At 32.8% G+C, this 56568-nt stretch overlaps 3 protein-coding genes and 2 long non-coding RNA genes across 16 annotated transcripts in view; 3 read left to right on the top strand and 2 right to left on the bottom strand.

Moving 5' to 3' along the window:
* Positions 1–10952: 10952 nt before the first annotated feature.
* On the bottom strand, positions 10953–13723 carry LOC107930595 (uncharacterized). Its single transcript, XR_005922178.1, has 4 exons — positions 13258–13723; positions 11688–12237; positions 11469–11575; positions 10953–11361 (listed from the first exon to the last, which is right to left on the bottom strand). It is a non-coding gene; the product is annotated as an uncharacterized lncRNA (long non-coding RNA).
* A 2680-nt stretch (positions 13724–16403) lies between these two features.
* LOC107930603 (protein NETWORKED 1D) lies at positions 16404–24199 on the top strand. Of its 3 annotated transcripts, XM_041108106.1 has the most exons (6): positions 16404–16637; positions 16876–17076; positions 17366–17458; positions 17577–17868; positions 18193–22430; positions 22742–24199. In XM_041108106.1, the coding sequence occupies exons 4-6, from the start codon at positions 17766–17768 to the stop codon at positions 23939–23941; spliced, it is 5541 nt and encodes a 1846-aa protein (XP_040964040.1). In that variant the 5' UTR covers positions 16404–16637; positions 16876–17076; positions 17366–17458; positions 17577–17765; the 3' UTR covers positions 23942–24199. The 3 variants fall into 3 exon arrangements, with proteins under 3 accessions (XP_040964040.1, XP_016717769.2, XP_040964041.1); XM_016862280.2 differs by having other exon boundaries at positions 16618–17076; XM_041108107.1 differs by lacking the exon at positions 16404–16637 and having other exon boundaries at positions 16694–17179.
* A 92-nt stretch (positions 24200–24291) lies between these two features.
* LOC107930612 (sulfate transporter 3.1) lies at positions 24292–30055 on the bottom strand. Its single transcript, XM_016862289.2, has 12 exons — positions 29605–30055; positions 29312–29519; positions 28818–28989; positions 28430–28495; positions 27910–28023; positions 27053–27169; positions 26800–26926; positions 25434–25720; positions 25153–25343; positions 24967–25052; positions 24819–24895; positions 24292–24734 (listed from the first exon to the last, which is right to left on the bottom strand). Exons 1-12 carry the CDS (start codon positions 29945–29947, stop codon positions 24561–24563), a joined length of 1962 nt encoding a protein of 653 aa, XP_016717778.1. The 5' UTR covers positions 29948–30055; the 3' UTR covers positions 24292–24560.
* A 12212-nt stretch (positions 30056–42267) lies between these two features.
* On the top strand, positions 42268–45541 carry LOC107930623 (uncharacterized). Its single transcript, XR_005922177.1, has 6 exons — positions 42268–42327; positions 42659–42805; positions 42873–42980; positions 43301–43664; positions 45059–45112; positions 45228–45541. It is a non-coding gene; the product is annotated as an uncharacterized lncRNA (long non-coding RNA).
* Positions 45542–50926: 5385 nt separating this feature from the next.
* Positions 50927–56568, top strand: part of LOC107930639 (serine/threonine-protein kinase Nek2) — a 6717-nt gene continuing 1075 nt past the window's right edge. The window contains exons 1-16 of one of the 10 annotated variants that reach the window (XM_016862343.2): positions 50947–51152; positions 51274–51352; positions 51798–51917; positions 52137–52270; positions 52457–52523; positions 52925–52990; positions 53146–53192; positions 53312–53357; positions 53451–53531; positions 53657–53699; positions 53827–53876; positions 53962–54043; positions 54185–54234; positions 54987–55060; positions 55311–55362; positions 55797–56255. In XM_016862343.2, coding sequence (XP_016717832.2) covers positions 52185–52270; positions 52457–52523; positions 52925–52990; positions 53146–53192; positions 53312–53357; positions 53451–53531; positions 53657–53699; positions 53827–53876; positions 53962–54043; positions 54185–54234; positions 54987–55060; positions 55311–55362; positions 55797–56255 — 1203 coding nt within the window. In that variant the 5' untranslated portion in view covers positions 50947–51152; positions 51274–51352; positions 51798–51917; positions 52137–52184. Of the gene's footprint in view, positions 51153–51234; positions 51353–51797; positions 51918–52087; positions 52271–52456; positions 52524–52924; positions 52991–53145; positions 53193–53311; positions 53358–53450; positions 53532–53656; positions 53700–53826; positions 53877–53961; positions 54044–54184; positions 54235–54986; positions 55061–55310; positions 55363–55796; positions 56256–56568 lie in introns of all 10 variants that reach the window. The other 9 variants (XM_041108101.1, XM_041108102.1, XM_016862326.2 and 6 more) reach the window with 9 other exon arrangements.

Raw genomic sequence — 56568 nt, 5'->3', positions numbered from 1 at the left:
AAAAATCAATTGATACTTTGGTTACAATTGTAAAATTAATTATTTTCCGACTAATTATGATAAAATTTTTATTTATTTATTATATATAAAAAATAAAAACACTCTCGTAAAATTATAACTTAATTTGTATAAGAGAGGATATTTTAGTATGCTCTGTTCAATAGCAAAGCGGAATTAAATTATATATTTTCACGATACTAAAAATACAATTTTCACGATACAATTTTAACATTACTAATTTAAAATTTTATAAATTATAAAGGGCCTAAATTAATAATTTACTATTTTAAGGGGGACCATGGCCCTTTGGTCTCTTAGTGGCTCTGCCATTAACTCTGTTGATCCGTGATACTAACTCAATAAAATATTTAAAATAAGTATATATAGATTATAAAAGAATATATTAATAAATTAAAGTAGAGAGATTAAATCTTAAACTTTGACACAGCAGAGGGACTAAAATCTGAATTAAACGTTAAATATATCAATCAAATTGGTCGAAATTTCGGTTCAGGGGGCCAGCCGGGTCACCGTTGGAATCTGCGATGGCTTGGACAAGCCAGCTGTTGTTTATAGAAGACCATAAATAAAGGATTAGTATTTTAAGTAGTTCTTTCATGGGCATGGATTATTATTGTATTTTATAAAATTATTATTTAAATAAAAATTGCATAAATAAAAAATTACAATGGATATTAAAAGCGATGAGATATAATTTAGTTGAAAAATAAAAAATTATTATTATAAAATGTAAATTAAAATAATTATTTATTTAAAATTATAAGCTCTAAATAAAATTTAACAAATGTTTTAGCAATTTTATAATCTTAAATATTTCATTGGTTTAAAAAAATATAATGTAATGTTAAATTATAGGGTAAATTACAAAAATAGTCACTTTTGCTTGTCCCGAATTACATTTTAGTCACTTATATTTGAAATATTAAGTTTTAGTCACTTATATGATTTTAAAAGTTTAGCCAACATGAAAAGAAGATCAAAAACATTAGTAATTGCTAGAAATTTAAAATTGCGAAATGAAAATTTTGATCAAAATTGTATATTACGTAAATTTAAATAAATATAAAACATTTTATTGAAACCAACAATACCTTATTCTTGATAGCCTGTAAATTGAATGAAATGTGAATTATAAAAGGGTTGCAAAGTGTTTTGCTTTGGGTTATGACTTGTAAAGAATATTGTCGTATTTTTTATTGAAGCCTGGTTGGCCCGATAATGAAGATATGATAAATTAGGTTAATTTGGTAATTAATTTTAAAAGATTGAGGGAATCATGAGATTATTGAAAGTATTTACTCAAACACTTTGTGTGCGCTTTTTCTGTTGTTCTTTGTAGCTTTTTTTGGTATAATTTGCTTCCGCTCTTTAATTTGGTGCATTGGAGGAGTTCTTAAGAAATCCTCAATTAAGTAAAGGTTGATTTAGGCGAGTTTGGACGAACGGATAGCCTAAGACTGCGCGGATCGCGAGACGAAAGATCTAGCTCCGTGACAAATGGAAAAGGTAAAAATAATTTGTTCATAGGAGAAAAACTTATTTATAAATAGAATTGATTGCGTATTTAAGTTAAATATGTGGTTACAGTAATTAAGGTATGAAATTAAGGAATAAATTTTTATTAATTTGTAATGATATTCATAATTGTAATAGAAAATATTATTAATTTATGTAGGATATACACTATTTTATTTTAAATTTTATTATTTAATAAATTAAAATTACTTTTATTGTAATTGTACATAGGAATTTTTGTAAGTAAAAGATAATCCTAATTCAATTAATTACATGTGGTAATAGTAGGAGTGAAATATCATAAAAAAAAAATTTGCTTTTTCTTTGAAAACCTAAAATTGAGGGTCATATATGAAAGGGTGTATTTATTTAAAACATTAAAATAAAAGTAATTATATTCTTAGTGATAAATGTCGCTTTTAAAATAAAATCAGTGAATTAAATATACTAAAAAGGGCTTCGATGAGCGACAAAGTTAAAAGATCAGCAAAAAAGGTTAGGCGAAGGCCGGGGGAACCATCGGATTCGGATGATCCTATTGTCAATAACAAAGGCATGAATGTGGGCTTGCCTGCTGTTCAAACGTCGTCTTAGAAAGACAAGCTTTTGGGTAACACGAATGAAAAAAGTAATCTGCAGAATGAAGATGGTACTAAGTTACTTGAGGGAGGCGCGAAAAAGGGGATTGTTCATCATTTTACTGCTAGATGAATGGCTCGAACGGTGGTTGCCAAACTACTAGGGAGGGAAATTTATTATCTTATTATGGCAAACAAATTGCAAGTTATTTGGAAAACTAAGCAGCCTTTGCAAATAATTGATTTAGAGAACGATTACTTTTCTGTCAATTTTCAGAATGATGCTGATTACCTTTATGTGATGTCGGGGGGGCTTGGATAGTTTTTGGCCAATATCTCTCTGTACGGCCATGGACTCCTAAGTTCTCAACAGATCAAGAATTTCCTAATAATTTGATAGTCTAGATCAGATTGCCTGGATTTCCGGAAGGAATGTACATGAGAAGTCTACTCAAGTCCATTGATGGCGCAATTGGTCCCGTTGTAAAGATAGACCGAAACACAAATACCAAATCTAGGGGGCAGTTTGTGAGGCTTGCGGTTTACATTGACCTGGGGAAACTGCTGATTTCAAAGTTACAGATTGATGGGAGAATGCAACGCGTGGAATATGAATCCATGTCTACAGGAAAAGATGACACATTTGTAGCCCCTACAGATATATCAATTTTCAGAATGATGCTGATTACCTTTCTGTTTGTTTTAAGTGTGGGTGATTCGGACACTTTCGAGATACTTGCCTTCATAATACAGGGAAAGATGATACATCTGTAGGGGCTACGATTGGGAATCTAGACAAGGATACGTTGAATCAAGGAGGGGTAGCGACTGATAGCTCTATTAAGAGTAATATAGCACGTAATGGTGGTAAAGGGGATCGGTTTAGGCCATGGATGTTAGTGGAACGCAAACCACGACGGAAACCCATGACGACGGCGAAGGAAATTACCAGCAATCCTATCGTGAGGGTGTTATGAGCTCGATTGTTAACAGAAAAAGACTTAAATAAAATAAGCTAGGATTAATTGAAACGGGTAATTTTGGGTATTAGTGAAACGGGGCGTTTTGGTTATAACCGAATTATGCCCACGTCATTTGTTTGTTTTCCTTTAAAATGTGCATGCGTTGCATGGGAGAGATTATCGAAAATACTGAAGCAATTTTTCAACAGAATTCTCTTATCTTTTCTTCTTCCCTTCTTCCCAAATTCTCTACGAGATTTTATATCCCTTATCAAAGGTATCAGAGCTTCACGATCTTGTTAATGGCGGGCGACGGAGTTTCTACGAGGACGCAGAAGGAGCTTAAACCCTTCAACTTCCTCCAAACTCTCGGATCCATCCAACCTTCCACGTATCACAACTAAATAAACATGTTGGGGCAGCTCCAACTCAATCTCAGTTACCACTCGTGGATGATCAAGGTGCCTTGCCAAAAGAACCCATTCGTATTATAGACAGAAGAATGGTTAAGAAAGGGAATCAAGCAATAAAAGAGGTGTTGATCGAATGGACAAACACTTTTTCGGAAGACGCTACCTGGGAATCACTCTCGGCAATCCAATCCAAGTTTCCTCACTTTTATCCTTGAGGACAAGGATGTGTCTGTGGAAGGGAGTACTGTTATGAGCTCGATTGTTAACAGAAAAAGACTTAAATAAAATAAGCTAGAATTAATTGAAACGGGTAGTTTTGGGGTATTAGTGAAACGGGGAGTTTTGGTTGTAACCGAATTATGCCCACGTCATTTGTTTGTTTTCCTTTAAAATGTGCATGCGTTGCATGGGAGAGATTATCGAAAATACTGAAGTAATTTTTCAACAGAATTCTCTTATCTTTTCTTCTTCCCTTCTTCCCAAATTCTCTACGAGATTTTCTATCCCTTATCAGTGGGCCGAAGGTTCTAGATTTGGCATTCTAAGCAGAAATCACGGGGTGATAGGAGAATTGGTTTCTGGTACTTTTGATAGCAACACTGGAAATCGGGGATTTGTTGAGTCAATTTTGGGGACGAAGCTACAAGCTGGGGAAATTTTACCGTTTAATCCACTAGCAAAAAACGAGGGAAAAATTGTTAAATCAGTGAATGGACCAAAAAAATGTACTAAAGCCTGTTAACAAAAATGGGTCTTTGTTTGGGTCAGTAGAGAACCCATTCGACGATGGATCAAAAATGGGTCCAAAACTGATGGAAAATAGAACCCCAATCAAGTTTCAAGCGATCAGACATGGTTTATAAAAATAAAGGAATTTGGCTCTAAGGTTATCAACAAATAGAGGGATTTCTTTGGGTGAGGGAGAGATGGAACGTCTTCCTGTAATGGCCTTAAAAGGAAACAGGGGAAGATATTTAGGCAACGGCCAACGGCAGAATTGAGAGGCTTGAATGTTTATATAGGTCAAGTATTAAGAAGCTTGCCGGAAGGGGAGTGTTCTACTCTTCTGATCAGTCGAGCTATTGACGACTTAATCAAGGGGTTATGTCAAGAGGTCAGACAGGACACAGCATTGTTGGGTGGTAATTCGTCGTTGCGAGAATCGGATAATGAAACTCTAGTTGATGCGACTTTAACATGAAATCCTGGTTCGTGATTGTAACACCCTTTGATTTTTATGACAATGATTCCTAATTTTCGTGCATTATTTTGGAACTGTCAAGGATGTAGTCATCCTCGATTTTGTAAATTTTTGAACAAGTACATGAAAGAGTCAATAATTATTTTAAGGTCGAGGCTACAAGATTTGCAGAAGAGATTTGGGTTTTATGGAATAAGGATATTGAAGTTGATGTGCTGAAAGTTCATCCATAATTTGTGCACATGTGAATTCGGGGTTGTCTTGGCCAGGCACCTTTCCTTTGCACTGCGGTGTATGGTAGCCCTCAAAAGAATACGAGGGAATACCTATGGGGTGAACTGGACACGGTCGGTGTAAATGTTGTGGAACCGTGCACAATGGCGAGGAACTTCAATGCCATTTTGAGATGTGATGAAAGGCAATGTGAGCCTGTGTCGCATAATGCAGGTTGTAGTCAATTCAGTTCTTTTGTTTTTTGTCTAGGGTTGAACGATTTGGGTTTTCAAGGTCTCATGTTCACGTGGAACATGGGTAATCTATTTCATAGATTAGATCGCTCTCTGTGTAATGCTTAGTGGCAAACCAGTGCCCTCAATACTTCTGTTCGGCATATTCACAAACTGAAGTCAAATCATCGGTCGTTATTAGTGACTGTTAATTCGTCGAAAGGGGACGATGGGGAGAGGCCTTTTAGATTTCTTGTTAGCTGGTTAACTCATCCTGAATTTCAGGATGTTGTTACCAAATCTTGGAGAGTCAAAGGTAATGTTGTGGACAACTTGAGTAGTTTTATTAAGTTGGCTTAAGATTGGAACAAGACTGTTTTTAGGAATATTTTTGTAAGGAAAAAAAGAGCTTTGTCGGAGCTAAAACGTATTCAAGGTACTTTGGAGCAATATAATCTACACGATTAAAGGAAAGAGAAGTAAAGTTATGGCTTGAATTTTAACATGAATTTTAACATTTATTATTAAACAATAAATTATTAAAATTTAATATTAAACAATAAATTATTAAAATTTATTTTTTAATAATATAAAAATAAATTACTCTATTAATAACAATGAGAATAATTTGATAAGGTTCTAACCACCTACCAATTATTTTGGCTGACATTGGAATATTAGTTAAATTTCAAACAACATAATTAAAAACTTGATTTTTTTAGTAAAAGGATGTTTGTGGACATGAAAGAGCAGAGTAAGTGTGACTTTGGATTAGGATCAGCCACGTGTATTGCACAACAACAACAAAAACATCGTTTTGATTACTTAATTGATCCATGGCTTTATACATTAGCCACTCGTATTGCACAACTTCATTAGTTTTTAATGATTGAGGGAAAAAGAAAACCAGAAGATCAGCTGTTAAAAAAACCAATTTACTTTAAACAGATGGTTGTGAACCTGGCCTTGTTGGCAACATGTGTTTGGTGCATGTCTGCACGCCTGTAAGGATGATCATTGTGGAGCATAGGCAGGCGATGGCTACATCAAATGACAAATGTGTTCACATCTTGATTTGGAATGTTTTTAGTTTCCCTCTCCATTTTAACTTTTTATTTCCGTTTTCTATGTCAGTGACAGTGACACTGAAACTTACTTTTGTAGCATAAGATCAGAAGATTTTGTCTGTTGGTCTATCCATGGACTTATTGATGTCTTTCATGTAGTGAACCGGGTTTGTGGAGGATAATAGTTTTGACTTGGTAACTAAGTGTGAGATTGGAGGATTAGTGTATCGTTTTACTTTTTATTTAATTCATAAATTTAAGAGATAAAAAAACTATAGGGACCAAGGCCGCTATCTATCTCTAGGTGATACCCCTAAATTTTGGAAATTTTGGAGCTTATGCTCCATGATCCGCTTCAATTGTCAAGTTAATAAATGGTACTTAAAAAATTAAAGAGTTTGAAAGTGTTTTTTTTTTCTTTTTCAAATAAATCATATCATTAGAAAATGGTCAGTTGCAGCAATGGGCCAAAAAAGCTGCCACCATAGATAGGGGGAACAAGAGGAGAGCACCAAGGGCACCAAGAGCAAGGTTGTCGCAAACAACCATCAACATGCGTGCTTCCGGCAAAGACCTTGCCATGTAAAGCCCGCATAAAAAAAAAAAAAACGATGCCAAATCAATTGAGGAGCCAACTGAAAACACCAAGAAGGAGGGAGCTAAAGCCGATAGATGCGACAACAACCAGCAAAATGAGACCTAGTGCGATGACTTCAACTTGCCATCGGTGTTTAAGCTAATGGAGACGTAGAGAGATGTCGACATCACAACATCGCGAGAGCGAACGAGCTTCACTAAAAAATCGTCAAAAGTAAAATACCAATGGGATAAGAACCAGCGAACCACGAACGAAAACTCATGGGGCGAGCAAGATCCTACCAAGCCTTTCCCGGCCTAAGGTTGAACAGAGTAAATGAAAAGGTGAGGTCTTGAGATTATTTCGTCGAAAAAAGGAAGAAAAAAGGAAAAGGAAAAAATGGTGAGGTGAGTGGTAAAGGTCCAGAGGCCCAACGATTGCTCAAAGAAAAGCTTAAAAGCTGAAACTTTGGTAGAGAGTCAATATGAAACTTCTAGAGAGAAGGGAGAGACTTGACGATAATTTGATAGAAAGAGTTGATACATAAAAGAAGAGTCATACGTGCTAGTGCTACCTGCTCAATTTGCTAGCTCGTTTGATTTGTGAAAAAGTATGAGCAAGCATATTAAGTTAAAAAAAAAAAAAAGAGTCAAAAGCAAAATATTTTAAAAGATAGGTCAATCTCAAATATTCGAAGCTGGCCACTGTACAACTTGTATTCAAGTTTATAATATGACATATATCTAGAGGTGCTTATGTGCCGGGCTGGGCCGGGCCTATAAAAAATTTGGCCCGGGTCTTAGGCTTGGGCCCGACTCAAAATATGGGCCTGAAATTTTGCCCAGGCCTGGCCCGGCCCATTTTAATAAATACTAAAAATTTATTTTTAAAATTAAAAAATAAAAAAAAAAGTATTTTAAAAATATTTTAAAATTAAAAAATTTTAAAAATAAATATATTTATTATATCAGGCCGGGCCGGGCCGGGCCAGGGCCAAAAAAGTGGTGCTCGAGGCCCGGCCTGTTTTCTAAACGGGCCTCGTTTTTTTTCCCAAGCCCATATTTTGGGTCTATATTTACCCAAACCCTCCCATATTTCAGGCAGGCCGTCGGGCCGGGCAGCCTCTACATATATCTATTCAACTTGTATTCAAGTTTATAATATGACATATTTTTATGTAGGTTTTTATAGCTTATGTTTAGAGGTTTTTTATTATCCCTCCCAACGATGATATTTTTAATATTCGAACTCGCATTCTTTATTGGGAGTGTAATGAGTGATGGGTGTAAATCCACCCAAAATAAAAGTTCCAACGCTTAAAACAGAATTAAGCTCCATAATGTGAACTTTGTACTACATTTGTCAAGACATCAAAATCAAACAAAGTTCGCAACCATTAACAATCCTTCATTATTAATTTTTTTTTTTTTTCCTTTTTTGCATTTTTTTCAACATAAGCATGTCATTGGCTTGCCTAGGGTGTAACTAGATCTTTCGACGCGAAAAGAAATGACAATTCAAGCCCCCCACCTCGGTTACTCAACCAATTACAACTTTAGATGGCTATCAGTTTTATTCATAATTATTACAATCATCAGAACAAGAACCTTTCCGTTAGTCACAATTCTAAAATTTTACTCATGGTCTAAATAACTAGCTAAGTAAATGACACTTTATTGCCTTTTTTCAGTTTTTTTCTTTTCAAAAAAAAAAGGGCTATTTATGGAAATAAACACATGCAATAAAGTTTTTCAATAGTTTAGCAAAGAAATAAACATCATGGAGATTTCAATTTATACAATTTAACTCATATAATTTTACAAACCTAAAGTGCTTGTAAGGATTAAGTCATGAAATAAAACTCGCTCAATGTTTAAATACTTAAAATATTGAGGAAGCAAAATTCGAGCTATTGTTAGACAATAAAAAAACATGCAAGGAATGTGAAAAGTACGATTCATGCACAAGAACAAAGCAAGTTAATTGTCCCTGACAAAGTCTTGGACACAATTTTGCCCGACCAGTATACAGAAAAAAATCATCCATTTCACCACATGCAACAGTAAATATTAATTAGATGTCAATCTCAACCCCCCCTCCCCCACTTAATTCTACATTGTCCCCAATGTGGTGGCAATTGCAAAAACTATGTGAAGGTAAAGAAATACTCCCTTATGGTGGTGGGATGCTTCCATGATTACCAATGTTGCGAAGGTTGTGTGGAAGACACATTTAGTTTGTGGCATCAAAGTACCTAGATGAACAAAAAATAAAATCATATAAAATCAAACCAAATAAAAGAAATTAAGGCAAATAAATGGAACTTTATTCTTGGGTTGCCTCCCATAAGCATTTTTGTTTAATGTCGCTAACTTGACATGACCCAATGACTCTATTCAAGTCAGATTTCTAATCCTTATTTCTTCTAAAATTTGAAGTTATAGCTTTCAATGTTCTTTTTTGCCTATGAAGAGATAAATAGATAGCAATTTCGATTCCCAAGTCGGTGCCATTTCAGAATTGGTCAACTTTTTCTTTTTTGTTAGTGCATAATTCCTTCAAAAACTTTTCATAGTGGGGGTACTTGTTTAATGGCATATAGAATGGTATGCTCACCTCTACCTTGTGAAAAATTTAGAGAGTTTCTTTTCTCTTACTGTTCTTTCTTATTTTTGGTTGCCTTTCAAAAGGGAGGTGAAATCACAATCAGTTTGGGAGGTGTTGGTTTTATTTTTGCCTGTGACTTATCATCTTGCTTTTCTTTGCTCAAGTCGTGCCCACAACTTTTACAAGGAAGGGGTTCCAGAATTGTTCCACTTCTCAAGGTCATTGCACTCTCGTTTTACCTCAAATTAGACTTTGTTTAGGACGACAACTTCCTTTGGGACTCCAATCTACCAATTGAAATAACGAGATGACTCACCTGGTTCTCCAAGTTTTGGATACTTGCCTTCACTTTCTATTAGAATTTCTAGAAAAATTTCAGAAAAATTTTTAGAGATGTGCTTGAAGGTTGCAGTTGCTACATGGATGGACTAGGCTGATAATGTGGGTTGAATTGAGGTCTCATTCCATAGCCTAAATTGGGGTAATCTCTCCACCCAATATTGTATGTGTCGGGGAATTGATCATATCTTCTTTAAGGTGGTTCAAGAAAGTTTCTAATAGTAGTGCTAACTTGTTCTCGATAGTCATCTTGCAAAATAAGACATGCATTTGTCGCTTGATTGGGTGTAGCATCGATACCACACATCTTAACCTATATAGTATTTCTTGCAACAATACGTTGTATAAGGTTAGCAATATCATTTAAGGGCACGTTTGGTTCGCTGTATTGGATTAGAGGTGTATTGGATTAGAGGTGTAATGGAATAGATGTGTAATAGCAAATCAACTGTTTGGTTGAATGTAATGGAATAGAGGCGTAATAGTAAAACTGTGTTTGGTTGAATGTAATAGAGGTGTAATAGCATAATGGAGAAAACTAAAATGACCAGAATACCCTTAGCATAAATTTGTTTTGGTAAATGATTATTGTTATTGTTATTTAAATTTTAATAAGATTATTTATTATCAAAAATAAATAATTTAATCATATTTAAACATAATTATTATTTAATATATTTTAATTAAAATATATAATTTAATAAAATTCTTAATAATTAGCAGAAATTTGTTTTGGTAAATTATTTTATTTAAATTTTAATAAGATTATTAATATCAATAATAAATAATTTAATCATATTTAAACATAATTATTATTAAATATATTATAATTAAAATATATAATTTAATAAAATTCTTAATAATTAATATTCTTATATGAATTTACTCAAATCATAATATATGATACTGTAAAATATAAATTAAAATAATAATTATTAAATATATTATAATTAAAATATATAATTTAATAAAATTCTTAATAATTAATAGTCTTATATGAATTTACTCAAATCATAATATATGATACTATAAAAGAAAATTTGAAATAATTAATATTAAATATATTTTAATTAAAATATATGATTTAATAAAATTTAAAATAATTATAACTAATAAATTATATTTTATGAATTTGTATAATTTAAAATAATAATTATTACATATAATTTAATTATTACATATAAAATTAGTTTAATTAAGGTAACCTAAGTTTAAAACAAATAAAATAAAGAATGAGGATTTGGTTTAGTGTATTAAGTATATCTATTTTGTTGACAAATCTAAACTAAGCTTTTTCTAATGACTAGATCGAAAGGGTGAAGAACCCCAATAAACAAGAACAAGTATAACTATTGTTTTCTACGTCATTGTGATCTTCTAATGCAATCCTATAACTAGGAAGAACCGCATATAATTGGTCGGATTGCGGCTTTGAGATCATCGTAAAATCTTTGCTCCGAAAATCTGCTAGCTCTTCTCCTTGCTGCTGTAGCTATCTTGAGTCTTTCAGACTCGGGCATCTTCACGATTTTCAGGACTGCATCTGCATATTCTTCTACATTTTGAGCAAGAAATCCTGTTTGTGTCCATCTTCATCTAAAACAATGTCCATTTTCGGGCCAGCAGAATTATGAGCTGAGGGGAGTCGAGCAAAATGAATATCATTTTAAAAACATTTTTAAAATGGAAAACAAAAGTAGCTCGAATCAGAAATTATAATATCAGTTGCCATGCTAGCTCACCTATAGGTATGGCTCCTGCAGCCATGTACTCTACAACACTAATGCAAACTGTAAACTGGTAAGAAATCACAGCCATGTACTCCTGCAGCCATGTACTCCTGCAGCTCCTGAGTTAAAAAAATCAAACTGTAAAGAGTTTCTAGAACTAATCAAGGTTCCAAAACTGAAACACCGGAACCATTAAAAATTTAGCTTGAAGGTCTATGTAAGTATGTGCACCTTCTCGGGACGAAATTGTGCAACAGATATGATTTTTGGAGTTTCCACCGATCTTTCCAAAGGAAGTGCCTGTTTCAGATGTAAACTGGTAAGAAATCACAGATGAATGACACTAAAAAATATAAAATGCACTATGATTGGTGATGAATAACAAGAAACAGAACCTAAAGTCCTGAAGTATCACAAGGTGGATAAACTCGCTTAATGCAGTTAGGAATACCCCAAAGCTTCTCGATGTGAGACTGAGTCCATGAAGAGTTGACCATTATAAGATGTGCACAAGATCCCACCATTACAAAATGTGTTTGGAAGGACTTGTTAAATAGACTTGTTGTATATACTTGTTGGCATAAATTGTGAGACAAAAATGTATGAACAAATCCAAGAACAATACTCAGTCTTAATGTTCCCCAAACCCCTAATTCATATATAGATCTAAGCTATTAGGGGGAAATCCTAGTCTTACAATGTTTGTGGCATTTGTTTCAGATACATAACCATCCTTGTCGAGCATGATTGCATCATTGGCATTCGCATTATTCCCTTCTATCTGCATTGGACCACACAAATCATTTTTTTCCCAAGAGATAGTTTAACAAAAATGCATATCTAGCATTAGTCTGAGAAACATAATCTCCACCATAACACAGGAAAATATACAGGTCATATCATCCATCATGGTTTACACCCTTAACCCAAACAAAACAAAAATATCCAAGCCTAGAGAGAAAGGTCTACTAAAGTTTTCAGGTAAGAAAATAAGAAACTAAATACAGTTGTTATCTTGCGAAATTTGATTAATCAGTTGATGATACTGTCAGAAGCATTTAAAGATAGTAAGCCGTCAAATTGAGAACAATACTTGCTCGAATAGCATGAAAGAATGAAAACAACATTCAAATCATAGATCAGATATTAGAACATCATCTACTCTCAGCTTTATCGTAAAATCAAATGAAAGTCCTGCATTGGACAACCTTTGCCAGTATGTTATTAGAACATATTTTTTATGCTTCATGATTAAAGATTTTGCGTGATCATTCATACACAACAATCAGTGTTCATTTATCAGTGGGTTTGTAATTTGTTTACTACTCTTTGTTTAACACAACTTGCATAGCAGTTAGGTAAGACCAAAGTTTTCCTTAGAGATGGGGTTTATTGAGAAGGAAAAAGACTAGGGATGGAGAAATGCATTTTTATTGTATTTAACAGTAGAGAAGCACCGCACTGCACAATTTCTTAAGGGTGGGGGTGTCGGATTTTCTTTTAAACAGAAATTATTTCGATAGAACAGATTTCATAACTCACATCCTATTATCAGCCCAATATATACATATTACTGCTCATAATATCTCCAACTTTATCATGATTATTCAATTAAATTTTTTTTTTTAAATAAACAATCGATTCAACTATCAGAAATAAACAACCGATGCTTCTCATGCAATGAAGATGATGATTTATAACCCTCTCTAATCATGCTTCAGAAAAGACAAGCAAATCAGCATGCAAAGCACCCACAATCCAAGGCAAAGACAGAAAACTAAAATGAAAAGTTCATCCATACCTCACGCCAAGATCGAGAGAACCTAATGAAGCAGTGGCTTTCAAACGTGCTGCAACAAATGAAAGGGAAAAAACGATCGACAGAGAAAATCGATAAAGGCAGACGAGGAGAAATTATGAGGACAGAAGAGGAGAGGGTCGGGTAGGGAGGGAGGGTAAAACAGAGAGTTGGGAAGGGAAGCCGGACGTAATGTGTAATACGCGATTTGAGAAGGGATTAGAAAAGCAGGGAATTTGGGGATTAGGTCGGGATTGTATTACGCGCGTAATACCTATTACAGTGAACCAAATGCCGGAATAGGAGCGTAATGTAATAGGCGCGTAATCAGGGCGTAATGGATTAGCTAATACACTGAACTTACCTCATGCTACTCTCATTATGAAATTAGGAATAAGCCCAAATAATTGAGAATTAATATCCATGGCAGAACTTAATAGGTTTATCTTTTTTTCAAGTTCACCTCATTTCTTTAAGGCACTTGTAGTCTTCTCGATTTCTAGATTATACTCGAATGTGCTTGAATTTTCATATTTGATCATCGAGAGAAAACAAAATAGTTAGTCTCAATCCTCAACAACAGTGTCAAATTTTGATAGGTATCAAATCCACCAAAAATAAAAGTCCTACGCTTAAAACAAAATTAAAATTCGTAGTTAGGGAAGTAGGGTTGATCCCATAGAGCTCGATCTGACTAATTTGAAGATTTCTCACAACCAGAGCATTTTGTGGGTAGTTTCGCACCCACAACTTTTGCAGATGTGCGAAAAATAAAGAGGGAATTTAAAGTATAATGCAATTAAATAATAAAATAAAAAATAAAATAGAACAAGAGAATTTCGAAATAAAAATAGATTTAACCAATAGATTGAAATATCTAGCCTCTGAAACGACATCAGTTTCAATTCTAAACTAATCACAAATTATAGATCCCACTCCACTCGATAATAAGTCTGTTATAGAGATTAAGAAATAGCCTCAAACCTCTAATTCTTCCTCAACGGTAAATTAAATGTAAAGAACTCGAGAACTAATTCTTGCCAAATGAAAAACCCTGAGATCAGCTCCTACGGTTTAATTCTTTAACAACCTTACGAATAAGAAGAAATCAAGTCAAATCAATGACTTTAATTGCACAAGCCATTTAAACTAGATCACTAACTCCCTTGATGCCACCCAACTACACACCCAATCAAACCATGTCAATTTGTTCTTTGTTAAATTAAACAACAGCTACGGATCAAGTTATTTTTACCAACCCTAAAATCTAATAAATCTTGTATGCTAATTTTTGCTCCCAATGCAAATCTTCAGTGTTGTTTGAACCAGACCAGACTGATCGGTTGGGCCGAAAACTAGCCATGGTATTGATTCAAAAAGTGGCCTGGAACTGATTAGACTAGGAATTGGCATGAACCAATTGAACTAGTTAAAAAATCGGTTGGACCGACAAAAAATTGGTTTAACCAGTAGTTGAATCGGCTAAAAATCAATTGAATCAGTAGTTGAGCTGGGTTTTTAATTTTTTTTTTGAATTTTTAATAATTTTTTAATCGAACCGGTTGGACCGTCAAATCGGTGAACCGACGACCTAACCAGTTCGACCATCGATCTAGTTTAAAAAACATTACAAATCTTCCTAGTAATTTCACGTTTCAATCTAACACTTTTGACATTTGATACATCTACATAAAAAAATAGACAAACAAACACCATATTTAGTAACATCTATATCCAAAATTTATTAGAATAAACCACAAAAATATGTAAATTAAGCTCATTATCGATGTGTCTTACGACAACACCCAACACTTATTAGTACATATTATGTAATTTATATCATATGAAATTAAATATATTATAATGTAAATATTAAATTATGTTAAGTTATTTACATTTAAAAAATTAATTATATGTAATGATAGAAAATAAATGTATATATATAATTACTAAATATTAAAATAATATAAATTTTAAAAAGTGACAGATATAAATATGCCTGAATTAGACATTTATAAATACGAGTGAATTTTGACAAAATTGAGACAAATCGAGTCATGAATTACTATGATATGAATACTATACAAGAGTTCAACTTTGAAGCTAATCGAGTCTACTCTATAAAGACTTTTAGTCATATACGAGTATTTATACCTAGCATTTGGATTTGGATTGCTGGAAGAGTTGCAAATTGATTTACTTAATGCCTCTTGCAACTTCGATTATCCATTGCGGCCAAGCACAGAAAATAAATGTAATATATACCAATAAAATCTAAACTCGAAGCATAAGTTGAGCATAAGTTGAAGGAAACCACTAGATGTTGCCTTTTATACCACATGGTCTCAAATAAAGCGTGAAAAGCAAAAACAAAGATATAAAGGGTGCCACCGCTACAGTCCCAGGTAGGTAGCTTGTGGTCTCCCATGGCCTTATTATGATAAGTGTTTCATCCTCATCAGACAAACTCAAGGCCCAGTTTCTGCCTGGAAATGATGATGCTGTGGCCCATGCCATACATGTTTGTGTTTCATCTCATCTTTTAGGCCCGTATCATAAGATTTCACACCATCTCATCACCTCATAGAAAAGTTTTTTTGCAGTCTTTTTCTTTGTCCATACATTTACAATTGATTCATGTATTCCTAACAGGACCAAATCAATACTATTCTATATGCAATGTGTCCAACCAAATCAACCTTAATATTAAACACAATTTTCCCTGAAAAAAAAAGGTAATGCTATTCTATAAATAAAATAGTTGGACTGCTTAACATTTTTCTATATATGAAATGCAAAATTATGGTAGAAGGTTAGATAGCCCCAGTATTTTAATGAAACATGACCCCACCAACCAAGTGCCTTTAAGTGCAAGCCTGTCTTTGAACTTTAAAGTGGTTTAAATGTTTTTGCAGAGAAAAGCAAAGAAAGCTCATTTAATTACCCTATCAAACTGGCAAGGCGACAACAACAGTCCATCCGAAGCTGCAAAAAAGAAAAGTGGCCTTAGAATTTTTAATTAGTCGTTAGAGGAAATCGTGTTTAATGGCCATTCACATGCCACTGTGTGATGGGAATTGAAAAAAAGTGGGGACAGTGGCTTCACACTTGCTTAAACTTCAATACACTACCAGTAGCAATGATATAGAATGCCAAGCTTTTAGAATCCTTGATGGGGATGGTGGTAGGGTCAATGTCATGTGCGTTTGCCTGTTGCTTTGAAGAAGGGACCCCCCCCAATCCATGGCCCCAAGTCCAAAAGGAAGTCTAAAATTTAGTTAATAACTTATAAACCATCGATTCCCAAAAAGAAGCCATCCAAGTCAAAACGTAGGGAAGCACGAGGAACAACATTTGCTTAAACCATAATTAACCTCTAAAGGGTGAAACTCGTCATTTAACTTCCTCCAACCCCTTTTCTTCCTTGCTTGCTACTTGAATTTCCTCTTCTTGAAATGACTGCACCAAAATGCCATTATAAACACGATTAAATAAATGCCTAAAAAGATTTTTTTTACTCTATTTTCTACTTTTATTTATTTATTACTTTACTGTTTATTAATGATTTTTGTCATTTGCATTTGCTCATCTCTTTTTTATTCTCTTTTCCTCTTTTAACAGCCTTCTGAAAAAGCAACCAAAAACAGCGGAAACAGAGCAACACATAAAGAAAGTAAAGCAGAGTTGCACTTGAGAACGATTTTCAGCAATGGGTTAGACTGGCAAAAGAATACCCAAGCTGCTTCTACTCTTTTTTTTTTTTGTTCAATATCAGCTTCTTATAATCAAAACCCAGAAACCATACTTTTTTTTTAGTTTATAGTAAGATCTTCATCCTATTCTACATTTCCTTTTTTTTTGTTGCTGAATTTAATGGTTCTATACATTTTAGTATATTTTTCTTTTAACTTTGTAAGTTTTTCAGGTAATTTAGTTGTTGAATTTTTTTTTTTTTGAGTTCATAAAGTTTACTAATTTTGTGATTTACATACAATGCTGTCCACAGTGAATCTGCAATTTTCTTCAAAGCATTTTTGTTTGTTTGTTTTGCTTTGTTTGATAAGATTCTACCTTACGACACATGTTCTTTAAATTGTGCTGTGTTCATTAGGTAACTTGAGGCAGTTTCGGAGACAACAGTTACCAGTTACTAGTTGCTTTGTTACATAAAGATTTGGACCGTTGGATTATCTTGACCGACCAGGTTACTTTTTATGCCGTTTCTGCTTTGATCTTTTCATGTTCCCCATCATATGATCAAGTCGTGTGTTTTCCTTCATTGTCAAAGCTGAATTGGTTGTTTTTTTGTTTGTTGATATCAGGAATTAAGCACAAGGACTGAGAGATTTCAAGACTTCATGTTGTTTCTCAAAGTCTCAACGTTAAAAGTGGCTTGTTTTTAGTATTATAAACTGGTTCCGGGCTGATACATCGCCTCATATTCGTAATTAAGAACTGTAACCGGTAGTCTGAGTCGTTGTTGGGAAGTGGTGGGGTTGGGGACTGAAGTCATGGCAACTGTGATGCATTCCGATTCTAAAGGCATGTACTCATGGTGGTGGAACAGTCACATAAGCCCCAAAAATTCAAAATGGCTCCAGGAGAATCTCACAGGTACTTCATCATTGCTACAAAAATTGGAAATTGATCCATGTTATTGACATTCTTACAGCTATTCAGTTGTTACAGGAAGCAATGATATGACCAACTGTGAACAGTTGAGTGAAAACAGTTACATTATTAGTTAGAATGCACATCGAACCTTGGTTTCGAAGCTCAATAATCAAACCAAGTTTGCAAGAGCTTCATTGATTAACGAAATCCAATGAGATTTTAGTTTCCTTTGTATCATAATTTTGTGTGATTGTAGCTTTGAAATGTTTATTCCTTTCCAATAACCTGGGTTTTGATTCGTGAAAATATCTACTGTATCAACAGATATGGATACTAAAGTCAAGCAAATGATCAAGCTCATTGAAGAAGATGCTGATTCCTTTGCTAGGCGAGCAGAGATGTATTACAAGAAACGTCCAGAGTTAATGAAATTGGTAGAAGAGTTTTATCGAGCATACCGTGCAATGGCTGAAAGATATGATCATGCAACTGGGGTGCTTCGTCAGGCTCATCGGACCATGGCAGAAGCATTTCCAAACCAGGTTCCCCTGGTTTTTGGCGATGAATCACCAGGAGGTTCAGCTACAGAGGTTGGTCCCTGTTCACCTGAGATGCCACCACATTTACGTGAATTATTGGAGCCTGATGAGCTGCAGAAGGATGCTGTGGGACTCTCTTCATATGCTATCAAGAGGAATGGAGAATTTTCGGAAGAATCTGAATCTGCAATGAGCAGGAAGGGTCATAAACAGTTCAATGATATGTTTGGTTCTGATGAAGCTACAAACCATGTCAAGTTCGCTGAAGGAAGAGCAAGAAAAAGCCTCAACTTTCACGATACAGAGGAGAAAGACCAAAGTCTGCAGAACAACGGGGGGCCTGATCTCAGTGTTCAAGTCCCATCTGAGTCCGAACGAGTGAGTAAAGCTGAGATGGAAATTTTAAACTTGAAGTATGCTCTTGCCAAATTAGAAGCTGAAAAAGAAGCTGGCCTACTTGAGTACCGGCAGAGTTTGGAGAGATTATCTAATCTAGAACAAGAAGTCTCTCGTGCACAAGAAGATTCCTTGGGGCTTAATGAACGAGCAAGTCAAGCTGAAGCTGAAGTTCTGACTTTGAAGGATTCCCTCACCAAATTAGAGGCTGAAAGGGAAGCTAATCTTGTTCGATATCAGCAGTGCTTGGAGAAGATAAATAATCTTGAGAATAGTATATCTCAAGCACAAAAGAATGCTGGAGAACTGAATGAGCGAGCTAGTAAAGCTGAAATTGAAGCCCAAGCTTTGAAGCAGGACCTCACCAAAGTAGAAGATGAAAAGAAGGATGCTCTTGCTCAATACAAGCAGTGTTTAGAAACAATAAGCACCTTGGAACAAACATTATTGAATGCTGAAGAGAGTGCTAGAAGGATGACTGAACGAGCAGAGAAAGCAGAAACTGAACTTGAAACTCTAAAACTAGTAGTTGTTGAGCTGACCAAAGATAAGGAAGCAGCTGCTCTTCAGTACCAGCAGTGTTTAGAGACAATTTCTAGCCTGGCAAACAAACTTGATCATGCCCAGGAGGAGGCACAAAGGCTTAACCATGAGAAAGATGAAGGGGCTGCAAAGTTAAAAGGTGCTGAAGAAAGATGTAGTATGTTGGAGAGAGCTAATCAGAATCTGCATACTGAATTTGAGTCTTTGGTGCAGAAGATGGGGGATCAAAGTCAAGAAATAACAGAGAAGCAGAAGGAAATGGGGAGACTTTGGACCTCCATACAAGAAGAACGTTTGAGATTCATGGAGGCTGAAACAGCATTTCACACTTTGCAGCGTTTGCACTCTCAATCTCAGGAAGAACTCAGATCTCTAGCCACTGAGCTTCAGAATAGGGCTCAAAATTTACAGGACACTGAAACACGCAATCAGGGTTTAGAGGCTGAACTACAGAGGGTCAAGGATGAAAACAAAGGCCTGAATGAACTAAATTTAAGTTCAGCAATGTCCATTGAGAATTTGCAAGTAGCGATCTTAAGATTAAGGGAGACTATAGCCAAACTTGAAGCAGAAGTTGAACTTAGACTGGACCAAAGAAATGCTCTTCAGCAAGAAATTTACTGTTTGAAAGAGGAGCTCAATGACTTTAACAAGAGACACCAGGATATGACAGGGCAGCTGAAATCAGTTGGCTTAACTCCAGAAAACTTTGCGTCATCTGTGAAGGAATTGCAAGATGAGAACAGAAAGCTAAAAGATGTCTGTGTAAGAGACAAAGATGAAAAGCTGGCCCTACTCGAGAAGTTGAAAATCATGGAGAAAATTATTGAGAAAAATACCCTTTTAGAGAATTCACTCTCAGATTTGAATCTCGAGCTAGAAGGTGTTCGGGGGAGAGTAAAGACATTGGAAGAATCCTGTAACTCTCTTTTAGGAGAGAAATCCACCCTTGCTGCAGAGAACAATATGCTTATTTCTCAGTTACAGGTTGCAACTGAGAATCTGGAGAAGCTTTTAAAGAAGAATAACTTTCTGGAGAATTCCCTTTTTGATGCAAATTCCAAACTTGAAGGATTGAGGGTAAAATTAAGTAACTTAGAAAATTCATGTTTGTTGCTTGGTGATGAGAAGTCAGGCCTGATAATACAGACAGATGGTTTGATTGCTCAGTTGGATGTCAGTCAGAAAAGATTTGAAGATTTAGAAAAAAGATATTGCGGATTAGAAGAAAAGTATGTGAGTCTGGAGAAAGCGCGAGAATTAACATTTTGTGAAGTAGAAGAGCTACAAAAGTCACTAGAAGCTGAAAAGCAAGAACATGCTAGCTTTGCACGGTCCCAAGTAACTGCTTTGGAAGCTCAAATCCATTTTCTACAAGTGGAAAGTCTATGCAGGAAGAAAGAATATGAAGAGGAACTGGACAAGTCCGTGACTGCTCAGGTAGAAATTTTCATCCTGCAGAAATGCGCACAGGATCTGGAAGAAAAGAATTTGTCCTTGTCACTTGAGTGCAGGAAACTCTCAGAAGCCTCCATGTTATCAGAAAAACTTATCTCTGGATTGGAGCTTGGAAATTCCGAAAAGCAGATGGACATAAAATCTTTATTTGATCAAATTACCATATTGAGGATGGGGCTTTATGAGATGTTGAGGACTCTTGAGATTGATGCTATACATGGTCATGATGATACGATCGAACAAGACCAATCAGTTCTTAACTGTGTATTTGGAAGACTCCGAGAGAAGCAGCATTCATTTCTAAAGTCTCTGGACGAAAATCAACAATTTTTTATTGAGAATTCAGTTCTTATTGCAATGCTTGGGCAACTGAAATTAGAGGCAGAAGATCTTGCTAAAGAGAAGAATTCACTGCACCAGGAGTTGAAGGTTTGGTCTGAGCAATTTTCAGAGCTTCAGAGAAGAGCTGAAAAACTTGTGGATATGAATGAAGAACTGAAATCAAAAGTGATAGAGGGAGACCAAAGAGAAGAAGTTCTGCAGACTGAAATAGGAAGTGTTCGTAGACAACTGTTAGTTTTGCAAAGGGAACATCAGAGCTCATTGGAGGACAACCGTAAGGTGGTAGATGAGAGAAAGTCTTTGATGAAGGAAGTTTTAGACTTGGGCAAGGAGAAACATAATCTAGAAGAGGAAAACGATGCTGTCTTTGCTGAAGCAATATCTCAAAGTAACATCACTCTTATTTTCAAGGATATTATTGCTGATAATTTTGAGGAAATAAAGCATCTCACTGACAATCTAGATAAACTCAAATGCGCCAATGATGATCTTGATGGAAAACTGAGGATAATGGAGAGGAAGTTTGAAGATATGCAAATGGAAAACTCACATCTCAAAGATTCAATGAGAAACTTGGAGAATGAACTGGTTTCAGTTAGATCTGATGGTGATCGGTTAAATGATGAAGTTTCGAAGGGAAAGGATTTGTTGGGCCAGAAAGAGATTGTGCTTTTGGAAGCTGAACGAATGCTCAGTGCAAGTCAAGAGGAGAGAGCCCAATTGCATGAAGTTATAGAGGAGCTGAAGACTAAATATGAGGAGGTCAAGTTGATAGGTGAAGATCAAAAGAAGCAAATTGTGAAACTATCCGGAGAGTATGATCATCAAAGTAAGGAAACTGAAAGCATTCGTCAGGCTAATCAGAAACTCGAGGTTGAATTGTCCAGATTGAAGGAGGAACTTGAAGAAAGGAAAAACAAGGAGGATAGTTTGAGTGTTGAGCTACAAAAGGGAAGAAGTGAGGTTGAACGATGGGAATGTCAGGCTGCTGCACTGATGGGTGAGTTACAGATGTCTGCAGTCCGTGCAGCATTGCTTGAAGAGACAACTCATGAGTTCAGCAAGGAATGCGAAGCCCTTGAAAGTAGAAGTATTTCCAAAGCTATGGAGGTAGAAGAGCTGGAAAAAAGTGCTAGAATCTTGGAACGTGAGAATGGAGAACTTAAAGCTCAGTTAGCAGCATATATTCCAGCTGTTGTTTCTCTCATGGACAGTGTGACATCGTTGGGGAGTCGAACTTGCTTGTCTCCAAAATTTCCCACAGATCATAATGACAAAGTAAAGGTAATGTCAATTTGTTTGCTTATGAGTGGCTTAATGTCTGCCTTTTAAATTTCAATGAACCAAATCAATGTGGTCTTAATACTGTTTGGTTGAATATAGAACTTCAGTTCTAACCCAACCACATTATCTTGGACCTGTATGAGCATCTAGTGGTTTATTTTCACAAGCAATTGATATTGCTGCCTCCAACTTGCGAGTTTGCACCTGTATACATTTACTAGCCTGATAAGGGTCATATTTGCTGTTACAGTATGATGAATTTTATGTGCCCTTTCAACTTGTTTTCTTCATCTCTTTGTTTTGTTTTCCAGGATGCCGATCTGACGACTGAATTGCATGCTGAAAACTGTCAACAAACAGGTGAAGATCGAATTGCATCTGTTCCAGATGGTTTTCCTGACTTGCAAGGTATCCATAGGAGAATTAAATCTATTGAAAAAGCAGTGCTGGAAATGCAAAAGCTTGCGTCGATGGAAAACTTAAATCTCAATTCCAAACTAGAGACTGCTATGAGGCAGATTGAAGAATTAAGATTTAGAAGCAACTCACGTCGAGAACGAGTTAGAGCAAAGAGGCACGTAAATGCTAGACAAGACGGGGGGAAACTTGGCCATGGACTCGGTAGCAATGTCAAAATTCAGAGACCAACACCTGAAATTTCTGAAGAGGACAATGAGATGATGACAAAAGACATTATGCTTGATCAGACATCTGAGTGTTCATCCTATGGGTTAAGCAGGAGAGAAACTGCAGATCTTGATAATCAGATGCTTGAGTTGTGGGAAACAACTGACCAAGATGTTAACATTGCCTTGAAAGTTGGCAGGGCCCAGAAGGTTGTCATTGCTCCAACTGGCAACCAACGAATTGGTGCTGCAAAGGCACGCAAGGGCAAAAGTCTTTCTACAGAATCTCTTGTGAAGGAGTTAGGTGTTGATAGAGAGAGCTCTAAGAGATTTACAGAGCCTTACCAAGAAGGAAGCAAGAGGAAGATTATAGAAAGACTTGATTCTGATGCACAAAAGTTGGCTAACCTTCAAATAACTGTGCAGGATCTGAAGAGGAAAGTGGATATAACCGAGGCAGGAAAAATGGTGATAGGAATCGAATATGGTACAGTAAAACAGCAGCTAGAAGAAGCTGAGGAAGCCATCATGCAGCTATTTGATGTCAATCGCAAACTGACGACACACGTTGAAGATCGTTCTCGGTCTCTTGATGGGAAACCTGCACTAGAATCTGATGAGAGTGGTTCCTTTAGGAGGCGGAGAGTATCAGAACAAGTTCGAAGAGGGTCTGAAAAAATAGTGCGGTTGCAATTGGAGGTGCAGAAAATACAGTTCATGTTACTGAAACTTGACAAAAAAGAAAGTAAAGGACAAACCAGGATCATGGAGCGTAAAACAAGAGTTGTATTGCGGGACTATCTTTATGGCGGGATAAGAAAGAACCACAAGAGGAAGAAAGCAACCTTTTGTGCATGTGCTAAACCCCCAACGAAAGGAGATTGAGCCAATTACTTATCAGCGGCACAAAATCAGTGCAGTTTTCTGGTACTGAGATTTTAGTTGCGTTGTCCATAAATCTGCCTTCCTAAGTTTTTGTTTCACATAATTATTTTCTTTTAGAGGTCATCTTCTTCTTTAGTTTAGACATCCTGCTGTATATTTCAGGCACCATCTAATCTAAAGAAGCTGTAACTTTGTAGCCTAAAACTTCCCTTCTCTGTACGTTTAACTTGGCATAAATATGGATTTCGTTGGAAATTATTTTATTCTTAGGTAAATGATTGCTGTTTCCCATTGCTTTAATGATCTTTTGGCATAAATATCTGCTGTATGTTTCAGTTACTTGTAACATAGAAAAAAAATTCTCCCCTGCATTTGTGGCTCTAGTTGAATACTTGTTTACACAGTAGCATCGTTGGAAACAGCATTGAATTGAAATGCACTCTTTTTTTTTTTGGGGGTTAAAAATCCCATTGCCGAGATGTATATCATCGTACAATTTGCAGGTTGTTAGAACAAAGCATCTAAGCTTTTAATAATTCGGGTAATTTCCTACTGATTCAGCAATGCCTAAGCAAGCTATGCATACTGATTCTCAGTTGCATAACCATACTAATTTAGCTTAAACATTGTTCCATGGCTGTGATTCCTCTGGTTTGCATGTATGAAGCTTGAAATTACAGGCTTCAACGGCTTCTCCTACCGTCAAATATATCCATTCTTGACCTATGTTTTCCAGGAACTTGGATTTGTTTAGTTTCTTCATCACTTCAGCTCCAGGGTTGGCCAATACAAGCTAAAACAGCCCATATAACTCAAAATCAGAATATATTTTCTAGTTTTACAGAATTCAAAGTACTTGTAGGGTAAAAATAAAAACCTTGAGCTCCCTTCTTTCAGTAGTTTTCTTGAGCTCTTCAAGCATGCTTATCCCACTGGTGTCAATGTTACCAACAGCTGAGAAACAAGGTTTTGTAATTAATTTCCTTTTATTTTGTTAGACATAATATGCTGCATAAATCACTCACCAGTCATATCAAGTATAACATACTGTAAGCTAGTTTTCCCTGTTGCTTTCAACTTGTCTTCCTCTTCATCAATCCACCTCGATATCCTGATAAAGATCAGGCATAAGTTCAATTTTTGATCGAACTTAGCTGTCTGATATTTTTTTTCTGGAATTGATTTTGATGTTTAATGTGAAATGATAGTACCTTTCTCTTAAGTAACTTGAGTTGGCAAAGTAAATTGGAGCATCTATCTCAAGTATAAGAACACCATGAACATGGTTTGCATTTGGATATTGCTCAATGTTTCTATAGATGGTGGAATCTGGAAGGTTCCCAAGAACAGAGGTCCTTGGCCTTGCAACAAACAGCAGCAGTCTCACCACTGAAATTGCAACCTGCAATTTCACACACATTTCAATTCATTAGGTGAGGGTTAAATAATGAATGTTATTTCATCTGTGCTTGGTTGATATATAAGATCGTACCGCTATGACTAAGCCAACCTCGACACTGGCGAAAACAACTCCGGCATATGCACCTATACACACCAGGAAATCGAATTTATCGACGTTCCAAAGATGAATGGCAGCTTCGTAATCAATAAGGCCGAGCATTGCAGAAATTATGATTGCAGACAACACTACGAGGGGAGTGTAATAGAACAATGGTGTTAGGAACAGCAACGTAAGCATAACTGCAATGGCCATGATAACGTTGGACATTGCTGTTTTGCATCCCGCATTGAAGTTAACAGCTGATCGTGAAAATGGTCCTGAAATACATACGTACAAACAGCAGCAAGTTAATTTCTATCACAGTAAGTAAATTGTATAAAATTGGTGAAATTCTAAAAAAAGGTCCCTATACTATACATTTTTTGTGAATTTAGTCTTCAATTCTTTTTTTTTGGGTAAACTACCAAAATAGTCACTTTTTTTGTCTCAATTTACATTTTAGTCACTTATGTTTGAAATGTTACGTTTTAGTCACTAACGTTATCGTGTTGTAACATTTTAGTCACTGAGCCGTTAATTGTCATTAACAGTGTAATGGTAAGCTGACGTGGCACATTAAATTATCAATTTAAACAAAAATTTTAGGTTAAATTCTACAATTGATCCCTATATTTTTTTCGTTTTGTGCAATTTAATTTTTTTATATTTTTTTAACTTTTCTTTCTTTATTTTCCATTCTCTTCTGCTTCTCCCTCTGTTTTCCTCCCTTCTTCATTTCTTTTAACGTAGTTTTTTTTTATATTTTTCATTTGTTAAAACTAGTCCACAAGCTCGCCTCACTCGAAAAAATTAAATTATTGAAAAAAATAAAAGTATAGGGACTAGTTTTAACAAATGGAAAATATAATAAAAAAAACTATGTTAAAAGAGATGGAAGGGAGAAAAATAGAAGGAAAAGCAGAAGAGAATGGAAAATAAAGAAAAAAAAGTTAAAAAAATAAAAGAAATAAATTAAATTGCTCAAAGCGAAAAAATATGGGGACCGATTGTATAAATTAACCTAAAAATTTTGTTTGAAATGATGACTTAATGTGTTATGTCAGTTTACCGTAACACCGTTAACGGTTATTAATAGCTTAGTGATTATAATGTTTCAAACCTAAGTGACTATAATATAACCTTAGGTAAACAAAAGTGGCTATTTTGATAGTTTTTTATTTTTTATTTATTTTTTAAGAAACTAAGACACTTGGATGAAATTAATGAAAAAAGTTGGCCTTAATTAGTATTGAAAAACACATATTTGACTAAAAATAATCAAATTATATATAAAAAAAAGAATAAAAATAATGAGCTCCCATAACCTAGATAAACTTTTTTTTTAAAAAACCTTTACCGGTTGTGAGATAGCAAGAAAAACAAGAACCAACGATATTCATGGTCCCAATGGCTACCATTTCTTTGTTGCCATCAATATGGTAGTGCTTGAACATTGCGAAGCTTCTCCCCACTGCTATTCCTTCCTGTAACGTATTCATGGATTTCGATCATTATTTCGAGCTTAATTAATTTAATTTTTAAATGGAATTAAAGGGTTTTTTTTTTTAAAAAAAAATATCTAACTCTTTTAACACTGGATGAGAGCTTACGGCAAGAGCAATAATGCCAGTGATGATGCCAGTTTTCAGAGACGTTGTGATATACGGCTTCGTAAATACCAAATCACCGAAAGACAAAGGATTCAACCCTTTCTTCAGGTTTCCTATCTGCGATTGTCACAATCCTTCATGTTTCATCACCCATGACAGAATAAATAAGCAAATCATGATATGACAATATATTGGGACCTATCCAATTGGGCAGCACTTGCGTCATTATTGGTAGGTAAGGGCACACTAAACAACTATTTGGTTTGGTCAAAGCCTAGACAACTATGGCAACACAATCCACGTGTGGGTTTTAAGTTCGTAGACATTAATTACTTCACAATTGGTCTTTTTTTTATTATAATTCTTTTCTAATAATTTCACATTTATGATTCGAATTTACGAGAATAGTGATTTTCATAGGTCAAGTTCAGGCTAGATTTAAACATATATAAATATACTTTATTTTTGTCTAAACTCAACCTAAATCATACCTCAAGCCTATTCATATTGGTAAATAACTAATCTAAATTCATTTTAAAATTTTAAATATTTTAAATTTAAAATTTAATAGTCTTATGTATTATTATGTAGGCAATTTAACCTTTTTTTTAATATTTACACTGTAATATTATATATTATTATAAATTTAATTATTATTTATTATAAATAATATAATATAATATATATTAAAAAAAAAAATTTAAAAAATAGGTCAAGTCGAGCTACTTAAATATTAAAATTTAAGTTCATCCTTTATTTTAAACCAACGTAAGTCTATTTTTTAAATGCTCATAAGATTGAAGTCTACTCAAAGTAAAATTATTTTCATAAAATTTGATATAAAATAATGAGGTTACCACTTGAACACCGTGTTTCTCGGCATGAGTTAGACAAACGAGAAGACTTCCAAGGATGACTGATGTCAAAGGCGCCATTGCTGATATCCAAAAGAACTTGGGTCGTCTCTTGCTCTGTTGATATATTATCAATGCAATTAAATTATTGAAAAAAGTTCTTTTCTCAGAATATACAATACTTACGAAAGGAGATTCCTTTGAACTCAAGTCTTTCCCCTTTGAAAAAAATGACCCCATAATTAATTTACTTACATAAATGAAATGGGAGAAACATGATCAGAAAAATTTATTCTACTACGACATCAACAACCCAATGAGAGAAACTTTTTGCTTCTTATCATATGAAAAGTTAATCCATTCCTTAATTATTTTATTAATTTAAATAATATAAAAAAGGATGATACATTATTTTTAATTACCATTATTACCCAGTTTTTGTCACTGATTAATACTTTGATAAAGATTAGATCTAAATATCTGAAAAAAGAACATTAAATTAATGAGGGTAAGATCTACTTACGAAATATCTGGTGACGAGGAGAAAGAAAAGGAAACCAACACCCAAAACACCACTCTCCCATCTCCACTGTCAAATATTTATACTGTCAGACTATATGAACCGAAGAAAACTATGCCATGCAATGAACCATAAAAAGCCAAAAATTCCAATGGGGGAGAAATGATGCAGACATGCACACACATGTATATATAACTCTTTAATTTGTATTATAAATAGAAATACCCGTGAATAATAACAACAATGTAAGTACATCACATGTCACATTTTATAATTATAGAAATATTCAACGTATACCTTTTACTTTCAATCATCAAGTTTACTAACCTTCAATAATCTATGGGGGTTTTTTTTAAACTGAAAAAATAAGAAAGTGAAATAAGATGATAACCTGATGAATTTGGCTGAAAACAGAGTGCAAGACAGAGATAATGTCTGTAGAATGAGTGAAGTGATCAAGTCCTAGAATTCCTTTTAACTGTTGTAAGATTACTACAGTGGCTGCCCCTGCCATGAACCCTACTATCGTCGCATGTGAAAGAAAATCCACGATAAACCCTAGCCTGCATCAACGACATTAACAAATTAAAATAATGGTTTTATGTTAGGTTATGAATTTTTTTTTATCCATATAAACACATATCTAGCCAGACAGGAACCAAGGACAAGAATTCCAGCAGCGACAAGACAATGTACAACATGTTCTGTGTTTTTTTTTTTTAAACTCAAATCACTTCATCAAGCGTTATTTTCAATCTTTTTTAACGCACGGTGGTTGTTATCCTTTACAGAAGCTTAAATAGGAAAAAAAGAGGAACGGGACAAAGCCATCAATGAAATAGAGATATATATGCATATAAATGCATTAATTAAATTTTAAATTACCGTAAAAGGCCTAACGAAGCTTGTAAAATTCCTGCAAAAAAAGTTGCAGTGAAAGCAAGGTGGAGGAAAAGCGTGGGATTCTGAGAAGCATTCACTTCCTGCCCCAACATAGAAGCTGTTAGAAGTGAGGCAACAGCCACGGTCCCCACTGCCAAATCTCTCGAGCTCCCCATCATCGCATAAACCAGTGGTGGAATAAAGCTTGAATCTACCATTTCAACCAAAAAGAAAGTTAATCAGTACCCTTCAACAACAACAACAAAGTTAAATCTAAAACATGTTGTAGCACTTACAAAGGCCGAGAATGGGTGGCAAGTTAGCAAGCTTGGCATAGCTTATACCCTGAGGGATAGCAAGGCTTGCGATGGTGATCCCAGCAACGAGATCAGATTTCAAGAACTGGAAGCTGTAACGAGGAGCCCATTCAAGAATGGGCAAGAAATATTGGAGGCCGAGTATGAATCTCCGGGATGGCGTTTTGTTCTTGAATTGACGAAGCGGGTCGTCGGGGAAAAACGTTTCCTTGAGAGAATTCTTGAATGACATGAAGAATGGTTGCGGAGGAGGAATCGCCACTCGATGAGTGGCGCATTGGCGATCACTGGAGGAAGGGTACATAAAATCACCGTTTCCCATTGAAATTAAGTTTTACGACTGGATTTGGAGACTATAATGCAGGGCCAAAATCGTGGTTTGCTGGTGATGGAGAAGAGATAAAAATTAAAAAAGTTGGTGAGAGTGAATGGGATGATGAACTTGGCCTGGCTTTATAGACGGGAAATGATGTAAAAGGACTTCCTTCGCTTGGCTGAGTGGGTTAAGGGACCCGCCCCAATTTCTATTATTATCCATGAGTCAAATACGCCAAACTCAATTAAGTAGATTAAATTAAAATTATTATATTAAATGATAATTAAGGGTATTTAAGATTTTTAAGTTTTAAATGGAAAAAAAAAAGATTTAATTTAACCACTTCTTACAAAACATTTAATTTTTTTCTCAAATATATTTTTTTAGTTCATCTTTATTGTAAAATTTATTATCTTTTATAAAAAAATCATTTTTAATTATGGGTAAATTATTAAAATAGTCACTTTTGTTTACTTTAGCTTAATTAGTTTGGTTTCATGCTCCCTTTCTCTCTTTGGTTCATTCATGCTCGGCTTCCAATTAAGCTTGCTTGGGAATATCTAAGAAGGTTTAAATAAATTTTATCGTTTACTTAATTTTATTCATTAGAAAAGAAAATGAATAATTTACACGATTCTGTAAAAGTTTGGAAACAGAAAAAAATTTGTTTTGAGTATAAAAAATTCAATTTATGTTTGGATTTGATTAATGATATGGTTTTTTTATATTGATTAGTTAGATCCAATTTTAGTTTCAAAATTAGATTATATTTAAATCGAGATTTGGTTAAAAATGATTGATATTTGGTTTTGAGTGAAATTCAATTTGGGAATCATGTAAAAGAAAGAAGGACTTGGTTTATCTGGTGGGCAAATATTATGTTTCTATAGTGAAGAATATGAGAAGAGAGAAAAATAAAAGGGAAAAAATTAAATTGTTCAAAAATATATATATAGGGACTAGTTTTAACAAATGTAAAACTACGTTAAAAAGATAGAAAATGGAGGAAAATAGAGGGAGAAGGAGAAGAGAATGAAAAATAAAGAAAAAAAAGTTCAAATAACATAAAAGAAAAAAATTAAATTGCTCAAAATGAAAAAATATAGGGACCAACAGCATAATTTAACTTAAAATTTTCGTTTAAAATGATGATTTAACGTGTCACGTCAACTTACAATTACACCGTTTACGGCAATTAACGCTCAATGGCTAAAATATTACAACATGATAACGTAAGTGATTAAAATGTAATATTTCAAACACAAATGTTTAAAATGTAACCTGAGACAAAAAAAAATGACTATTTTAATAGTTTATATTTTAATATTGTAAATTTCTTAGTTAGAACCAACTTTTACTGAATTAAGTAATAATAAGTTTAATATTTTTCAAATAAAGTTAGGTTTAAATATTATTTAAAAATCTTCACTATCATGTTCATATTAATTTTTATAAAATTATTACATGAAATTTTCGACCCACTACATAATACAAGTTGGCCGACCAGGAAAATATGTTTCCTTGGCCGCACGCCTCGTGCAGATTTTGTTGTATTAAAAGGGCTGGGGGGAAGTTCTCTTTTAATCGGTTAAAGGAGGCAAAATCCCGGAAAGTTCACGTTTATTTATGTTTACAAGGACTACTACTCCGTATGGCTTACTATGCAACGTGTTACATTCTGGTTCGATATACGAAGGATTGAGCCTTTGATCGACACGTTACCCAGGGCAGTTAATTTCCGGTGATTTCGTTTTATCCACAACTCCCATATTTGAACAAGCGGAAGACCGACGGTTGGTAATTAGATTATCTTTTATACATTTATAAATTAGGCATAGATTCGAATCCTGTAATGTATACTTATAATTAAATTTTACTGCTTGAAAATAAAATTTAATAAGAAAAATATATTTTAAAATATTTAATTATAAATTAATTTATAAAATATTACAAATTAATAAATTAACATAGAATTTTTATTAATAAAAGAAAGACTTGAAAACTAAAAAAAAAAAGTTTACGTTTTATAAATAACTATCTTATGAATTTATTATTTTAATTATTAAAAAAATTTTAAATTTTATTCAAATTATTTTAAATTAAAATTTATTAGTAAAATTCAATTAGAAATAAAAATTTAATGAGAAAATCCAATCAAACAAAAATAAAGTGGTAAAATTCAAAATAAAGTTAAAATATAGTGCTAAATTTATCTTTAGCTCAAAAGTATAATGACAAATATTAATCGTACAGTGGTAAAATTTAACTTTAACCTAAGGTACAGCGCAAATTTGCACATTAATCCTTTATTTTTTTATATAAAATATATAAAATTATAAAAACACCCTCAAAATAATATTTTTTAAGGTCCCTCAAAATAATATATTTTAGTGTGCAAGGTAAGAGTATTTTCTTTATTACTAAATTGAATTGATGTTCAATTGACTCGAGACAATAAACTCTGTAAAATTTTAATCTATACTTAGTTGAAGTGCTTTATTAAGGTGGTGTTAATGGGTCACTCGGTAAAGTATTAATACTTTTGTTACAATGGTAAAGATTTAAACCTGAAACACCATTTAAAATAAATAATTAACTTTACCATTGTAAATTTTTATTAATATATTTATTACATATTTTTCACTCGAATTATAAGTGTATCATAAATTTAGTGTTAATCTATACTATTAATAAAACTTTGTCTGAGTTGGTGTCATGGGTTAACCGGGTACCAACTCGATTAGAAAATGACGAATATACCCTTTTATTAAATGATTACTATTATTATTTTGATGGTTTTTTTGTCTTTTTCATATATTTATATAGTTTTAAAATAAAAGAACTAAAATATTAACATGTCAATGGATTGAACCCGAGTTTAACGGATTTATAAATAATTTTTTTATTACCACACCATTAATAATTCTTGAATAAATTTTAAAAAGAAATTTAATTTTTAACATAAAATGTTTTCTCGTATCAAATTTATGTATATAAATAATGTCACTAATTACATATGTGTTGTTACTATTATTAATTTCAAATATTACGATTAATTATTTATTATGTTTTATTTTAAATATATATTTATATTCTAAATACATAATTTTTACATGCACATACATACGATAGAATATGAGAGTAACAATTAACATTAGTTAACCAAAAACTTATAGAGTAATGGAAAGCCTGTATACATTATTTCACAATTATTAGCAGAAATAATTTTGGCTACTATGCCTAAATGATACAAAGAGGATATAATGAACAAAACAAAACATAGAGAAATTAAAATATAAAATAATTATTATGTTTATCGCTTCTAAGTCAATTTAGGATCAGTTAGTATTGTTTCTAAGAAGTAATTTTGGGGTAAGCATAATGTTTTTGAACTTTTTAAAAGTGCTTTTGGTAACCAAAAGCAGAAACAGAAGCAGTAAATTTTAATTTTTGCTCAAAAGTGTTTTTTTGACCCAAAAGCAGAAGCAATACTAAACTAACCCTTAGTAAGATGAAAAATGTCTTTTTCAAATTATTTTATAGTAAATTGTATTAAATATTCTCAAATTATAATCATAAAATTTAAGTTATCCTAATTTTATTCCTAAATTATCGAGGTTTAATCAATTAGGTTATTTCGTTACTAAAATTGTTAATTTAACTATTAAATGATATGTTTGATCTTATATGACATAATTTAAAATTAAGAAAATTGAATGTTATAAAAAATGATTTTTTTTTTAAATATTAGTTTTTAGGTTCTATTTATTTAAAATCTTATATGACATAATTTGATGCGTTATTTAATAGTTAAATTGATGATTTTAATAACAAAAGGACCTGATTGATAACATCAATAGTTTGTGAATATAATTAGGATGATTTGAAGTTTAAGAACCAGTTTAAAATGAGGTTCATAATTTAAGGATGTCAAGTGTAACTAATTCATTATTTTATTACATCTTAAAAACAAATGGCATCATCTTATACTCACTTATAGACTTTTTTTTTAACTTTTCTGGCGTTGTACACAATGATCCTAAAATATTGTAACTTAGAAAAAATACATATATATATTTTTCAATATTCTTTATATACGTTTTACCGTTTATATTTGAAATTTGTGACTGCCCCGACAATATCATCTCTTAATAGGGCAAAAGCTAAATAACAAGTCAATAAATTATTTTAAATGTTAAATAATAAATCACTTAAAATATATAAAATAATTTGACAAATTCATTCTTTACTTAAATTTTGAGAAGTACATGAAACCAAATATTTTCATCAATTATAATAATACAACTAAACAAATCACAATTATAATAATACAATCAATCACTCCTGCCATCTCATTAATTTCTCTCTCTTTCTAATTTCATCATTAAAAATTAAAAAATAATTAAGTTTTAATGGAGATTTTATCGAAAAAAAAACATACTGAATTATTTAGACCTTCAATTTTACAAAAAAAAAATTAATTTTTCATTTAATTTTTCGCCTCTTTTAGCATTTAAACTTGTATTACTTGTCAAATCACTCTAAGATGGATGGAAAGATTTAACATTAGTTAACTTTATTAATATGACATCCACATGGCAATTAATTAAATTTTTAAAAATTAAAAATATGAAAAAAATATTTTTTTTGTTTATTATACTTTTAATGATTTAAATATTTTAAAAATTAATCAATTATTTACATGGCATTCACGTGGTGATCCACGTATATGCCATGTTAGCAAAGTTAACAAACGTTAAAATTTTCATTTATCTTGAGATGATTTGACAAAAAAATGTAAATTTAAGAGCTAAAAGAAGTAAAAAAAATAAAATAAAAAGCTAAAATAAAATTTTTTTATAAAGTCAAATAAGTCATTATGTCAAAAAAAAAAACCTTTGTTACTACCAACTATAATAGCATGTCATGGTTAACATCTTATGTCACCATTTATCATGTTAATAAAATGTAATCATTAATGCAATTAATGGACTTAATTGATTTAGTGAAAATTTTCAATGAAGGGTTAATTGTTTTTTTTATCTGATGACTGTTTTAACCTTTAAGCCTTTTTCTTATCTATTTCTTCTAAACATCTTTCAAAATTTAAAATCAAATTATCTGCTAACTAGATCTTAGCTTAATTTGTTTTAATATTGTTGTCAGTGTAGTAGAACGTGAGTTTAAGCGTGCTGAGATTTGATTATCCACCTATTTAAGAGTTAAGAAAGGGTTATGAATATCAAAATAAAATAAAAAAACAAATTATCTATATTTATACTATTATTTAAGTCCAGAATTGAGTTGGCGTCAAGAATTACCAAACTTTTAAAACAAAAGTAATATATTAGAAGTAGACCTGATCATGGGTTGAACTACTTGTCTAAGCCCGAAGGCCCACCCAAAATTTGGGAAGTTTAAGCAAAAATATTAGACTCAAAAAATGAGATTGGGTAAAAAAATAGGCTCATTTAAAAAATGGGTCAAGCTTGGGCTTGATCATTCAAGGCTCGTACTCGACTTTTTTAAGTTTGTAATATTTTATATTATGCTATTTTTACATATTTTGTAATTTATAATATATAAAAATTAAATCAACAGTAGTATGTAAACGTTAAAAATGTTAAGATGACTATATATAAAAATTTTAATAAATTAAAAATATTAAATTAGAAATAATATAAATATTTTTTTAAAATGCGGGTGAACAAACCTAAAATGAGCTTGGGTTAGCCATTTATAAATATAAGCGGATTTGGTCAAAATTTTAGGCTCATATTTTGGGTCGGACTATGCTTGGGAAAAAATAAAATGTATTAATATCATGCCTAAATTTGATCAGAATTTGACTCGACCGGTCCCATGATCACCTCTAATTAGAAGGGTTATATAAGTAATTTAATTTATTTAAAAAATAAAAATAAAAATTGCTCTCCTAAGCTTTTGAATTTGGATACACAAGATTTTTAATTACGCAATCTTTGTCAAATCAACAATTATTTACATTTTTAAATTCATTGTTTAAATATATATTTATATTTTTAATTGTTTCTGTACCATAAGTAATAAAAAAGAATCTAAGTCTCACACTAATTTTGTGAAAAAATAAAAATATATATACAAATGCATATAAATTTAAAATTATTGACGATTTTATTTATTTATTTATTTATTTATTAAGTGGAAGTATTTTTATGGGGGACTCTAGTTGGTTTAAGAAAATAGTAGTGTTTTACCATAATATTTTTAATTGATTAAGTTTCTTGTAAAATATTATATAAAACATCAAAAGGTTTAAATAACTTTATAATAATAGACGTGTTGATACAAGTGTCAATAAGGGAGGAGATAAGAAGAAGATGGTGGTGTAAGAAAGGCCAGTTCACCTAAATAGGAGGAAAATTGGAGAAAGGCTAAGTGGTTAAGTTTGCTGAAAGGCTAAATGATCGATCCATTCTTCACTGTTTTAAATGGTATTTATTTATAGGGAAGGAGTTCTTGTACTTAGTGATCGTGTCGTTAGCTAGGTGACAAGATCATTGTAGATGGGTTGTCCTCGTGGTATTGTTTTGACATTCCCTTGGTTGAGGTAGTATAAGATTGCTATGCTTAGTGGTCCATTCTTTGGATGTGTGTGTTCTCGCTAAAAGCGGGTGGCCTAGAGGATGAGCCGATTGAGTGGCTAGTCACCCAATGGCCAATCGAGTGGTAGAGGACTATCCAAACACTTAGGTGAGGCAAAATGCATGCTAAGTTATATAAAAATAATTAGTAGTGTAGTAGGATTTAACTGCCATGACTCAGACCCTTAATTTTTATATAATTTAGTTTAATAATAGTGTGAAAATTAGAAAAAAGCTGTCTTCTAATGTCACATGATAAATACATTAAGATAAAGGAACAGATCAAGTCTGCATTGCAAGCGAGACTATCACGGGAGTGAAAACCATTTTCCCATAACCAAACAAACAAGAAGAGAGATTGTCATAAATTTTCAAAAATAATTTCCCACTTTAATCATTCTTAATTAATTTGCAATTAAAATGATTAAACCAACATTTACTAATATTAAACCCTTTTGTCTTCCCTGCCTGTCATAATTATCGTTTGCTTTGGCTTTTACTAATATATTTTATTCTGCATGACCATGAAGGACAAAATTTAATCGAAGAATTTCGTGGATCCAATTATAAAAATAAAATTAATACAAGTTGCGAATGTGAATGTTGACAATCCTTGATTAATTTGAAAAAAAATTTCGGACATAAATTCTCCTTGTCTGAATATGGTCTTAGTAGTGGTCAACTAGTGATGTTTATTAGGTTAAACTATTCCGTTAGTCCCTATACTTTCACAAAATTTGAGATTTGGTCCCTACATTTTAAATGCTTTTTCGATTTAAAAATCTTAACTCAATCACTGTCGTTATTGATGATTTCCATAACAAAATATTAATTTAACATGTTTATTTTATGTCAATCATGCTACATCATAGAAAAGCAAAACTTAATTTTTAAACATAAAAGGTCTAAAACTCAAGATTAACCTATTTATTAATATATGAGTATACTTGTGTTTTGGAGAACAAAAGTTTCAATCAATGAAGCAACTTGATCTATATTTTAGGATGCACACTGAAGTAATTGGGACAAAGCCAAAACTAGATTAGCTGGCCTAAGAAATATCGATTGCGTCGAATCTTGAACTAAAGAGTCAAGTACGGTAGTAGTTTACTCATTTGGTGCTCAACATTGGTAGATAATTAATCTCTAAGATAAAATTCTGAAAAATTAGAAGAGTTTTTTGGAGTTGGATTTGTTACATCAATAATGATATGCCTCCACAAAATTAAATTTTATACTGGTCGGTGCATTTTCTTACAAATTTAAACATAATATATGATGTGAGAAGCCGTAAAAGGTGAGACAACTTTCTTACATGACCTCAGATCACGCTCTCCTTTAAGTGCTACGGTCAAATGTGGCACGTGACTGTTCTTTTTTATATATGATCTAGAATATGTAATACTCCGTTAGCCTTTCTTTGACTCCAATAACCCAATCGAGATAGAGAGATAAGGATAGTTCTATTTCCCTTTTCTTTTTAATTTCTGGGCTCACCTAACTTGGTACTGATAAGTTGAATTAAGCTTAAAAAATTGATTAAATTGAGTTTTATTTTTTATTTTTTTACTTTTTATAAAATTTTAATAACTTATTAATTTGAATCGGACAGACTGATCGAACAAAAAAAATTAATGATCCTGGAAGTCAACAAGGAATCTTTCAACCACTAAAGTTATTTTTTCATAGTTCTCTCCCCATTTCCACCATTGATGACTTTGTTCTTACAAAGGTGAATCGTTCCAAACCCCTACTATCTTTTTCTTTCTATTTCTTACTTGTTAATTTCTAGTATATATCAATAATCTGGAATCGTTTTTTTTTTAAGTAATCAAAAAATTAAAAAATTAGCAACCACTCACCATTGTTGACCAATGGAAATTAAGCACACATTACCAGACTTCCTTATTTGCTTTTATCATAGTGGCTGCAGCTGGTGGTTCCTACCAAGCAACCCACTTAATACGTAACGGCACCACCCAGATTCTTAGAACCTATTACATGTGGTGATTATTTTAGGGCGATGAGTTGTGGGGGAAAAGGGAGACCTTGGAGGGTAAAAGGAAAATCTTGAATGAAAATGAAATTATTTGTTGTTTTTTGATGAGGAAAATTTTATATATGTAAGATCCCTCGCTCTCACAAGTCACAATCATATAAGATTTTAACTGCCGTTCACCCTCGATTGTCTTAGCTAATTCTGATCTCAATCATTGAAACCAAGAATATATATGTATTGTTTATCCATTTGCCAAGTGGGAATGTATTTTTGGTGCCACCACCAAATTCTCTCCACTTGAAACCACACCAGCTAAAAGCTTGTGCCAGTTTTAATGGTGTGTAATTATAATATAAAATATAAGGTTAACAACCCTTTTTTCTTATTATTATGTCAAAGCCACTCATGATATAACTATATAAAATGGAAAATGATTAACACATTAAGTAAAACTGCAATTGGAGGTAAACGATTACCCAAATCTATATATAGCCCCTTTTAATGTTTTTATCCAACTAAAAGATAGTGAAGGAGAAAAAAAGACACTTTGCAGCTATGGTTACCATACAAGGCCATGGCCATTAATTATAATCATGAGACATTGGAATTGATCTATATCCACGAACTCCAATATATATTTATATATATATGGTAAGGTCTATTGGGAAAACTACTGTTAATTAATTTCATATTTTGTTGAATATTTTGGAGTGAAAGATAGATTTATGAAAAATTTTATTTGATAAATATTTAGGATAATTAATGGGATAATTTTAATTTTTAAATAAGATCAAATTAAACATTATTGGTTAACCACTTGAAGAAGCCTATAAATAGGTTGTTTTGTGCTGTACATCAAGAGCAATTTTGGAGGTGTCTTTTACTGTGTTTTATTATTGTGATTGTTTGTGACACTCTTTTATATATTATAATTTAGAAAGTTTATTGATTATTATGAGGTTTTGTGAAACTTTTTTGTGTAATGGGTAAATTAGACTTAAGTCAACAGGTGATCCAGACGATTTTTAAACAAAATCATTTACCGCGTGAGGTTCTATAGACTTAAAACGTTTTGTCTGAACCGCGTTAACAAAAATGAATTGTATCTTCTGTTTTTTATTTTTATTTCTTATATAAGATATATGTGATGCACAAAGGTGCAATGATGTGATGATGAATCCCAAATTTGTGGTGTGGCGTAGTGGGGGGAACTTGACCTTCTTTCTCGTCAACCTCATAGTTCAGTCTCAATACTGATTTTGTTACGTTCAGCATCTATACCAAGTGGAAACCTCAAAAACTATTCATTAAGATAAGATAACCCTAACAAGGATCACATGTTTCAAATATAAAAAGTGCAAGGAAAGGTCACTAAACTTTTAGATTATCTATGCCATTTTAGTTTTTAATACCGTTATAAAAAAATGTTAAATGGACAGGGATGAGTTTGGAAATTTTTGAGAGGTCAAATTATAATTTTATAATATATTAATTTATGATTTCATTATTTTTGAAGGGATGAAACTGATTTTTTTATTTTTAGGGGACCAAAGTGCAATTTTATTACATATATTAATTTATAATTTCTTTATTTATAAGAGGATTGAATTGAAAGTTTTACATTTTGGATGGCCAACGCCCCTGCACTACACCAAAACAGGCTTTTAGCGGCACTTTTAGCGGCGTTTGGACAAAAAACGCCGGTAAAAATTAAGCATTAGCGGCGCTTTCTGGAAATCGCCACTAAAGATTGAGCATTAGTGGCGTTTTTAAAAAAATGCCGCTAAAAATGAGCATTAGCGGCGTTTTTCAAAAAAACGCCGCAAAAAACCTTAGCCCAACGGTGTCGTTTTCTAACATTTCGTGGCTTTAGCGGCGTTTTTCAAAAAGCGCCGCTAATGCCTGGGTCTTTAGCGGCGTTTTTGGATAAGCGCCGCTAATGGTAGGGGCTTTAGCGGCGTTTTTTATAAAGCGCCGCTAAAAACATTTTATCTTACTTGGTTTATTTATATTAATTAAATAAAATTCAATTTATTTCTAATTGAATATTTAAAATATTCAGAAAAAATAATAACACGTAGAAATAATTTGAAAATAGAACACGTGGAACAATTAAAATACCATTATTTAAAATAATTTTAAAGTTTTTTAGGTATATGATTAATTTAAGATTTAAGGCCGGTTTAGGAGTTACTGTTTTAAGGTTTATGGAGTATGGATTGAAGGATTATGGATTAGGGATTATGGTTTAAGGGTTGAGATTTAAGGTTTAGGGGTTAGTGGTTATGGGGTTTAGGGGTTAAGAGTTAGGGATTTAGGGTTTATGAGTTCATGGGTCAAGTTAGGGTTTTGGGTTTAGATTAATTATTTTTTAATTTATTTTTAAATATTTTTTTAATTTATATATTAAATAATTTCATGTATAATTGAAAAAGATAAGATAGTATTAATTTTAAAATAATTAATTAATTATTATTATAGTTTAGGGTTGATATGGTTTACGGTATATGGTTAATTTAAGATTTAAGGCAAGTTTAGGAGTTACTATTTTAAGGTTTGGGGATTATATATGGATTTAGGGATTATAGTTTAAGTGTTAGGATTTAAGGTTTAGGGATTAAGAGTTAGGGGTTAGGGGTTAAGAGTTAGGGATTTAGGGTTTCAAGGGTCGAATTAAGGTTTAAGGTTTAGATTAATTAGTTTTTTTAATTTATATTAAATATGTTATTATATAATTGTAAAAGAGATAATAATAAATTTAATATATAGAAATTATGAGTATAGTTTATATTATTTAAGAGATATATAATATATAGACTTTATATATATTGAATGGTTAATTTAGGGTTTAAGGTTTATTTGAGATTTATTAAATGATACAATTTTATACAATTAATTAATGTTTTTATATTTAAAAATATTTAATTTAAACCATTTGATATATTTGATATGGATATATAGGTAATTATTTAATTTGGATAGGACCAAATTATAAGAAAAAAATACAAAAATAAAAATGAAATAAAAAACTAAAATTTATAATATTATCTAATTCTTGTAAATATTACTTAAAATTTTAATAATTCTTTATGTAAATTTTATATAAAAGATACAATAATTGAATATAAAAAATATGTGAGCTTTAGCGGTGTTTTCAACAAAAAATGCCATTACTATGTATTAAAATTTCCCAACTTTTCAATAGAAGAATTTAAAATTTTTAGTGGCGTTTTCAAGAAAAAAGCCAGAAAAGGTAGACATTGCCGGCGTTTTGATAAAAAACGCCGCAAACATGTATTGTAATTTTTCAATACAGTGTCGTTTTGATAAATTTCTTAGTGGCGTTTTTTTCTTAAAACGCCGCAAATGTGGAAGGAAATAAAAGGTAAAATCCCGCTCACTCCCAAAAAATGATTTTTGGTTACCCGCTCATTACTCCCTCTTCTTCTCATCTCTGTCGGTCGCCCTAAATCCCCAAATAAGAGTTTGTTTTTCTTAGCTGAAATCCCCCAAATAGAAATCGGACCGAGCAGCTTTGCATCAAGGAAGAAGAAGAGTCGGGAAAGCACAAGCAGTTAAGTTGCCCTCATGGCTTGTGAAGGCGAGTATTTTTGGCATGTAATTCAGCTACAAAATTTTCAGTATTATGGAACCATTTATGTTGGGTTGATTTATTGGGATTAACTCTCGCGCTTCACGATGGTTGTAGGTAGGCAGGCAGTAAACAGGAAAAATTATTTTCAGTCCCGCGGTTCCCGTCAAAGGTCCTCAAGCTTTAAGCTTTTTTAATCTTTTCCTTCTCTCGCGCAAGAATAAATAAATAAATATATTGCTACAGTATAGTCGTTTTAGATGTTATGTGTAGCAGTGTTCTCTATATATAGATATTTACATTTTGTGATTCCTAGCAGCTCAAGCTAAAGGATAAAGTGTAGTCCTAAAGCTTCTTGGTGTATCCTTGTGTGTTCCTTATTCAGCTAAAGGCTAAACCCTCTTCTTGATTATTTAAGGAGGATTTCTGCTTCTTCCCTAGTTATGATGACATAAAATTCCCAAACAAACTTGAAGGTGATTTATATATCCTCACTTTTGCAGCATCTACTTCGACTGCATTCCATCCAAAGCATGTCTGAAGAATCTTCTAAGCAACTGAAGAAAAGAGGTCAACCAAATCATTTTCCAACCGGCAACCAAAAGACGAACAAGAGAATCACCGATCAAAAAGCTCGACTGGAAAACAGGGTTAGAGCCTTTTGCTTTCAGGTTTCAGCTTTGAATAAATGTATGACTAAAAAATCTTTACTCTCAGGAAATTGTAGTGAAACTTACAGAAGCAGCCCCAATTGTTAAGCAGCTCTTGGAAGCCTTTAGCAGCATCAATGAAGGCAACTTGCTGCAGACAGTTACATATATACGGGTAAGTCATGATGCCTTATAGGTTTCTATATGTTACTGAATTTGCAGCTTGGTAATATTATTTTTGATGAACCATACAATACAACAACATCAAGTTTCAAGTATTGGATTTAGGAAAGTTATCGTTAAAAAATCTGAAATAGCAGCTGATGTAGTTTATACAAATGGAGTTCAATTTAATTTATTGAATCATTGAAATTTGCCTTAATCCTTTTACTTAAAATTGAATCATTGAATTTCATTTTTGATCCTATAGTTATCTGGTTGGCCTGCTTGCATTGGCATCCTATATATTTTGAGCTCAATATTCCCACTTTGCAGCACCAGCTAGTCTACTATATATTTGATTATTGACAGCGAATATGATGGGTGGATGGAGATTGATTTTGCCTTATTAGCCTCGACCCTTGCTTCAAGCTCCACTACTGGGGTCTGGCTTCCAAAACTATGATTTCGTCATTCTTGATTCTTGAAGCAATGTTGTTGAAGATTCTTTGCATCCTAAAGACATTTGTTTTAGATTCTTATTTACTGATTCCTTTCTATTTAATGGATGTTTAATTATGTATGCTTGAAAACATATAACTAGTATATCTTTTAACTCTTACCGTGTGTTAGGAAAGAAGATTTGTTGTCTTGGTATCATCACTACTATCTAGCCAAACCAAAGATCATGTTACTCATGGTAACTCCCTAATCTTTTAGTTTAGTTTACAGTTATATATCAATTCAACTAATCATCTTCTTGAAGTATTAGACATTCTAGTAATAATTTGCAATAGTAGGAAATTGGGGCATCTAGTGCTTGTTTTGCTTGGGGGTTGTAAAAAGTTTTGCATCATAAAGTTCTTAAGCATTATACTTTCATGACTGTTTATGATGAAAAAGTTTTCTTCAAAGTATATCATGGTTATGCTTACTTTTAATATATATTTTTCATAATCTAAATTCTTATAAAATCTCAGTCAGGGATTTTTAATGTTCTCATTTCCCTTTTTCTACTGGATCTGTAAGAAGTTTTTTTCATGTTTTTATTTTTGGCGAAGAAGTTTATCATGGATGAAACTTGATGTAATGATGAAATAAGTTGTTCATTGTGGTTGCTTGGTTGGTGACTTTCTATCCTAACATCTAGATACTTGAAAATAAGTATATGCTTTTTAATTTAATGCGTGCCTTAAGAGTTTGTGCTTGTAATCTTAACTGCGAAAGGGAATGATATGGAGAAATGTTTAAAAGCTTATATAACTGTAGCTCAACATGAACATGAAAATTCTTAAATAGCTCATAGTTATGGGCAGTGGGCACTCGAAGTAGGACAAGGACATTACCAAATCAAATTAGTTTATGATTTTTTTCCATTACTTTAAACCAGACTTATTTTTCTTAATGTTGTTAAGTGAATTTAAAATCCCCCATATAGTTTGCTTTATGACCCCTCGGTTTTTAAAGTTTCACAATTTACTTCATATTCGTTATTTTAACCCTATTTATAAAATCTAAAAACTCTATTATATAAATCAGAAAATGCCCCTCCCCAGCACAAAAATAATTAGAATCATGTTAATGAGTTGATATGTAGGGATTTCTTTGACTGGTTAGAGCAATTCTTATGAAATACAAAAATTACAAATGATTCTTTTTAGTAAAAAAAAAAGGAAGATTAGTTGATGATGACAAGCTAACAATTAGTTTATGATGATAAGATTGATATTGTGAGCTATTAGGAGTGGTTTTATTTTTAGTGATTTGAACTTCATCTAGTGTAGCCAAGCTAACAACTAGTTATCTTTTTTGTGAAAAGAAAATTCTTTGCTCTGTTCTTATTTTATTTAAGATGTTATATGTTAGAAAATATTGACCATTGTAGATGAGCAAAAGAGGCAACGGCTATGACCAGAGGAAGGCAGAAAATCTTTCTGGTTTTGAATTTGTGAAAAAACTAATGCATAGTTGACTGCTTACGTGTGTCAGAGGAAATTAGAATCCTAACACATATATTTTCTGCCTTATGCTGTCTATATGGTACCACATCCCAAAGGCCTTTTATTTGCTAATGCTTGTGGTATTTTCTTTCAGCTATGTTTTTGATGGGCAGCCTCTAGATTTGAAAAAACAAGAGCTTGCTAAGCGGTACTTTATTGCAAATTATTCAAATTGTTTTTTTGATCGTTTCCTTCAATATGACCGGAGCTTGATGAGTAGAATGTTGATTTTTCATAATTTTTATACTAAATTTGTTATGTAGTTACTCAAAGAGGGCAGATGCTACTGAGGATTTGCAAGAAGCCATGGTGGTATTTTTCTTTGGTCAAACATGGAGTGATAAGTAAAGTTTTCTTTTGTTGTTTCACCACTACGGAAATTAAGGTGCTGTTGTTTTTACCATTAGACTGGAAATAAGGAGAACATTGAAAAATTAAATATGTAGCCAAAATTTTGTCAGCTGTCAGTAGTAGATACTCGTAGAGTTCAATCAATTCAACGCTGCAAGAAAACGGAAGCGTATGTATAATAACCGTATTTGTAGTAGTACTAATTTTTGTTATATAATACTGAAAGGAATATATGTTCTTTTCCCATATAATGAAATTTATTTATTTATTTTTTGTTAGGAAATTTAATTGTTTATGTTAATTTATTTATTTATTATAGGTGAATGTTGAAATTTATTACTATAATTTCTTTTACTTTTATTGTTAATGAAAAGTAATACATTCAAAATAAAATTTGACCTTTCCATTTGTTATTACAAAAATTTATTTAATAAAAATGTTTAGCGGAATGGCACTTTTAGCGGCGTTTGCAAAAAAAACGTCGCTAAAAGTCATGATCTATAGTGGCGTTTATAAAAAAAGCGCCGCTAAAGGTCTTGATCTATAGCGGCGTTTGTGTAAAAGTGCCACTAAAGGTCCTGATTTATAGCGGCGTTTGTGGGAAAAGTGTCGCTAAAGGTTCTGATCTATAGCGGCGTTTGTGGGAAAAGCGCCGCTAAAGGTCCTGGTCTTTAGCGGCGTTTTTGGCGGCGCTTCTCAAAGCGCCGCAAATACTTTCAGCGGCGATGTTAAACTCATCACTATCATTTTAACATCGTTTTTACATCTTATTCGATTTTATTTTACTTTTACATTTTCTTAATTGTTTGTCTAATTAATGGGTCTTTATTTATTAATGTTGGTATTTAATTTAGATATGTTGCGTGTTCATTGCCGTTGAGCGTACTATAATTTGCTTATTCGTATCCTTGTATATTTGTCATGCATTGATGTATCATTTTACTCATAAATTGTTACGTCATGTTCCGTTATCATTCAATTTCATTTCATCACTTCAAAGTTACGCTCGATTTTACACACTCCAATAATAAATCATTGTATCTTATCCTAAATAAAACAAATGCATCTCGTTCGAATATTGTACTCGCAATTATTCAAAAAATGAAAAGTTTTAAATTAAGGCAATATTTCACGTTTGGAAAATTCGAGAACTCGTGCCCGAACTTACTGGGCTTCGATTTTTTCTCGTTGATTCTAAATAACCGAATATCCTTTTAAAATTAAAATAAATGAGGTTTAAATAAAAAATAAAAGGCAAACTTACTCTCAAAATACGAGATGTCGTGTCCTAACTTACTGGATGTGACATTTTGTTACTTCGAGATAAAGATGCATTTTCTATTTTGATTTATTCCATTAATTTTAAAATAACACAATATAAAGAGGGATCGTATTTTTAAATTCTTTTCAAGTTTTTAAATTTTCGACATCAAGACATTAAGTAATCGACTAGGTACTAATTTTTGGGCGTTACGAGGGTGCTAATCCGTCCTCGTGCGTAACCGACTCCCGAACCCATTTTTTTTGAATTTTGTAGACCAAAATCGTTGTTTTAATAAAAATTAAACCGTTTATTAAAAACAACCACTTTTCGGTGACCCGATCACACCTCATCAAAAAAGATTGGTGGTGACTCCCACATTCGATTTCATTTTTCAAAAAACCAAGTCAACCCGTTTTTTATCGAAAAAAATGGTGTCAACAAATTTAATCGAGTAATAAAAAATTAATATTTTTAATTATATTTTTAAATTTAAATTATTAAGCTAAAAAAATAATATTAAAAAATTATTCTCCGTTTAAAATTTTAATTCGAATCAGACTCAAAATAGCACCAATCATTCAATTATTAAGTACGGGGAAATTCTTAAAAGAGGAGATCCACAAACCGATGAGTATCAACAGAATGGAGGAGCATGCGGGAGAGGAGGGGCAAAGTTGGTGTCCACCACTTAACTTTATATGCTTTAGAGGTACAAAGATTTAGGAGAAAATGAATGGTGCTTAGAGGGTGAAGGATTTCTTTTTTATATTTTTTTATGTCCGTTTTACTGTTTATGTTTGAGGTTTATGGTTGTTTCTTTTAGTAATGTCGTCTCTAATATTTGAATTTGAACCCTCCCCTTGAGAATGTAATGTGCCTTATTATTATACCCAACCACTTGTTGGTAGAGGATGAAGATTTGATAAGTCTGTACACACACATTAAAAACAAACGGTCCATTCTTTTGGTAAATTTTGCTATTAGTCCCTGCATAAGTTATGAGTTTAGTCTCTAAACATTAATTTTGTTCTTACTAAATAGTAAATAATAACAATTAAATTTATGAAGTTCTATAAGTTGTTTACAGCTATGTAATGTTGTATTAGCTTGCTATTTTTACATATTATTAAAAAACCAATTAAAGAATTTAACTGTTGTCGTTTGCATCAAGACTAAAATTTAAAAAATAAAATAAAATTGTAGAGACTAATAGACTAAAACCAACAACTTTATACATAGTACAAGATTAATAGGAGAATTTAAGCAATCAAATTTGACTGCTACCATTTGGATCACAATTAAAATTTCAAAAATTTAAAAGTGCAAGGACTAAAATGACCAATTTGAAAAATACAAAGATTAAATGTGATAAAATTAAAACACAAGGACTAAATCCAGAACTTAACCATAAAATTTAACATTTATTTATCAACGATCATTCTTGAAATAAAAGGATCATTAGCTTCCAATAAGAATGGCTTATAAAGTTAAGGAAAAGCTGAGGCTATCATATGCGGCAATGGATCATCAAGAATATTAATCCAGAACAAAAAGGAAAAGCAAACAGTACGTATTACGTGACAGAGCTGCAAAATGGAATTTGAAACCCAGAAAGTGAAAGAAACAGGCACTTGGTGGTTGATGCTACAGCACATATCACTACATGTGTTATACCCTGCACATTTCCATGCCATTCAACCTTGTTCTGTATCTTCTATGAATAAAAGTTTGCCATCCTCATTTTCCAACTTACCCACAATCATGAAGAATGCTAAATACTCCAGTTAAGGTCTAAATTTTGTAATGGTTACTCTTATAAGAGTCAAACTTTTTAAAATAATCCTATAGTGGTCAAGTCTTTACGAAAGTGCTCAAATAAATTTTTTTTATATATTTTTATTTGATTTGTAGTAAAAATTATTTATAGTGTATTCAAAGATATAATAATATTGGAATATTCCTGTGGTCCAAACTTGAAAATTGGAGTGGGGATCTTCTCTGATCTCTCTGCAAAGAAGAACCCATTCCACTAACATTTTGTGCCAACCTTAGCAGCTTTTATCATCGCTATCATCTTATAAATGAAACCGTTTTGACCCTACCTTAACCTATGATTATCACTTCTCGTTCAGCATATGGGCCGGTTGAATTACTTGTACATATGTCTACTTCAAATGCCACCACCAATGGTTAAGCTATTATGGATGCACCTTCAAGATGGGATTTGGCAAATGTGCCACCCATCTCTTCCATCATAACATTACTGTTGTTACGGTGAGACGGACTTTGTCGCGAGGAATCTATAAAACGTTGTTTGTATAATGTTGTTAAATCACTTAATGAGTCGGTATTGTTTTCAGTGAGGGTTGTCTCTTAGTTTTGATAAGAATTTGAATGCCTAAATAAACAATAAGTTCAAAGACTCAAGAGGTAGCATGTTAACCCACAAATGTCCTTAATGATTAAGAGTAAATGTTTGACTCATACCATACGCAATTGTGCATGGTTCATCTTCTTCAGGCCCTCGACGAGGCACTTTCGCTTTATAAATTCATCATCATTTTAAACTGCCTCTTCACGCACTCGAACAAATTTAAAGGATAAAATCTCTACCGTAGTCAATACTAACCTATTAAAGAATTTGTCAACATGAAGTCGTTGTTAAGTTATACTTTTCTTTTATTTAATGGACTGATATTTTTTAAAACTTATTAAGAAATTTATTCTGTAAAAAGAAAAAAATGCGAGAAAACCTTCCATACCCTTTATTTTACAAGGGCATGAATATTGAATCAAACTCCTAAAACTAAATCATTCAGCCTTCTTTTAGAAGGGAGGGTCATGTTAGGTACATCACCAAGAGTACATAACTAGAAATTTAATGAAGAAATTGATAGCCGAAGGAAACCAATTTCTATAAACCTCCTGCTGGCACACAACACTTACAAGTAGTTATCACCCCCACAATGATACCTACCATAATTCAAGAGGTAATAAGATTTTAGTTAGTACAGTGAAAAGAAAATTGGAAGGATAGAAAATATAATGGGCAGAAAATTAGAAGGATGAAAAATATATAGTTTTTTTCATTAGTGTTATTAGTAGGAAAGATGAAAAAATGAGAAAAGAAAAAAGTAATTTTCTTTTCCTTCGTTGCTTGGTAGAGTTGAAAAATGAAAGAAAATAAAATAAAACATTTGAAAATTTATAATTTTGAACTAACATGCACTTCTCTATTATTTTCTCTCCTCTGATCATTCCAATTTAGAAGGATTGATTTTTATGTATCAGGATAAAAAATGAACATCCTTCTTATATTTCTTCCTCTCACTTTTCTTATCTACCAATCACGCTCAAAATTTATTTTCTTTCCGCATTTTTACTCTCTCCTCTCATCTCTCTACTTTTTCACTCAACTAAACACACCCTAAAAGAATTGGTACATTGTGCTGTTGAACCAATCGCATCTGCCTAAAAATTTATATATATAGACTTAAATAGGTTGCTTCTATTTTACAATTTTTTCTATACATCTAGCCCAAGATACAACTACCTGTCCGATAACAACAACAAGTACAACACATAAAGTTTAAAGAAATGGTGGCACTGACTGTCCTAAGAGAACCAATAAAACCTTGAATTTAGCAAAATTGTTATGGTTTCCCTTAATGGTTTTTTTTTTCTGGGTCTGATCTGAGCTGGAAGATTTGGTAGTTGGTACCAATAGGCATTTACTTTCAACCAATTTAAAGGTTGGGAACTCATTTTCAAGCATATCAATCTAATTGACTTCATTTACCTTATTGGGCCTACCATATCAACTTGGGGCCTTCAACTCTTTGGTTCGGGCTTTTAAAGCCGACACCAGATTTTTTTTAATGATATAAAAAACAATATTAATTTGTAAATAATATTTATATTATTATTTAAGCTTTGCTTAAATTAATATGAATGTCTACTCAATTATAAAATTACTAAATAATTTTAAAAAATTATTATAATGATACATATATCTTTCGATAATTTTATATTTTTAAAATTAAATAACTTAAATTACAATAAAATAGATAAATGGTTTAGTTGGGAGGTTTAAGAGAGTGAGAACCTTTGGTATTGGTATTTGGTAGTATTATTATTAATTTTTTTTCTGACTTATATATAATTTAAGTTTGAGTATTACTTTTTAAAATAAATAAATAAATAATTAAAAAAAGTTAAAGGGCCAATTGGAATCTGGAGGAGTCCAAATGCAATCTTTGTAAGGTAGCAAGTCAAATCAATCTCACCGTCAAACTGCCTTCCGCGAAACCTTTTAAAACGCTGTCGTTTGTCTGACAACAATAATCATAAACTAGCCGCAGGCTGAGGATACCAACAAATCCCGGTACGGCGTCGTAGAGAATGCGAAACCCGTGTACCTCCTTTGGTTCCTTTTCAAGTATATTTTGAATTTCAAACACTTGCCTTCTCTACACTAGTTCGCTCATTTGCCGCTCTCTCAGCTTCCTCCTTATCTTTCTCCCAAACTCATTAATGATAAAAATAATAAAAGATTACTGCTGCTCTAAATAAGGTGAGAATCTTTCACGTGTTTTTGAAATTCAATTTCCATGATATCAGTAAATTCAAAAACTGATTTAGACATTTTGTTTAAGTTTTAGCGAAATGAAGAATCTATTTCTTTAATTATTTAGTTTCAAAGGTGTTCGAAAAGATCCCGCTTGTTCTCTTTCAGCCGCCTCTTCGTCTTCTTCTTCTTCTTCTTCGCATAAGGTAAACTGCTTCTTTTGCTTCAATGAAACAATAGATAGAAGAAACTGCTTCTTTAACCTCTTCGTCTTTTATTATTATTATTATTATTATTATTATTATTAGTTGTTTTAAAGAAACAGAATGGAGGAGAGCGATTCATTTTACGTAGGCCTGCAGTTAAGAGTTGCTTAAATGATTTTAAAATGTTTCTTGAGTATATTAATTTTGGCCTAGGATTTGTAGAAATAAAAATGTGAACTTCAACTCTCCGGTTTAACGTTCGACTCGAGTCTTAGCCAATTAATTATCTAGTTTTTTTTTTTTCACTTTTTCAACGAAAACAACAAAATATTGGCGTCCACATAGACGTAGTGGTTTTGTTTGTTTGTCCGTTTGTTTTGGTTTTTACCTACGCCTGCACGTAACATGATTTTAAAACGTTTCTTGAATATTAATTTTGGCTCAGGATTTGTAGAAATGATTATGAACATGTTTACTTCAACTTTCCGGTTTAAAGGACGAATCGAGTCTTAACCAATTATCTTCATCTCAACGAAAACGGAAAATTATTGGCGTATTTAGAGCGGTACTGGTTTGTTTGTTTGTTCATTTTGTGGATTTTTTTTTAAGTATGTATATTGCTTTTCCGCAGTAAGTTACTTTATAAATGATTTGTGAGAGTAGTCAGCTTTGCGTTCAGTTCTCATCTTTTTCTCTCTGTGGATTCATTTTTTGATTCTCTTGTTTTAATGTTAGTGTTACATTGCAGAAATATTGGAAACTAATATACTTGTTGAAGTAACAGGTTGAAAGCCCTTTGACTTGGAAGCAAAAGGGGGGCAAATCCTTCAATATGGAGCAATATGAAATTCTAGAGCAGATTGGGAAAGGGTCTTTTGGTTCTGCTCTTCTTGTGAGGCATAAACATGAAAAGAAGAAGTAAGTTTACTTGCAATTTCTATTTCACTCTCTGTTGTTCAAATTTCACAGCTCGCTTATGTGTGTCCATGCACTTTTTGTATGTATAGGATTGCACTTTATTAGTTACATTCCTTTGTTTTGATATTATCATCATTGTCGTATTGTGTTGGTTGATATTTGCTTACATTCTTCTTTTCGTTCTAGGTATGTCTTGAAAAAAATACGCCTTGCTCGCCAGACTGATAGGGTCCGTAGATCTGCCCATCAAGAGGTGAGTTCTTTTATTGTCCTGCTTGCATTCGTCTTACAACAATGTGACGCTATTTACATCTCGTTTGTCTTTATTAAAAGCTGGTTGATGTACGTGACTACATGTAAATAGTTTCTTTCAATTTGGAGATATCATCAAAATTCTGAGAAAGTTTTGAAATGAAAGATTTACTTGACTTATAGCTAATGTTGTGATTAAAAACATCACTTCTGCAAGTTGTTTAGATTTAGTATGGCTGGTTATGAATATGTAGATACTTGATTATTTGCATATTAAATGATGTTCTTGTTCCCCTGCTTTTTAAAAATTTCTCCACGGTTGGCATCTTTTATACGCGAAATTATGTTCCAGTGTTCAAACAGTTTTGGTGTTAAAATGCTCTTCTGGTTCCTACGATGCAGATGGACCTGATTTCTAAGGTAAAGTGTCCGTTTATTGTGGAATACAAAGATTCTTGGGTAGAGAGAGTAAGTACTTTTTCTTTTTATTCTGCCTCATGCTTCTTTGTTTCATAGTTTTCATGTTTTGTTTCCTCTGTTAAAGCTCTATAATCTTCACAGTTTGCTATATGCGTTAATAACTAATATTTCCACTGAATGTTGTTTCTTATTTTATTTTGCAGGGCTGCTATGTTTGCATAATCATAGGATACTGTGAAGGAGGAGATATGTAAGTTATGATTGCTATCTGATTGGTATTTTTAAATTGTTTTGCAAATAACAATTGCCTTGGGCATTATTTATTTGCTCTTTCGTCTCACTTCTCCATGTTGCAACTGCTCGTTGCAGGGCTGAAGCTATAAAAAGAGCCAATGGCGTGCAGTTCTCCGAGGAGGTAGTTAAACTCTCGGCCTACTTTGCAAGGACTTGGCTATCTATAACACTTTAAATCGTACTTCTGTTTTTGCACTTCATAAATTATACACAGAGACTCTGCACGTGGCTGGTTCAACTCCTAATGGCACTTGATTACTTGCATGTCAACCATATTCTTCATCGTGATGTCAAGGTCAGTGATCTCTTTTGGTGAAGATTGGTCAGTTTAATGCATGCAAATTTGTTCTTACGGCATTCAAAACTATAATTTTGTTTCAATGTACATATATATTTTTGACAAAAGATCATTTGTTTCAGTGTTCAAATATATTTTTGACAAAAAATCAAGACATACGTCTAGGTAATTGTTCTTAATGCCTAATTTTTGTGATTTACGTTGTTTACCATGTGCCACTCTCACCTCTGTGACTCTGTCTCGCGCTCTGTGTTTTAAACATAGCGTGTTTCTAAGACGTTCACCTATGCAGGTGATTTTGGTCTTGCTAAAATGTTGACTTCCGATGATCTTGCTTCATCTGTGAGTATCAGAGAGACCGTAAGAGTTTTTTGCAGTTTTAACATTTGCTTTATTTTAATACTATAGTTTTTTGCTCTACATACAGGTTGTGGGAACTCCTAGTTATATGTGCCCCGAGCTACTTGCTGACATACCATATGGTTCTAAGTCAGATATTTGGTCTTTAGGTAGCTTGCAACTATTAAAATTTGATTTTGGCCGAAAAGAAAAACTAACTAAAGTTTTAGTAAAATCTGATTTTCATTGCTGTTCTCTTCCCCTCTCACTGTCTCTATTCAGAATATATCTAATGTAATACATGTTTCCAGGATGCTGCCTGTACGAAATGACAGCTCACAAGCCTGCATTTAAAGCTTTTGTAAGTTTCTATAACTGCCCTTGACAAAGACCCTTACTTTTTGCCACTTCTTGACGTAATCAAAATTTTGTTGGTACGGGAAAAAATCACATTCTTTTAGCAATCTGGAAAATGAACCGATCATCACAAAACTTTTATTCAATTGTTTTTGAGGACTCAAATAATAAGCATCTTGTTATTGAGTACTATGATGTTTGAAAGTATTGTCCATTTGAATGCTGGTGATTCAGTTGTTTTAAAGTCTAACATGTCCCTGTTTAGATTTCCTGTTCTCTTTCTCGTCCCTAATTAAAGTGCTTATGGTGCGAGCGACAACATAAAAATTCCCATTAAGAACTTAGGCTGGATGGAGCTTTTAAAAGTAAGCAAATTTAATTGGTGGAAAAGATTATTACCCTAGTTTTGGACTGACTTGCAATCTGTGTCTTAGATTGAAGATTGTCTGAAGGATCGTTATCGTAGCCTAGTCGGCATCTGTTTCCACATATTTTGAAGGTGGATTCACTGTAACAGAGATCATCACTTTACACTCGTCATAAATTAGGACCTGATCTTGACATCCTAGTGTTAAGCTGGATTGCTAATTATAGTGTCAGATAATAGAATCACATTGGAAGATAAATGTCCATATGTTACTTGTAAGATGAGGAATGATGTCATGTCCATGGATGTTGCATATCCCTTTAATGGTCTTCCATCCTTTTGCCTTTTTTAACACATACAGCTAACTTCTATTTATGTCTTCTTATAAGGATATCCGGGCTCTCATTAACAAAATAAATAAGTCTATGGTGGCTCCTTTACCAACCATGTACTCTAGTGCATTGTGAGTCTCCTATCCTCTTTCTTATGCGATATTAATGTTGCATTCTAAATACAATGTCACTTTTTTTAAATATTTTCTGCTCTCTGTTTTTCTCTTTTTCCTTTTATCAAGGGGTTGTCAATGGTTTGAACATGGGACTAGGGGTTAACTAAAGATTTAAATCAAAGCAAGTCTTTTGTCACTGCATGAATGACATTCTGCCTTTATTGTTATCATTGTTTTCTTGTCTAACTATTTTCCTGTCCTTCAGTCGCGGACTCATAAAAAGCATGCTACGGAAGAATCCAGAACTTAGGCCAAGTGTATGTTTCTTTTCCCTTCTCGTTTATCCTACACTGCCTTTACAGACGCAAACACAGGAGATATCTACAAGAGAAATAACATGTATCAGAAAAAGGAGATAAAAAGCAGTACTTGGACTTATTACTAGTATTTTACTTTTGGTAGTGGGTCAAGTTATCAATAATTAGATCAGGCTGACAGATATTAGCTTTCAAGAAGTTGGCGATTTAGCAATTCTCTTAAAACTTTGAACTTGGGGCCTCAAAGTTGAGATGTAAGTAAGTTCAAATTTTGGAAAAACGGAAATAAATGCATGCAGCATTTTATATATGTCAAAACATCTTTTTCGGTGCATTAGCTTTCTAGATTCGAATACAGTTGTTCCAAGCTTATATACCCTTCAACTACTTTTTGTCTATAAACTAAAGCACCTCATGAATGGAAATGCCTTCAGGCTTCAGAGTTGCTCACTCTCCCACATCTTCAGCCGTATGTCCTCAAAATTCATCTGAAATCAAGTAGCCCTAGGTGCGACAACTTCCCAACTCGGTGGTCCGATTCCAGCTTCATGAAGAAAACTAAATTTGTGGAGAAAGATAGTACGCGTTTTAGTGACATAGGCAGAAGGCGGTCATTCAGCAATGACAGGGCTTTGAACCCGAGTGTATCTGAAACCGAACAAGACTCCTTAAGCGGTATTCGAAGAGTGCAGGAAATCCCAAGTTCTTTGTTTGAAAAGTTCACAGCAATTTCTGTTGGTATTGACAATGAAGATATTACAGCTGACAAGTCAACAGCCACAAAGTTTTCCACTGTTGCTAAGACCCCAAGGTTGACTCCAGCAGTGTCCGTCACTCCAAGGAAGCATATAATACCATCGAAGATATCCAAAACTGGTCAAAAACATGATTTGGTAAGTTACATTTTTGTCTATATCAGAGTTAAATGATCTTAATTTCTTTGGTGCTTTGGGGGTGACATGTATATATCATCTCTCAAGTTCCCTATTCTTAAATTTCCAAGTAATTGAGATTTGAGATTAAGACTTTCATACTCCACTAATTGTTGTTTTCATGTTCTATAAAATGTTTTGGTCTGACCCCTTGATTAGTAAGGCTAGCTCGAAAAAGCTATAGCTTTACAGTGTTGGCCGTCTCTACTATGAACACCATGTAGAAAGCTTTCCCTTTCACCATATTATGAGAGGCCTACTCTAGCCTAATTTG

The sequence above is a fragment of the Gossypium hirsutum genome, chromosome D12 (genome assembly GCF_007990345.1).
Source record: "Gossypium hirsutum isolate 1008001.06 chromosome D12, Gossypium_hirsutum_v2.1, whole genome shotgun sequence".
NCBI lineage: Eukaryota > Viridiplantae > Streptophyta > Magnoliopsida > Malvales > Malvaceae > Gossypium > Gossypium hirsutum.
Note: the sequence above shows the minus strand (reverse complement) of the source record. Positions and strands in the feature narration are given on the sequence as shown.

Excerpts from the sequence above, each read along its gene's own strand:
- LOC107930603 (XM_041108106.1), top strand. The coding sequence starts at position 17,766 with ATGGCAACTGTGATGCATTCCGATTCTAAAGGCATGTACTCATGGTGG. Across the intron at positions 17,869-18,192 it reads GCTCCAGGAGAATCTCACAG|ATATGGATACTAAAGTCAAG; the intron begins GTACTTCATCAT and ends CTGTATCAACAG. Across the intron at positions 22,431-22,741 it reads ATCATAATGACAAAGTAAAG|GATGCCGATCTGACGACTGA; the intron begins GTAATGTCAATT and ends TTTGTTTTCCAG.
- LOC107930612 (XM_016862289.2), bottom strand. The coding sequence starts at position 29,947 with ATGGGAAACGGTGATTTTATGTACCCTTCCTCCAGTGATCGCCAATGC. Across the intron at positions 26,927-27,052 it reads CTGGCATTATTGCTCTTGCC|GAAGGAATAGCAGTGGGGAG; the intron begins GTAAGCTCTCAT and ends AATACGTTACAG. Across the intron at positions 24,896-24,966 it reads TGTTATACTTGATATGACTG|CTGTTGGTAACATTGACACC; the intron begins GTGAGTGATTTA and ends CTTGTTTCTCAG.